Consider the following 72089-nt stretch of genomic DNA (forward strand, 5'->3'; position numbering starts at 1 on the left):
GAAAATGGTTTTATGATGAACTAGCATATAATTTCTTACTGGTAAATGAGAATTTTCTGGTTCAGAGTTTATAACAATGGGATCCATGTGCATATACTTAGTGTCAGTATTATATTAGTACTAAGTAAAAAGGAAGGTTTAATGGTAGATATAATAAGAAAAAAAAAAGATGGAAGAATTAAGTCTTCACAGGAGAGAAATTAAATTAGTAAAAGATTCTTTCTGTAAACTAAAATTGTTTTCCAGAATAGTGTTACTTAATAAAATGTATACCCTTTCCTCAATTAACACTTTTTATAGTAAGGACAGTATGAAACGTTAGTTCTAAATCTATGTATCATACTTCTTATTCCTCCTATTCACTTTGAGATTCTCAAATAGGAATGTACAACAGCAGTTCTGGCATTAAGCATCATCTACACAACATTTTAGATAAGTATTTTCACTTAATATCTTTTCATCTTGTGCCCTATTTTGGAGGGGAGAGGATGGGAAGAGGAAAAAAAAATTATTACAAAGGTACCACACTCAGAAGAACCAGTGTCTTAGTCGTAATATTTTTCAAGTTGCGAACAACCATTTTATGTTAGCAAATGTCCAAAAATACTTTTTTATTGTTGAATTATCTTTAATTTATAATTTATTTTCCTAGTTTTATATATTTTATAAGTTCTATAAGCATAAAGAGTACAGACTTTATAAATTTTATTTCAGTTCCTTTTTTTTTTTTTTTTGCACACGGGCTTAGTTGCTCCACAGCATGTGGGATCTTCCTGGAACAGGGATCAAACCCGTGTCCTCTGCATTGGCAGGCAGATTCTTAAGCACTGCACCACCTAGGAAGCCCTATTTCAGTTCCATTTAAATAACATTACAAGGCAGGTAATTTAAATCTATCTTATGAATCTATGAATATGTTTTTCCTTTCCTCTAAAATACTGATATTGATCACTGTTTTTCCCTCCTTGCCCTGGTTGCTCAGAAACTCAGAGCTAAGCTTTGTTATCAACTGCTATTCCATCACAGATAGTTCTCTGTACAGTTTTCTTCTTCCTTTCTTATTTATGTCTCCATTTCTGTCTTTCGTAAATTTTTTTACTTCATCATATTTTTTATAAGATTCCTAAAATAATTTTAACACATACACAAAGTAAAAGTAATGAATAAAGTATATACTAAAGTCCTATGCAAAAATGCTAGTCTCTATTTCAAAACAGTACTGTCAAATTTAACTTTCTGCCATGATGGAAATGTTCTATATTGTAGCCACTGTCCAATATGGTAGCCACAAGTGCCTAGTGAACATTTGAAATGTGGCTGTGTGACCCAGGAACTGAATTTTTAATTGTACATTATTTTAATTAATTTATATTTAAACAGCCATACATATCCAGTGGCTACAATACTGGACTGAATTGCTACAACTTATATTTATGTGTTTCTTCCCACAAGATGTAAACTTCATGTGGAATATTATATATTTGATATAATGCCTCAAGCACACCAAGACAAGTTCATAAAAGTTTAAATAAAAAGTAAGATAATATATTCTTTGCAATGGACTGAATGGTTATTCCCCTCCCCCCCCCAAAAAAAAATCATATGTTGAAATCCTAGCCTCCAATATGATTGTATTAGGAGAGAGATGATTAGGTCACGAGGGTTGAGCACTCATAAATGGGATTAGTGACCTTATAAAAGAGACCCTAGAGAGCTCCCTTGCCCCTTCTGCTATATGAAGATATAGCAAAATGACAGCTGTCTGTGAACGAGGAAGCAGGCTCTTACCAGACATTGAATCTGCCAGTGCCATGAACTTGGATTTCCCAGCCTCCACAACTGTGAGACATTCTTGTTGTTTCAGCTACCCAGCTTATGGTATTCTTTTATAGCAGCCTGAACAAACTGAGACATTCTTGTTCTGTGAAAGACCACTAAATCATGAAATATTTTAGAGATATTTTTACACCTAATGCAAATCAATACACCACTGTTAGTTCTTATCTATAAAGTCTGGATATAATGCGATTGCTACTATATCTCACAAAGGTATGTTAAAAGTTGCTAACAATATTTTATTACTATGTTGAAGACTTAGGAGAAGTAATATTCAGATGGTAACACTTTTATTGTGTTATGACCTCCTTTTAATGGTTTGAGTAATGAGTTATTTAATTCCCATAATATTAAACAATTTAAATAAAACTTTTGGAGATGGCTAAATTAAATGGTTTGATGACATAATGTTTAGAGTTAAGCAATTGAATAAAACTGTAGGGAGCATCTGTAATCAAGCTAGATTTAAGTAACATCTGATGCACATTTATGGAATAATAGCCTTGCTGATAAGCTAATTTGAGAAAAGTCAGTCCAGCTGTATATTCATTAGAAAGAAGGAAAATGTTCTCCCTAAAACATAAAGCAACACACAAGAGGCAATCTAGTAAAATATCCATTAGCTTAAGAGTATGTATAATTTCAACAGCAGTCTTAGCTCCATCATTGACTAAGCAAGTTCATTTCAGTTCCTCTCTTTATGTTCTAGTGCCTCAGAAAAATAGAGGGGAACAATAGTGCCACACTTGTCTTGCATATTTCATGAATACATTGTGATTATAAGTATACTGATATGGATGAGGGAACAAGGTATACTGAACATTTTAGGCAATATATTACTTCAATTTATTAGGACAAGAACTTCAGAACTTTTCAAACCATACACAGTGCAAAAGAACAATGTTATCATTAGAGATAGTGATTTATAAGCAGTCCAAACTTATTTGCGCTTACTGACTTTAATAAGTACCGGTAAAATTCTTTTAACACCTGAGAAAGTTCATAGAATGTTTTCAGAATGAAGTTTTTAAAATCTTTACGAATCCATGTTGAGGTGTACAGTATTCCTCACTCTGTTCTACAGAAGATCACAATGTGATATATCACAAAAAAGGTGGGCTTTATGTGTCCAACAAGCCTGAGTTTTAAACTCAACAAACAGTTTAAGTTACTTAGTAACCTTAAGTACTTCATGTCTGTTTTCTCATCTATAAAATAGGTATTACAGAACCTATCAGTATGTTTTAGAAAATTAAGTGAAAAACATATTTAGCATCGGGGATAACATAGATATTTATAAATGTATTCTTTATTATTAATTCTGAAGTTATTTGTTAATTTGTTCTCCCTTACTTCTGTTGCTGTGCATGTTTCACCCTTTTTCTATACCACAATCTGATCATATGATTCAATCACAAAAGGATGACTGAAAATTCACAAAAAGAGTTTGAAGAGAGAACATTAAATCACCTTCAAGTTCCTTTCTGGATTATAATCATTGGTTGAAAAATTACAGCTCGGACCAAACTCAGCCGGCAGCCTGTTTTTGTATGGCCCACGAGCTAAGAATAGGTTACAAAGAAGAAGGAAGCAGAGGACAAGGGGCAAAAGAAGAAGGAGAAGGAAGAAGAGGAGGAAAATGGGGACGAGGAGGAGGAGGAGAATATGTGACAGACTATATGTGGCCCATAACGCCTAAAATATTTACTCTCTGGCCCTTAAATGAAATCATTTGCCAACTGCTGGACTATACCCTGAAGTCTTTATGATTGAAGGCCTCCTCTTATTGTGTAGTACTGAAAATTCAGCATAATTAGCTGTAAGGAAATAATAAATAAAAAACCTAGACTTGGAAATAATGTTTATTAACAATAAAGAAACTAAAGGAAGATTAAAGGTATAACAAATCTATGATTATTTTTAGATATTAGTAAAAACAACTCTTAGTTACATAGAGTTTGAGTTAAAATTAAATTCGTTTGAAATGTTGCTTAAATTACTGGAGGGCTTCCAGCTTTGCAACCAAAAAGGCTCATTGCATCATACACTATCTGAATATTATGGTAGTGAAAGTTAAAGATGCTTAATTAAAATGCCTGAACTGCAATATTAGTAATTATTTATTGAGCTGTTATTTCAGAGCTTTGGAGGAAATACAATTTATATCTTAAGCAGGCAATAAAAACTCCAGTATAAAAGTCAAACTTTCAACCACGTTTCATTTCACTCCAGCAGAAATTTAACTTTCTTGCCAAACCCAATTTATTTTCATATATCCAGGCATATGGAAATGCGCACAGGACTTAGTCAAAATAAGTACAAAAGAATCAAACTGTAGACAAGAAATTTAATAAAAATTAGAAATGTAACCCATTAATATTAGTGACCTTCAATCTTGAGTCCTGATGTTCACTGTGATATACGAGCCCCTGTCCTGACTGACTTATCACACACAAGCGTGAGTCCCTTTCAGCCCTATTTGTCCCATACAATTCTGTAAGCATGGCCAAAACTCATCAAGATGGACTCAATCAAATCTTTCTCGTAAAATTGGATTTCTGATTCATTAATCAATCTCTGTTAACCCCTTGAGCTCTTGTGGAGCTAAGGAAGGGTCACTTTTCAGCCATATGTATAGAAAAGCAGAAAAAAGAATCTTTAAACAAGGAAAAATTCAGAAGATTCACAGAGTAAATCCAGGACAGACCATGCCATCCTGTATCTAGAAAGAGTCTGTGTTATTGCCTTGTGTCCTGATGGCTTCTGTGTTCCTGTTTCCCATCCCTCATAAGGCCGAGCTGACCTACCTGTTCCCCAGTTGTGTGAAATACTATGGATCCATATGCAGTACATATAAATTTGCTCTATAAACTACTCCATAGAGTTTCTAATTAGTAGGCTTAAGAATTTGTATTTCTAAAACATTTACAAGTGATCCTGACATATGGAAAGGGAACTACACTTCAAGAATTACTACCCCAAGATCATACATACAAGTCTTGGGTTGGAGTGATGGGATGGGGTGGTTGAGTTATGGGATGGAGTGGTTACATACAGAGTTCAACAAATTGGGGGAAAGGGGCTATGGTCTTCAGATCTAGATGATTCCACTGTGACACGAATTGTCCAATAATCCCTTTATAGCCTAGTGTTTCTACCCCCTCTGTGATAACTTAGGATTCAAGGAATTATTAATAAGTATCTCAGCCATGACTTCTAGTGCCACAATACACTCAGCCTATGGAAGAACCCATCAGCCTTATGGGTGTGAGGGGAACAAGATGTTGGTCCCTATTATTCCCAAAAACCTTCCAACATCTGTGACACCTAAACTCAAGAACTCTAACGCTCTCTCTCCCAGGGTGGAATACTTCCACTGGAATCCTTCCTGTCCAAAACAATCACTTTGCATCACCTTGATGACCTTACATGTTGAAAAACAAAGGTTCTGTTTGATATCCTGTAAAGGCAAGGGGCTAAGTTTCTGGAGGAGGTGGGAAAATCTCTGAATATAGAATGCAGGTAATTCACTTTAGGCAGGTACTGGAGTGGAAATTAATAAAGTTGTACAGAGCAGCATCATAAAGTACAGGGTCTGAAAGCATTTCTTCTAAGACCAGAAATAAGACAAGGATGCCCACACTTGCCACTTTTATTAAACATAGTTTTGGAAGTCCTAGCCACAGCCATCAGAGGAGAAAAAGAAATAAAAGGATTACAAATGGGAAAGGAAAAAGTAAAACTGTCACTGTCTTCAGATGACTTGATACTATTCATAGAAAATCCTAAAGACACCACCAGAAAACTCCTACAGCTCATCAACTAATTCAGTAAATTTGCAGGATACAAAATTAATACACAGAAATCTGTTGCATTTCTATATACTAAAAATGAAGTATCAGAAAGAGAAATTAAGGAAAAAATTCCATTTACCATCACATCAAAAAGAATAAAAAATCTAGGAATAAACCTACCTAAGAAGGCAAAGACCAGTACTCCAAATATAAGACACTGATGAAAGAAACTGAGGATGACACAAACAGATGGAAAGACCTACTGTGTTCTTGGATTGGAAGAACGAACACTGTTAAAATAACCATATTACCCAAGGCAATCTACAGATTCCATGCAATCCCTATCAAAATACCAATGGCATTTTTCACAGAGCTAGAACAAATAATTTAAAAATTTACATGGAAACACAAATGACCCCAAATAGTCAAAACAGTATTGAGAAAGAAGAACAGAGCTGGAGGAGTCACACACCCTGACTTCAAACTATACTACAAAGCTTCAGTAATCAAAACAGCATGGGACTGGCACAAAAAAAGACACACAGATCAATAGAATAGGATAGAGAGTCCAGAAATGAACCCACATACTAATGGTCAAATAATTTATGACAAAGGAGGCAAGAATATACAATGGAGAAAAGACAGTCTCTTCAATAAGTGGTTCTGGGAAAACTGAACAGCTACATGTAAAAGAATGAAATTAGAACATTCTCTAACACGATACACAAAAATAAACTCAGAATGGGTTAAAGACCTAAATGTAAGACCAAATACTATAAAACTTCTAGAGGAAAACATAGGCAGGATACTCTTTAACATAAATTGCAGCAATATTTTTTTTTGCATCTGTCTCATAGAGCAAAGGAAATAAAGGGAAAAAAAATAAATAAATGGGGCCTAATTAAAATTAAAAGCTTTTGCACAGCAAAGTGAAAATACAATCTACTGAATGGGAGAAAATATTTGCAAATAATATGACTAATAAGGGATTAATATCCAACATACATAAACAGCTTGTACAACTCAACATCAAGAAAACAAACAAACCAATTAAAAAATGGGCATAAGAACTGAGTAGACAGTTTTCCAAAGAGGAAATGCAGATGGCCAACAGACACATGAAAAGATATTCAATTTCGCTGATTATCAGGGAAATGCAAATCAAAATCACAATGAAATATCACCTCACACCTGTTAAAATGACTATCATCAATAAGAACACAAATAACAAATGTTGTCAAGGATGTAGAGAATTGGAAACCCTTGCACACTTTTGATGAGATTGTAAATTGGTACAACCACTGTGGAAAACAGTATGGAGGTTACTCGAAAAACTAAAAATAGAACTAACATATGACCCAGCAATTCCACTCCCAGGTATATAACCAACAAAACCAAAAACACTAATTGGAAAAGATAAATGCATCCCAGTGTTCATAGCAGCATTATTTACAATTGCCAAGATAAGGAAACAACCTAAGTGTCCATCAACAGATACACACGTGGATAAGGAAGCTCTGGCATTTATACACAACAGAATACTACTCAGCCATAAAAAAGAAAAAAATTTTTCTATTTGCAGCAACATGGATGGACTTGGCATTATGCTAAGTGAAATAAGTCAGACAGAGAAAGACATATATTATATGATATCACTTATATGTGCAATCTAAGAAATACAACAAACTAATGAATGTAACAAAAAAAGAAGCAGACTCACAGATATAGAAAACAAACTGGGGGTTTCTAGTGGAGGAGGGAGGGGCATCATAGGGGTAGGGGAGTGGGAGGGACAAACTATTGGTTGTAATATAGGCTCAAGGATGTATTGTACAAAATAGGGAAAAGTAACCTTTAAAATTGTATAAAACATTTAAATTTTTTAAAAATAAAATACATTGCTTCCATTTCAAACAGAAACAAATAAAGTACCAGGTCTTTCTCCCAACCTTGAAGAGAAAATCCACTCACAATTCCTTAAAGTGAGAACTTCAGAATATCAACTCACCTTGGCATCAAAACCAATTCCTGAAGATATCCTGCTCATTCAACAAATATCTGCTAAACATACATACTTCAACAGAGCATCTGGGCTTCATAAGGCCTTAATCTTACACAATTTAGGAAAAAACAGCCCCTTTAAGAAAAATAATATAAAGTTATAAATACAAAACCATCTAGGAAGGTATCTATTTAGAATGATAGAATAAATCAAAAAATTAAAAATTTAATTAAGTTGTAATATCAAAAACATAAAATGAGAAAAATGGCATATTTCTATCAATTAACTTCCTTTACTAAATTAACTTTCAGGTTCAGAATTTGTCTTTGGTAACAATGTAAAATTTTAGGATTGGCAAAATATTTATCAAGAAGAAGGAATATTTTGACTAGGTTTAATGCATACCCATTTCTCTGCTTATATTTTACTCACCTGATATATGGAAGAATTTTCAACAAATTAGCTTCTGGTTCTGAACATTTCTAACTTTGTCTCTCCCCACACACTTTAGGTGCTGAGCTGCAGGACAAATTCATATTATAAACAAATGCCTATGGTGCACTTTTCTGTCCCTACCCTGACTGAGTGAACAAAACAGGCTTTAGTAATAGTCCTAAAAATCACCTCTGCATCAACCTGGCAGTGATTTAACTACATGAGGGAGCAAATGCAAGCCACATAAATAAATCTCATTAAATCAAGTGTATTGCCAAATCAACTTCCTCTAAAGTCAGATTCCAAAACTGCCCACAGCTACTTGAATGCCAGCTCAATACAAGAGGAAGTAAGATAAAGATGAAGATGCAGTGGAAAGACAGAACACAGGTATTTTTAAATCTTACTTTTAAAAAATATTGCAAAATTTTACTATAAGGCCACAGTGATCAAGACAATATGGTACTGGCACAAAAATAGAAAGGAAGATCAATGGAACAGAATAGAGAACTCAGAGATAAACCCAAGCACATATGGGCAGCTTATCTTTGACAAAGGAGGCAACAATATACAATGGAAAAAAGACAGCCTCTTCAATAAGTGGTGCTGGGAAAATTGGACAGCTACATGTAAAAGAATGAAATTAGAACACTTCCTAACACCATACACAAAAATAAACTCCAAATGGATTAAAGACCTACATGTAAGGCCAGACGCTATAAAACTCCTAGAGGAAAACATAGGCAGAACACTCTATGACATCCATCAAAGCAACATCCTTTCTGACCCACCTCCTAGAATCATGGAAATAAAATCAAGAATAAACAAATGGGACCTCATGAAACTTAAAAGCTTTTGCACAGCAAAAGAATCCATAAACAAGACAAGAATACAACCCTCAGAATGGGAGAAAATACTTGCCAATGAAGCAATGGACAAAGGAGTAATCTCCAAAATATACAAGCAGCTCAGGCAGCTTAATACCAAAAAAGAAAATAACCCAATCCACAAATAGGCAGAAGACCTAAATAGACATTTCTCCAAAGAAAACATACAGATGGCCAACACACACATGAAAAGATGCTCAACATCACTAATTATTAGAGAAATGCAGGTCAAAGCCACAATGAGGTATCACCTCACACTGGTCAGAATGGCCATCATCACAAAATCTAGAGATGATAAATGTTGGAGAGGGTGTGGAAAAAAGGGAACTCTCCTACACTGTTGGTGGGATTGTAAGCTGGTATAGCCACTATGGAAAACAGTTTGGAGGTTCCTTCAAAAACTAAAAATAGAACTACCATATGACCCAGTAATCCCACTACTGGGCATATACCCAGAGAAAACCATGATCCAAAAAGAAACAAGTATCATACTGTTCATTGCAGCACTATTTACAATAGCCAGGACATGGAAACAACCTAGATGCCCATCAACAGATGAATGGATAAAGAAGATGTGGCATATATATACAATGGAATATTACTCAGCCATAAAAAGGAAAGAAATTGAACTATATGTCATGAGGTGGATAGACCTAGAGTCTGTCATACAGAGTGAAGTAAGCCAGAAAGAGAAAAACAAATACTGTATGCTAACACATATATATGGAATCTGAAGAAATGGTACTGATGAAACCAGTGACAGGCAAGAGTGGAGATGCAGATGTAGAGAATGGACTTGAGGACATGGGGCTGGGGTGAGGGGCAAAGGGGAAGTTGGGACGAGGTGAGAGAGTAACATAGACATATTTACACTACCAGCTGTAAAACAGATAGCTAGTGGGAAGTTGCTGTATAACAAAAGGAGATCAACTTCATGGGAGATGCCTTGGAGGGCCAAGACGGGAAGGGTGGGGGGGAGTCGCGGGAGATAGGGGATATGGGGATACGTGTGTAGATGCAGCTGATTCACTTTGGTGTACCTCAGAGACAGGTACAAGAGTGTAAAGCAAATATATTCCAATAAAGAGTTAAAAAAAATATTGCAAAATTTTACACAAATACATGAACATTTTTCGGGCCTCTCCCTAGACTTTGGAATGAGCCTAGGCAAAGTAAGGAATCCTGAAACTATGCTTCAATTCATGCTAAACCTGCCTCTGCATCCTCTCACAAGCAAGACCAGGACTTTAAGAAAAACGGGTGATGTGTAAAGGGTAAATGCTATGGAATCAAGGAAGCTGGGTACAACCTGCAGGCTCCTATTTAACCACTGTTAGCAATGGGCCATCTACTTGACTTTAGTTTCCTCATCTCTAATGTGAGGCCGATGATAATAATGTCTCCCAAAAAATATAATTTAAGTATAGGCAGTTTTTAAACTATAGAGTGCTTTATAAATGTTTATAATTATTCTTATTAATACTATCAGTTCTAGTTTACTACTTGTACTGTTAGTATGAATAATCAACTTAAGGTTATAAAAATCACTTTTGCCCTTCTGAATTCTTAGCATCTAGACTCTGTAACGTTTGCTCTTCAGTGGCTAACCTAGATGTAGTGGAAGTATAGTGAGGTTACAGCCTTGCTATACATGGATTCCTAGTACACAATCATCCTTTACCAGTAAGGAAAAGATTTCCCTGGTATCTTGTTTTACAAAGCCCATTCCCCACAGATACCTGAAATAGCCAAGCAATAGGTTGAGTATACAAGTTATTTCTTTAGCAATCTCTATAAATTCCTATCAGTTTTTTGAACAGGACCTCTTTAAAAGATTGTATCTTTTTCCCTTTTCTAAACATTGCTGAAATGCACTGGAACAGCACCTTATGATTATTTTGTGTTTTTAACAAAGATACATAGTGATTTGTTCATATCAAGTGATCAAGCAAATGTAACTCAAGATGGTTCATGGTTGATCTCCCAGGTAAATCTATTTGGAAACTCAGTAATAGTCCCAAAATCTGTAAGGAATTACAAAATACATCATTTAGTACTTTATATCAAATTTTATTCATATTTCTCTGACAGACTGAATGTAGATTTAAATTTTCTCTTGAATACTTTGCCTGGAAATCAAGTTTTCAAAAAAGAAAATCTTAAAAGCTAGGAAAATAATCTGGCATTTTAAAGTGAGTATAAAACTCTTATAAAATCACTTAAGTGCCTAGGGGACCATTTTAATGTGATTTGGAAAAGAATGAACAAAAATAAAAATATTTCTTGGACTGTGCCTTTTAATAATCCTGAAAAGATCTGAGATCATTTCATAATCATTATATTACAGCAGAACTCTCTATAGAAATAAAGTTTTAAATTTATTCCCACAGCTCTCATAAAGTAATTATTTAACTAATAAATAGAAAGTGAAACCAAAGCATAAAAAGTATAGAAATCTACACAATAAATACAATGGTATCAAAGGGACCAATTTAAGAACTTTAGGTGTTTTAAAGTATAAAGATGATGTTAGCAATTTCTCTGGGTGCCTATTTCCAGGACTGTGTCTTCTCTGTTGTGTGCCACGGAGTTTAGGATCAGGTTTTCTATGTATTATGTTTGGTTTTTCATTCATTCAACAAATATTTATTAAATCCTATTATTTTGCAGATATTAAGTTAGACCCTGGAGACACAAAATCAGAACAGGAGAATAATGATCCCAGATCTCTGGTACTAACAATTTTTAGTCAAGAGTAACAGAGGTCCAGACGAGATTTTGTCCTGTTTTCTAGGAATTGCTGCAAAGACTCAAAATTATATGTAAAATGTGCAAAGTTCTTGCATACTAAGCTCAGAGATCAATAGCAGTTAGGGCCAGACACTTATCTTCAAGGCCTAATAAGCGGCAAGAATCCAAGCATCTTCTCTTCCATATCTAATGCTCATTATCTCCAACAATAAACACATAGAAGACTGGTGGTAAGAAAGTGAATTATCTTTTCAGAAGCAGTGTCCAAGATGAAAGATTATTTTCTTTCTTTCTCAGCACAAGCTTACAGGAATGCTTATCCTTCCAAAATCCAATGCAAATGGGGAGCTTCATAAGAATCTCTTATTCAATAGTAAGATTTCTATCAGAAAAGGAGAAAATAAGTATTTTGTCGCCCAGTTGCACAGTGTAAACAGCAGAGTCACTAATCTGCCCTTGGGTCACCATGAGCTGGGAAAAGAAAAAGAAGATAGGGCTAAAAGAAAGGGAAAAGTGAAATTTCACTTACTGTTAAGGTTGAGGGAAGTGAACATTTCAGAAGGTAGTTGGGTGTGAGCTATCTTGAAAGAATTCCCAAGAAGAACCTCAGCAGGAAGGTGCTAGGGGATAGGCCAGGAGCTGAGGGTAGAGAAGGTGGAAAATACTAAGCAAGAGCTAGATCTCCCATATCAGGAAATCAGCAGGCAATCTGAACACAGCCCTCCTGGGTCCCGTGATAGAAATAACCAATGTGAGCCAAACACCTCTCATCAATTAACAAGTAACTGCTTTCACCCCCAGTTCAATAAGGAGAGGTTTGCCTTTTCTCTCTTCTTCTCCACCAGAGCCTAACAGAGAAGCTAGTACCTAGAAGGAGGAGGCAGATGGAGAAACTCTGCTCCAAGCTGCTGAAGACACAGACAGTCCTAGCTATGCTTTGAAGAGAAGAAAAAGCTTTGAGTTGAATTTGAGATAGAAGTCTTAAAATATATGATGGATATACTGGATGTTAAATGCTGAAATAGGACTGTTCTAATAACTGAAAAGTGCCTGGAATATGAAAGAGTCTATTCACAATTACATTAGGCAAAGTGAATAGCCTTGCTCTCCCCAGAGTTTGGCCCAAATCTTAAGTAAAGCTATCAGCAATAAAAATTGAGTTAAGCAGATGTTTTGTTGAAAGCTAGAAGTGGGGCATGGGCAGGCCTAAATCCCAGAAAAGATATCTGAACTGAAGGCACAGAGCTGGACGCTCTTAGCACTTAAAAATAATATCACCAATAAATAATATTAACAAAAATATATTAACAATAAGGATAGTATTAACGGTAATAATTAACATTTATTGACCTCTTACTACCTGCCAGGTACTATACTGAGAGTTCTATATGAGTTATATAATTTAATCCTTAGGACATCCTAATGTGCCTAAGGTATCACTTTTATGCCTATTTTACATAGAAGTAAAATTAAAATTTAGAGCATTTGAGGAACTTGCCCCAGCTTCCCAGCTAGTAAATGACAGAACAAGCATCTAAACAAAAGTAGTCCTGACACCAATGTGCACTTGCTTAACTGAATTCATCAAACTGCCTTCTGAACATTTTTAACTGTATGAAAGTAGATGTTATCATTTAGAGATAGATGAAGTAAGAAGGAAGGGGAACTCTGAAAAACACTTAAAACAGAAAAGCCAAAAAATGAATAAAAATAAGAGATTAATTTAGATACTTTGTAAGATGAGGACAGTGAGATGATTACAGAAGTATAAAAGTTTTTTTTTCTTCCCAATCAGTGTTGAGAGCCAATTTAGGATGGAGAACATGAATTTATAATAGCACCAAATTTGCTGGTTGTTGCTATGTCTTCACAGGTAAAATGCTTGTTTTCTTTAAGAAATTATACTTCATTTACCAGTTCCATTCTCTATTCCTTGATAGAAGTACAGAATAAAGTATATAATTAATAACTGTTATATATGTATACCTATATGGAAAAGTTACAACTAGTGGATGAGTATATATACCTTTTTTAAAAGGGAGGTATATTTTGTGGATCACATTCTTTTAACATAATTCATTTCATGGGTTATAGAACATTCTACATTTCCAGTAAGATGCAGGAAACTGGACTAAGACTGTCGAGGTCCATTTCATAGCTAAATATCCAAAGCTGTTGCATTCACTATCCTTCTTGTTTTATATAGTCATACCTCATTTAACTGACACTGCTCGGGAATATGGTATGCAACATAAATCAATTTTCCAGATAGCTGAAGCTTACCCACTATAGTATCAAATTGATTCTATTTTAATGAATCTGATAAAAACCTTCTAAAATACATACTTCCAGTCCTTCTTACAGGAGGTATATTATATAAAATTATTCTTTTCTTGATGGTCTAGAATTATCCTTATACACATCCTTATACACATTATGCTGCACTATAATATAGCAACGCCTTGATGAGCTACCCAGGTAGTTTTCCTTTAGACTAAGACCACTTCAAAGCTGGCATAATTAATGTGAATAAAACAAAGCACAACAAATAACACCATGAGCCTTGAATCCAGCCATATATGAATTAAAATCATGGGTCTCCCATTTAAGAGTTGGGTTACTTTTTTAGGTTAGTTATTAACCACTTATGAATCTTTGATTTCCCATTAGCAAAATGGAGGTAAAATAAAAGCTAATACTGAATATGTACTAAGTGCTGGCTACTGTGCTATGGTCTTTACACTGAGAAGCAATATAGTGCAGGCATCAAAAACAAAGGCTATGGAGCTGGACCATTTCCTAGCTCTGTGACCTTAGGCAAATTACTTAACCGCTCCATGACTTAGTTTCCTCATCAGTAAAAATGAGACCATAAAAATACTTTCTTTATGGAGTTACTGTGAAAGTCAGTATATTCAAAATACCGAGAGGAGTGCCTGAATCCTAGTAAGCATTGCATAAGTGATGATGGTGGTGATGATTATCTCATTTAATTCTCATAGCAATCCTGAGAGTAACTTAATAATTCCTTATTTTGGACATAAGGAAACTAGGATTTAGAGACCTTAATTAACTTGACAAAGTCACACCACTAGTAAGGAAGTGCTGACTCCAGACACAAGGATGTAACCACTAAACACAGCCACTATGTGCACACTCCACCATGTGCTGCTCACATTGTTGGTAATAACCTGGGAGTTATGCAGGGCACAACCTGAATAGGGGGTAGCAGCCCTACCCCCTAGGCTAACTCTCCATTTCATGCAACATTTTTGAAGATTAAATGAAAGTATAAAGACACCCAACACAATTTTTTGCACATAGCCTTTCAATAAATGATAAGCGCGTGTCACCTCAACATGCTTCAGTTTTTTTAGCCCTTTCAGCTGCATCCAATCTAGTACACTCTGAACCTAAAGAGAAGTGAGATAACTTGTCAATTCAATAATTAATTCTAAACCACTTTCTGGCCTGAAAAATATGCTCTTATCTCCTACAAGGAAAAGTTCATGGACTTTTTGACAGATATTTTATTCTAGGTGTTGTATGCAGTTTCTAAAATGGTTCCCAATGATCCCCACCTCCTGCCTTTGGATAATCTCTTTCCCTTGAGTATGGGCTCAACCTAGTGACCTGCTTCTAACAAACAGGACAAAAGTGATGAATGTCACTTCCAAGATTAAGTTATATAAACTATGACTCCTATCTTGCTTGCACTCCCTCACTTGCTTACTCTGATGAAGCCAGTTGGCGTACTGTAGGCTGTCCTATGGAGAGACCCTCCTAGTGAGAAAGTGAAGGTGCCTTCCAGGCAATAGCAGCTAAGAACTAAGGCCCTCAGTCCAACAACTCGCCAGAAACTGAATCCTGCCAACAACCACATGAGTGTGCCTGGAAGCAGACCCACTCCTGACAAACCTTCTGATGACTATAGCCCAACCTTATTCCAGGCTTGTTAGGGACCCTGAGTCAGAGGACCCCTTAAGCCAGCTCCTGACCCATAGAAACTTACAGATATTAATAGTTGTTTTAAGCCATTAAGTTCTGGGATAATTTGCTACATAGAAATAGAATATAAATCTCTGACAAAACTTGCCACACGGTATTGTCATTATCTGACTCCTTTTTTGCCTATCCTACTAGACTGTCAGCTCCTTCAGAGATAAAATTGTATCTTTTGCCTTTATTTTCCAAAAGCAGGAGGTCTGTTATCTAACAATTAAAATACCTGGAGCAAGGTCAAAAGACAAAGATGAAGTACAAGCCCAGGAGAAGCAAAAATGTTGGAAGGCAGGGGAAGGGGGAAAAGGAGGCTGTGATCAAAGAGAGATTTCAGAGTTTGAAATCCCCCAAACAAAACAATCAGAATGATGATAATGTGTGAAATGTAACAGTTCTCTGCTGGGCACACAAGCCATGCTCAGTTAGTTCTTGAGTGGTAGCTTGTCAAAGGCAATAACCACATGAGGAAAAATTAGTGGTGAGACAAGCTCCCTCCATTTTGAGAAAGCAATCTAGAGCTAAGGCCAACAGCCCACTGCCTAACATTCCTGGCCTCAGTAATGATATCCAGGACAAGAACATCACAACCAGTTCCATTTCCAGGCCCAGCATGACAAAAGGAGCAGGGGACTAATCAAAAGAAAAATTTGTCTATATGAAGTCTCATGAGTCTTTGGAAGGTTACTATTACATTAGTGTGCTTTACCTGGAAGCCCAAGTTGACCTGATCTTTGATGATAATTCATTTTTCCCTAACTTTTTAGGACTAATTCAGAAATGTCATAATCAGTTTTTGTTTAATAACTACCCTACTTTTAACAGTTTAACTGTTTCCTTAGCTTATTGTCCTTGTATTTTTGAACTTTAATAGTCAGCAAAAATATCAGAATATCCATGATTTTCTATTCTACTATTTATTACTTAAATAATGAAGGATACAATAGGAAAGAGATGATATCCTAAGGAAACAACACAGATCAGAACACAGGGAGTTTGGGTTCAAGTCCCAGATATTCAGTAAACAAAACGTGTCCTTGGATAATACCTGACTTCTTTATGGCTTTGTTTTTATTAGTCCAACTGGTGTTATAATAGTCCAATTTTTGTCTAGATAATGAAGGATGATAAATGTGAAAAGCCTTTGATAAGGTTAAATGAGCTGTTCAGTGCAAATTATAACACAGACACCAATCTACATCTATGACCTCCAAGAAAGAACTCACTCACTTTAAGAAAATTTCTCTAATTCATCAGCAATCTCCCTGACTCTAGAATTATTCTGTCCTTCTTGTGTGGTTTATTTTTATTATGTGCTTATTTATAGTTATAATAATTTTCACTCAAGTTAAAGGTAAAAAAAAAGTAGAAAAGGTTTTAAGGTATATATCAAAGTGAAGTTTACCTTCCCATTAGCACCAAACCAAACTAAATGTGTGCCCCCATGTAATCTGCTAACCTCTCCAATAACCTGACTGAATAAGTTTTATATCTAGGATATTCCACAATGCCACCTCTTACCACCAGCAACAACTGGCCAATACTTTCAGAATCATATTTTTCAGGATCCACAATAGCATTATTTCCAGGAAGCTGGTTTTAATAATGGGGAATCAAAACCTTCTGGTTTCAGGAAAAATCCCTGCAAGAAACAAAGCCTCATGAAAAAAAGAAATATCTCCACTCTGGCCCTAAGAAGCCCAGGTCCCTCTATCCAACTTTACCTAACACCTGATTAGAGCTGGGCCATGGTACAACCTTCCAAACACACAAGCCCACCCTGCATAGAATTCCAGGCCAACTGTGAGCACATCATACTGGACACTTCTCAATGCCATCCCCAGGCACCCAGTGAGGTAACTCTGCAGATTAGAGAGCCTAACATCAACAGGTGCTGTGGCAGGAGCACCTCATTTTCTCTAAAACTCTTTTCCCTGTATCTAGGGAGTTCCTCTACAGCTTAAGCAAAACTTAGTTGATTGATATATCATCTCTACTCTTTCTTAGGGTTTTACTCCCACTTCATTGTCCCAAATCCACTTTCTCCTGTCTCTTTGGTGACTGGTGTAGTGGGAGGAAAGGTGAAGAGGGGACACTAACTCCACAAGGGATCCTACCTCAACAGGAACATCACAGAGATGCTAAATCACTAGGTTGTGAGCACTGCAGTCCCTCAACTGTAATCACAGTGCCCTGTCCTTGAGTTCCTTCTCTGGCGTGAAGGCATCTGCCAGTGCTTTCCAAGTCAGCCAGCCTTTCAGTGTAGGCACTCTTATCCCAGGGTACAGTCATCTCTTACTATTATTGCAGCTTCTACAGAATATATATTCAAGACTCCTCAAAACTCTGCTCTCTTTCACAAGGCAGGAAGCTATTCCTAGAGAAGACAGCATATTTCAGATAAGTCTGTCTGTCCTATGTGCACCTAGAGCACACTGTGCCTGCCCTTATTAAAGCACCTATAACAGCATTGTATTGAAATTATCCCTGTTTTCCCAGTTAAAGTGTAAACTGTTTGAAGACAGGTAACAGATCTTAGCCTTCTTTTTTAAGAGCTATACATCTGTCTACTGAATTGAACTAAGTGAGGAAGTTGTAAATCTCCAAGTTATCCTTGCTATATTTCATATGATCAAAATAGAAAATGCTCCTAAAAGCCTTGTAATGAAAACTTTAAGCAATTTTCAAACATACAACATGCTCTAGCATGTTGAATTTATAAATGTTAAAATCATTTCTTATTCTTTAATTTTGCTGCCATTAAGATTTTCAAAACTGTGTACATTTCTTTAATAACATTCTATACTAAGATTCTAATTCCTTGGCTGAACTCAATATTGCTTTATTCAACTACCATAAGATTCTCTCACCAAAATAGAAAATCTAATACTTCCCATTTATAAAACAAATATGATAGTACAAAATTGGATTATAAAAGATTGTGACTGCTTGGATAAGCAGTGATTAGGAAGCAGAAATGTATCAAATTTTCTATATTAATTATGATTTAAAGAGATAATAAAGTCTTGAAACTAAGCAACTGAGTAATTGTATAACAGACTAGAAATAGCTTTAAGTGAAAAGCTAGTCATCTCATTTTTTTAGACTATTAATCATAGGGTACTCTTATTTATTGCTTTATATTAATAGAAAGTACCATAGTAATAAAAACAACATAAATTCAGCTCTGTATACTGACTCCTGAAGGCCCCTTGATTTCAGAGTAGACAAATCTCAGATTATAATGTTCTATAAAACTGGCCACGCTCATAAAGGGACCAAGTGCTATTCAAGTTTATTTCTCTCTCCAACACTGCCCCTAAACCATCCACCCCACCACAAATACACATAAAGAACCTCCAGAGGTACAACTTCTATTTCACATAAAAGGAAACCTAGCTCTCTCTAAAGAGATAAAGCTTGCTACTGCAGCAAGCATGTTCCTTGACTCAGTCCACAGCATTTACTGAATAGCCACAATATATCAGCCAAGTCCTTCATTGAATGTGTAGTCCAATAAGCATATCCCAGCACTCAAACTCATCACATCCTTAAGATTGTGGCCATTCAAGTACAACCTAAGCAATCTCATTTCCTCTTCTCTAAGCACTCCACTTAGTAGAAGCCCATCTACTTGTACATTTTGGAACACCCAGGTTCTCCATCAGAGCATCTAGGTCCCCATGTGCTGTCACTCTCCCAGAGGTCTGCAGTTCACTTGAAAATAACCTTGAAATATATTATCTTCACCTCTCAAAAGCCCTCTTGTCCATGAAGACAGAAATAATCATTGCCACCATTACCTTTATGGTGGCATGCTCTTTCTCTCCTGAAGGCTTTGGAGTCGACAGCCTGTTCTCCTTTCATTTTATTCAATCAAACATCTTGTCCAACCAGACAAGATTATTTGTTTTTATCTCATTATGCTGTAAAAAAATATCAAAACACTAATTTGAAGGAATAAACTCAGAAATGAAATTTCCAGTGATAAGAGGAGAAAAAAAAAGCAAAAGACATCTGAGAACAAGGTAGCAGAGACATTAAATTAACATATGCTATATCTGAAAGTCATGCTGATTTTTCTAGAAAACTGAGGATAAACTAGGTAATGAATCTAACAAAAATGAGACTGACATTTTAGAAGGACATTTCTTACCCCTTATCATAAGGGATAAGAAAGAATGGAAGGACTCTGGAAATAAAACTACAAGACAAGCAAATAGATATATGAATCCACTGCCAGGTGAGAAAACACTAAAGGGAAGCTACTGACTTTCCTTTATGATCAATCATTCTTTTATTCTTTTGTATCTAATGAGGATTATATATTAATTAGGTTCATGGCATCTTTATAGTAGAGAGAAGTATGTTAACTTTTCTGGGCACTCGTTCTTTGGAGATACACAATAACATCGAATTGGAATAATAAAGCATCACTACTTACAGGCTACAGATATTAGGAGATCTCCTTGTGCAAAGTTACCCACAAGTCAAAGAAAGCTTCAATCATCTCTTCACTTAGCTAATTTCTTCTTCGCCTTGAGTGTTACCCTTCTTTGAGTTACATGTTCCTCTTATGTACTCCTATAATATCTTATACTTCTATCACACCAGTTCAACTTTATATCATTGTCTTGTATTTCCTGCTAGATTTTAAATAAGTCTGACTGAAACTATGTTTTGCTAATATAGCAGTATCTAGCAAAGTCCCAGAACATAATAGGCAGTCAATAAATATTTACTGAAGTTAAATTCCTTGTAATGACTAAACTCCAATAAGACCAAAGTCTCTGATATGCAGTTAAGATGGAACAATATTAAATGTTCACAATCTTTAAAGTACCAACTACAATACAATCCCCTTACAATTGCTTGTAACTGCAACTTACACATGTTTTATAAAGGGACAACCCAGAAATAAACTAGAGTTTTGGTAATTTTAATACAAATAAACACTTTTTCCCCATAGACCCAATAGTTAACATGTGTCCTGAATAGTAGTTTCCTAGTTATAAATCCTTTCATCTAATATAAGATTTAAAAATATCTTTACTCCTATGGCCACTTATACAAAAATTTCATTTTAAATTTATTTTTTAAGTTATAATAATGAACCTAATATTTTAAGGAACAGGGAAGCAAGTATAGTAGCAGACAAAATTTTATTTATTGCAACTTAAATTTTTAAAGAACAAATGCTATTGAAATGGTTGAGACTATTTGATTGATAGGATATTTTGTGCTATGGTGGTTGGTTTTACATAGTTTAACATTTTGATTGTTTCTTCAGAAACACTTAGGCCTTTGTTTCATTTGGAATTATTAGAACATATTAAGATCTACAAGCAAGGTGCACTTTAAAATAATAATCAGACTGAAGAGATACATAAAACATAATTTTTTGAAAATCGGTAACATACTAAAGCTGTAGCAAATATTTTGTGGAGTAAAAAATGTGAGGAACATTATTTCTTTCAGGATAACAAAGGACAATTAGTTTAATATCTAGAAGAAGACTTTTACAAGAGAGGAATTAAACCTCCCCGAATAAAAGAAAACAGATTATTTCTTAAAAGTATTTCATTGAAAAATTCCTAAACTGAGAAGCTATGATAACCTCTCATCCATAATTAACCAACCAATTATTTATTAATAATTCACTACTGCACCAAATACAGCTATGAAACCTGAACAGAATGCATAGGGCAGCTACTTGAGGATTCTGAGAATTAAACTGTAGCAAGCAGACTGGGAAAGAAAAAACAGAAATCAGAGTACCACTAAGTTGACAGTGAGCTTTAACTTTTATTTTACTCTGGTATCCCCTGGTCTGGACTCAGTTCAGCCTAAAATTCAGAAATAGAATTTGCTCAAGAACAGAGCGAGTGCCAAGAGAATTCCTGCAGTTCTGGCTCAAGAAACCAGAGAGGCATCCCCTAACACTCAGAAAGAGGACAAGAGCTCCTTTTTTCTTCCTTTTTCTCTGTTCTCTTATGCCTCAGCTCCAAGCAATTCAATGGTGGTTCAGTGACCATGGCAAAGGTGACAATGAGATGTATGGGAGCCTAAAACTCTAAGTGTGAGGAATTTTCATCTCCTGTAGATGAGCTGTGGTCCAAAGAGGGTAAGGCAACTCCTCCCCACCCACATTTGTCTTCTTGCTGCTTTGCACCAAATGTAGAGTTGTAGGAAGTTGTAGATAAAGTTGTGGGAAGTTGCAGATAGAGTTGTAGGAAGTTGTAGGAAGAGAGTAAATACATATTTATGGCCAGAGGACCAAGAGGGGGAGCCCCAGGAAACAGATAAGTACAGGAAATAACTCCAGACTAGGGATTGTGGGAAAGTGACACCATAAACTGTTTATGAACTACAGTATCAACCCTAGTTGCATATGTGTGTATTTGACCTTAAACAGCATAACCAACAACTCTAAGAAGTGAACCAGTATTTAGACCACTGCCCAGATCCCATACTGGCCTCTGTGAGTGGTACACACACAAAAGGAGACCCTTTGCACTATAAAAGCTCTGAAAATAGAACTGACCTTGAAGCCACAACCTGAAGAAAGCTGGCTGTAATTTGTGGTCTGAACCCAACTTGGCCAACTGCCAGCTAAAACAAAAATATCAATATTTTTCACAGGATTTAAAAAAGACCCAGAGTCTTATAACATAACATTCAAAATGTCCAAGATATAACCCCAAATTACTTGGGGTTACCAAGAAAGCTCTCACAGGGAAAGAAAAATCAATAAATGCCAATGCCAAAATGGCACATTCTGTATCCTACAAAGACTTAAAGCAATTATTACGAAAACATTCCAACAAGGTCCAATACCTTGAAATAAATGGAATGGTAGAAAAAACTTGAAATAAAACAGCAATTGTAAAGAACCACCAAATGGAAATTTTGGAACTAAAAATACAACAAACTTAAAAACTTACTGAATGGGATCTATAGCAGAATAGAGATGACAAAGGAAAAAGCTTAGCGAATTTGAAGGTAGAGCAATGGAGACCTGTAATCTGCAAAACAGAAAAATGATTGAAAAAATTAAATTGGAACCTCAGGAACCTGTGGTACAATGATAAAAGGTCTGACATTTGTGTCATCTGAGTCCCAAACAGAGTGGAGAAAGAGTACATTAATAAAACATATATTTGAAGAAATAATGGTTGAAAACTACCCAGATGTGCAGGGAAATGCACAAACCTGCAAGTTCAAGATATTCAGTAAACCCAAACAGAATAAACACAAAAAAATCCATGCCCAGACTCATCATAACTGAACTACTGAAAACTATAGGCAAAGAAAATATCATGAAAGCACCCAGAGAGAAATAATGCATTACTGATGGGGAAACATTTATTCTAATTAATAGCTGTCTCATGGAGGCTAGCAGGAAGTGGAACAACATTTTAAAAATGCTGAAAGAAAGTAATTTTTAACCCCGAATTCCATAACCAGAGAAAATGTCTTTTAGGAATGAAAGTAAAATAGACATAGTCTCAGATGAAGGTAAATAAACTAAGAGAATTTCTGCCAGCAGATTTGTTCCAAAAGAATTGTTACAGGAACTTCTTCAGACAGAAAGAAATAATACCCAAAAGATGCCTGCAGCATTGACAATGAAGCAAGAGCAACAGAAATGGTAAACATAATACACTATTCTTATCCTCTGTAGTTCTTCACAGTATGTTTGATATTTGAAAGCAAGAATTTTAACACTGAGTTTTAAATGTATGTAGATATAATAATAAGATAGATACAATACAAGGCGAGATAATAAAAACTGTATGGTGGAAAAGTAAGTGGGTGCTTTATGAAGGATAAACTATAGAAAGACAAAACTAAATGTAAAGATTCCAGTTGCAATGTGACTGTCTACAGGAAAATGACTTCGAAAGTCAGAAGCAAGATTAATCAGGAACAGATTGGGGAGTGGTATAACATGAAATCCTCACACAGCATATAAGCATGCTCATGATCTTGACCCATCATGAGGATTGCTGACCTCTCCAGCTTCATCTCACTCTTTATTTCCTTGCACTATATACCCGAGTCATATAAAAATTATTTGCAATTTCCCAAATATTCCATACTAACAAATCTCCATGACTCTATATAAGCTACTCCTTCTCATGAGATTTCCTTCTTTCCTTTCTTCACCTGGCTAACTCCTATTTATTTGCCAAGATTAGTTCAGGTGTTTGCTTCTCACACAGGACCTCCCAAAGCTAGGCTTTATGACTCTCCTATGCAGTCCACATACATAATATTACATGCATATGCATATTATATACATATTATGTACATATATATGTAATATTATATATACATATATTATAATAAATATTATATACATTATTATATCCATATTAATTATATATAATACATATTATATAATATGCTAATATACACATAAATATTAACTTGGTTTAAAATTTCCAACAAATGCTATTAAGTTAGTATATAATAAAATCATAAAGTAATAAAACTATTTTGGGAAATAACAAAAGTCCTCTTAAATCAATACATCACTAGAATAATTGAAAAATAAATGAAACAAAACCATTTAGAATCAGTAAAAAAAAAATGCATTTAAAAATGTACTTCTAATACACTATCTTATTTAGTTATATCTTGGTATCATTATTAGAATCATCTTAACTAATGTATTAAGTTAAATACCCAAAGGTAAAATTACTTTTATGAAAAATATTTAATGATCCAGAAGATTAAGATTAAACTCAGAAAAATATTTTTCAAAACACATTTTTAAAATTCAGTATTAAAATCACTGTTAAATAAACAGTGGCATTTGATAAATTTATTATAAATTTGTCTGAACTGAAAGAATCTAAGACATCTACTCCAACTCCTCTATTTTACAGATAAGAAAATAAAGAACCAGGGAGGTGACTTGGGGAAGTTACATAGCTAATTAACGGTAGAGCTATGTTAGAATCAATATTCTTTGACTTCTTCCTAGAGCAGAGCTCTTTCTAATACACTACCACACTCTTCATAGATACAATAAATTCTAAACTTATGAATGGATTGTATTTTAAAAATTCATTTATGATTCACTTTCAGTTAGGACTGGGAATTAATTTTTCCCCTAGAATAATTTTTTAATCAGGTAGAATTCCTAAATTATTTCCCAAATATGGGTACTCTGAGGAACTAATAGTCCTTTAATTCAACAATCTGAATAGAGAAAAGTTAAGTTTAAAGGAAGGGCTATTTTCATGTGTGGATCTTCGACCCTCATAGATTAAGCCCCGTGAACATACCACTGATGATTATTGTTATAGTTGAAAGCGCAAGATGACTTTCTAGAGAGGTATTACTATGATTCTAGCACAATTTCCTGACTTTCATAATCCAACTTTGTAAAAATTATATTTGGGGATTTTTCCCCCTTCCTTATGGTATCTGCCAGATGTTTTGTAGTTGCTAGCCATCCTCAGCTGTGTACCTACCTGACTTTAAAACCCTCCTACAGGAGCTGGAAGGATTTTTGTAAAACATGGCAGATTCAATATACTCATTAGCTTAAATCCAATCAACACTAACTGCATCTTGAATGTTCTTATTAGTTTAAGGCAATTCAAGGCTACCCCCTGAGCTGGCAGTAGTATATCTCCCTGAACTTATGGGCCATGTACCAAAAGGGTAGATGGGTATTATAAGGAAGGTAGGTAAGGAAAAGGGACGTTGTGTAATCAATTAATAAAAAGTCCACTACACTAGGAGATAATGTTCCTTATTCCATGAAGTTCTTGCAAAGTAGAGTCATTTATAGTCTTCATGTAGTCTTCAATGACCAAAAAATTCAAAAACTGTCCCTCCTCTATAAAACTCCCTTCTACTAATGTTTTTGTCATACTCTGAATTTACCAGATTTTCCATGTACATAATATAGTTAAGAAGCAGTCCACCAAAGGATTTTTTCTGATTTAGGAATTCATACATACATACATATCTTAAATGTGTATAATTGTACAGCTAAAGACCAACTGATTATTAATGAATCACTTTTAACTGAAAAACACAAAAATTACATTAAACAAAGGGAAACAGACATTTGATGGCTGCATATTATATTAGCATTTTCCACATATACTGACTAGAATTCATTAATAATTTTTACTCTCTGCAGGATTGTAAAAACCCTGACTAAGCAGAGTTAAAAGAGAATAAAGAATTAGCACTAACGTTCAAAGAAAAGTAGAAGCCTATAAAATGACATGATATGAAGAACAGTTCCCTGTAGCCTCCTTCCTTACAACTACCTCTCCACCAGAAGAGACAAAGGACGAAGAGGGGGAAAGTCAATAGATTAAAAGAAGAAGTAAGAGGAGACTATTTCATGTGAATGGCTGTAAGGAAAAAATTAAAGTTCTACATTAATGGCAGAATATAATTTATAAAATGGTATTACCTATTGTCATGCACTAAACACACACACACACACACACACACATAACCCAAGAAGGGGAACTAAACACTGTAATATTCAACTATAGTAAAACCCTAACCAAAACAAAATTGAAAATTACTTACAATTTTTCCATATAATTTTAACACATTTTAAGCATTAATGAGACATCAAAGGAAAGTGATTTATTTTACAAAGATGTTCAACAATAATATTGAAACCAAAAGTATTCTGATTAAACAGAAAATACTGATTAGCTAGTATACCCCATATACACTCAAGTATTTTTTATCTGAATTTCAATTTTATATACATACATGCACATTCACACACAATACTTAAGATAGTTTTCACAGAGATTAGCTTAAATTCTGAAATGCAGAATTTCCCCTTGAAAGTTATTAGATTTAATGTTAGTTTTTTTTTTAAAATGTTCAATTTCCTATCTCTGAAGACTTCTAAAATCTGTTGTGGTTTAGGAGCCATCAAGCCTAAATCAGTACACTTACATGCTGCTAAACAGAATTCCAAGGACAGTCCACTGAAGAGCTGATATGCAAGTATGTGAAAACAGTCACTGAAACCACAAGAAGAAAGGTAGAAAAGGATTCACCATCACCTTTTTATTGTGTTCTGCCATACGTGAATGAGGTGTCTCAGAATCATCATTGCTATTTTTATTATTATGGCTATTGTTAACCAGCTCAATTGCAAATTTCTGCTTTTCCTTATAGTTTCTATTAAGTCTTAGCTAAGCAGCCTCCCCTGTCTCCCTTGAACAGGTTTGGGTCCTTCTTCCTTCTACGATCCAAAGCACTTTGAACACATCTCAATTATCACCATTAAATTCTTGCATTTTAATTGCTTAATTGCATGACCATTTCCAAAGTGGGTTTTAATCTCCTAGAGAAAGATATTCTATCATTTTGCCCAAGTAACTTCTATTTTGTTGGAGTTCAATATATGCTTGTCAAATGAATGGTCAATCAAAACTCTGTATCAGACATTAATTCCTTCAGTTAATTACACAGTAGGAGTTGAGATGTCAAGACAGTTTTTCTGACATGTTTTCACTTCCCACACTCTCTATATTACTAAGAAAAGGGCCTATAATTGCCTTTTTAATATAAAGGAGGAAGTATTTCCTGCTCCCGTCAAAGGCAAGTATATCCACTTCTATTCCATTCCCTATAACTCTCTCATGAGGTTTGCTGCCACAATTATCCCTTTCCTGCAACATCAATTATTTTCTTGAGCTTACAAACGTAGTCTTGTATCCTGTATCTTAAATTTTTTAATTATAAATACATCAAATAGAAATAAATGCCCTCTCCCAGCTACCTTCACATTTCTCACCTCCTCTTCACTACAAAAATTCATGAACCTGTTAGTGATGTCTGCCTTAACTTCCTCATTCCCACTCTCTTGTCAAGTCACTCCAATTGTGCTCCATCCTCCCCCCACTACACTAAGACTACTCTCATGAAGGTGCTGCTGATCTCCATTTCACCAGCTCTCACAGATAACTTCTCTGCTATTATCCTGCTCAACTTCTCAGGTCACTGGACAGGGCGGATCACTTCCTTCTGGAGAAAGTTCATTCTCTTGGCTTCCTTAACATCCAGCCTAGTTTCTTTTCCTATCTCAATGACTGTGCCTTCTCAGACTTCTTTGCTAGCTCCTCTTCCTCTCCTCAATGCCAGAAGTGACTCAGTGATGATATCTATCCTCTTCTCTATCTACATCGCTTCCTATAATTTTAAATAGAATCTATACACAGATGCTTCTCAAATTTCATTCTGTAACTCTGACCTCTCTCTAAAACTTAAGAATCTTATGTCCAACTGCATATTTGACATCTGCACTTGAATTTCTACTTGGCATCTCATAATTAACAAGTCCAATGCAAAAATCTTGGTTCCTATTTGTTCTTCCCCTAATCTTTTCCATCAGAATAAACTCTACTACCATTTATCCAGTTGATTTCTTAAGAACAATGAGGATCTCTATATTAATCACGTATAGGGAAAAAAAACACATAATTGAATTCTTCATAGCCTTTTCAACCCCAAATGCTTCTTTCCTGTAAATTATTCCATCACACACAAACACAACACAGAAAAACATGGAATTCGGCAGCCTAACTATATGTTCCCATCCTACCCCTCCTTCCCAAACCTCAGGAGACTTGGATAGTGCATTTGAAACCATGAGCTTTACTAGAAGCTTTGGAGAAATAAGTTAGGGACTTCCATATACTGTGTACTAAGTAGAAGATTAGAGGTCTCAGGAAGGAAAACTCCCCCCAAAAGACAAAACATCATAGGTCACAGAAATAGCTTAGTTGTCAAACATCTGAGAAGCTCCTCAGGAAGACCAGCACCTGATTGCAAGCAATCCTGATAATCTCCCCAATGCAGTTACATGGCTTCTGTTACTATATAGAGCTCTGTAACTACTGGAATGATATAAAACCTCACCAAGGAGTTAAGTGGCATCCTCCCTAACAAATATCAACATCATTAGTATTCTTGAAAAATTCTCTTTTACTGGAGATCTTTACGTAACTGAGCAGGACCTTGTGGGTACTTCCCAGGACAGGACCCCCCCCCACCCCATGTCCTCTGCCTGCCTCCTGTTTGTGGAAAAGCTGTAGTCTCCCAGGGTCACAAAAGCCTGACTCAAGAATTAATGGCTGAAAGAATGTGAACATGTAGTGACAAAAATATTAGTTGGGCCAGGGAAACTGGTAACAATTTAAACAGTCAATCCACCATATATCAGTCACAGAATTTTTAGTTCCTCCCTGAAGCACACAGGTAACAGTGTCTAATGCACATTCCTGAGTTGTTTTACAGATACTAAAAGCCCCACCAAATGGAAGACGTTATGATTATCACGAGCACATAGCCCCCAGATGGGCTGGAGCCTGAGAACTAATGATGCTAAGCCCTGTGACACCACACTGTTACCTCACCATCAATCAATTAGAGAATTGTGCATGAGCTGATCACTCACCCTGCGACTCCCTTCCTCACCTGGCCTTTGAAACTGCTTCCCTGAAACCCATCTTCGGAGAATTAGGGGTTTTTGAGCATTAGATGGCCACACTCCTTATTTGGCACCTGGAATAATCGCTGCACTTTCCTTCACCACAACCCAGTGTCAGTAGATGGCTTTACTGCACATGGGCAAGTGGACTCAAGTTTGGCTCAGCAATATTTATGTGGTGACAAATACTTAAACAAACTGAAAAAAAAATTACGAATCGTGTAATCAAATCATAGGGATATAAGTCAGCCTCAGAAAGACTAAAACTACACTCTCTAGCTCTCCTTTCTGTTTCCTTTCTGGCGTCAGTGCATTTTATCAGAGCAGAAGTCTCCATTCAGCTGTAATTATACCCACCATTGGCTCCTGGCTTCTATCTTCTCAGTACAGTCACCAGAAAGAGAAGGCTCTCCCCTCTTGATCCAGTTTGAAAGAAATCTCAGAGGACTCTGCTTAACTCAGCTTGTTCACGTGACCACCTCACTGAGTCAGGGGAGCAGAATGCTATGACCCAGGTGGACATACTGCTTACTTCTGAGAGCAAAGAATATGGAAGAGTCCATTCAGAATACATGCTGTAGTGGGAGAAGCAGTGCTCCAAATGAGGAAGTAAGCTATTCTCAAAAGAAATAAGAGTAGGTTGCCAGATAAAACAGTGAACGTCAACTATACTTTCAGCCCTAAACTATAGCATCTGTCTGCATACCTGAGGATGCAGGAATTGGGAAATGAATGGTTGAAAGTAAAAACTAGTTATTTTTAAATATCTGCATGGACTTATCCAGTCTGCACTGGGACTCATCTCAGTGATGGTAAATTTTTTTTTAAAGTCTCTTGTAAGAATATATAAATTAAGTAAAAGTAATATACACAATGAAAAAACCAGCAGTTCAAAGAAGAGGGTCCTTTTTGAGCATTTTATAGTGAGTTACTATAAAACACAGCAGAGTAAAGGAAATTGGACCAGCAAATTTAAAGCTCAGTTGGAAGAATTCTCTCAAAACATAAGGGGAAAAAATAATAAAATGAAAATTATAGAAGGAAGGACTTTAGAAAAATAAGATAGCTCCAGGAAATAAAATAATCAATAATACTAGTTTCAGAAGCAGGGAGGAGAACAGACTGGAGCAATATAAAAAGAAGAGGAAACTCTCTCAGATCAGACCAAATATCAGTCAATATTCATGAAATCAGACTCATAACTAAACATAGCATGGTGAAATGGCTAAATTTCAAGGATAAATAAATCTGACAAACATGCAGAAAGATTTCATAAAAAGCTTCCTAGAAAAGATAATTGAATTATATCACCTATATATAAGCTTTCTTTTTAATGATAAGAAACTTATCCATTCACCAAATATTTTCTAAATTCCTACTATGTACTGTTTAGCAGCTGGAGACAGAGCAGTGAACAAATCACACAGTCTCTGCCATAGAATCTTCATTCTAGTGGGGAAAAAATTTAAACTGCAAGGCAGAGTGGAAAAAGCTTACCAAGAAAGATAACCTCTTTCAAAGTGGAAAAATTTTGTTTCATCATATTTTATGTCTCATATTTTAAAGAGGTGATGCATTAATTTCATTTTGAGATATTAATTCTGTCAATTAAGATTAGGTTCAGCCACAAGAGTAAATTAACAGAGGCCCTTATTTCTTTCACATATAAGTCCACAGGTAGGTAGTCTGTGGACATTCTAGCAGATCAACTCCATGAAATCTTCAGAGACTCAGACTCCTCCATCCCTAAGAATGTACCCTGTACCACCCTGCCACGCCCATCCACACACATACACTCCTCCAAAACTGTTTGGGAAATGCAAGGAATCTGCATTTTAACAGTTAATCCAAATGCAGATGGCTTATAACCCACCTGAAACATCCTGATGTAGAAGAATGAGGAAAAAGATGATAAAGTGACTCCTAAAAGCTTGATAATAAGAGAAATAAAATTACTTCTAAGAATCAAACTATGAAATTAATAAATAGTTGCTAAGAGCAGAGATATGTAAAGTCAACTTAAGGAAAGCCAAACCACCCACATTTGACAAAACCTTGACTTTTAGATATTTTCTTATTTAAAGAAATGGTCGCAGTGAAGGTGGATGATACAGAGGGAGTCCACAAACAATATGGAAGCAACTAAAAGAGTGTCAGAGGTCTTCTCAAGATATGATGCCTACATCTTATTGCATGCCTTTTCAGAACTCCTCCAACCATTCTCTTCTGAAAAGTTTCGGTTTACTTTTATTGTTACCTTTATTTTTTTTTAAACTCTTTATTGGAATATATTTGCTTTACACTCTTGTACCCATCTCTGAGGTACACCAAAGTGAATCAGCTGCATCTACACACATATCCCCATATCCCCTCCCTCCCGCGACTCCCCCCCCACCCTCCCCATCCTGGCCCTCCAAGGCATCTCCCATGAAGTTGATCTCCTTTTGTTATACAGCAACTTCCCACTAGCTATCTATTTTACAGCTGGTAGTGTAAATATGTCTATGCTACTCTCTCACCTCATCCCAACTTCCTTTTAAAATGTTTCAGATGAAGCTTTATAATTTTAAATTACTTTTGTGCCATTAATAGTATCCCCTGTCAGGTTATGTCTTGGAAACATAGGTAATACTAGGCCGTGGCTATTCATACCAAAGACTGTATATGAGATAATGTTCAACTAGGGAGCTGGGCAAAAATGCAAAATAAATTTTGGCTGCCACATTCTCATCTTTATTTCATTCTGAAGGGAAACAAGAAACAAAATAGAAAGGAAAACCCTAAACAATGGGTCATAAAGCCAGGTTAAAAAAATGGCTAATACTATTTTGTAACATCACTGTACTTCTTTTCCTTAACACAAATGCAAAACTGAGTTGATTATTCCTGTCCACCAAGAGCTTTTTGAAAACTCCTATCCACTGGTCCTGTTCAGAAAATATATGCATTACCAACGAAATAATTCTAAATTCAAAAGGTAAGGTATACTCTGCACACCATTATACTACTCCTCCCTATAAAATTTTCTCTTATTTCTCCTTTTTACTAAGGTCTGTCCTTTCAAATTGCTGCTTAATTTCCAAATTAATTCTTCCACAGCTTCAATTCACTCAAGCAACCTCTCAGTCTCTGAACTAAGGGACTTCCACCACCAAATATTTTCCAACTCGTGATAGAACGTTTATTAAAAGTACGAAGTCTGAGCTCTTGCCAATAGGAGCTGAGATTAGGGGCAAGTTCTTCAACACTGCAAAACTCTAATTTTTCATTTGAAAAATGACGTTTGATGCAGATTTCTAAAATTCCCTCAAACTTGTAATTTAAACATAATCAGGATTCTTGTTTGATATGGTAGTAGATTTTCTTAAGGGAAGCAATTTGGCGAGTTTTGCATCACCTGTTCCAAGCCTCTTATTATGTGTACTTATGGAAAACTACTTAAGCTCTATTTTACTACCAAATTAACCGATGGAGAGGTGGAAGGTGCGGAGGGCTACATTTAGCACTGGGGAGAATGGAATTGTGGCCCCTGCTAAGATCTATGAAGGTTACAGCACTGGAACATACCCCCAAGAAGCTTTACTGGAAGCAAAACCAAGGGGTTTGTCAGGTGAAAGCTACGCCCCAAGTTTGTTTCACATGCTAACCACCGCCTGAGATCCTGTAGGACCAGGCAGAAAAAGGCTTGTATCTGTTCGTTTTTTTCTTTTCAAATTTCAAATTCCTTTAAGCCAAAGGCTGGGCTCCAAACAATTCTGTGGGGGACTAAACCGCCTCACCCGTTCTGAGTGTGGAAACAAGACTCCGCCTCGCCAACGACCGCAAGAGGGAGAAGCAGCTTCAGGGAAGCCAGGTGAGGCCGGGCGCCAGTCTCACCCACCCGGCCCGGGAGCAGAACCAGCGGGTGCGAGCCACACCGGCCCTCGCCACAGCCGCGAGAATCCACAACCCACTCCTCCTGCGGCGGGGCCAGGGCGGCGCGTCACGTGGCCCGACGGCGCAGCCAATCAGCGCAGCCCTCTGCTGTATTCAAATCGACGGCGGGGCCGACGGTTGTGCGGAGCTGCGCCGCCGCCTGGGTCTCGGGGGCTGAGGTTTGCGTTCCGCCGCCATGCCGGGCAGCGGGCACTGACAGACCTTCGGGCCCGGTGGGCTGAATGGAGAATCAGGGTGTGCCTCCCGGGCCTTATCGGGCCACCAAGCTGGTAAGACAGCGCGGAACAACGAGACTGGCCAGCCGGGATGATGGCCGCTCTTACGGGAAAATGTTCGTAGTTTTCTCTCGGGAGGTGGCGTGGGTCCCAGAGCCTCTTGGATCGCTGAAGAGGAGAATGAGGGGAGTTCGCGTGTATCGCGGACCCTTGCAGGACACGCCTGTCCCCCTCCTTTGAGGATCTGTCCCCCTCCTTTGTTCCGGGCGCCCCGGGTAGGCGCATCGGACTCAGTTTCTTAAGCGACTCCTGTTTTTGGTGTTGTCGGCGTCCCCTGGAATGTCTTGGAATATTCCGAGCTTAGCTGCTCCCCACGCCTGATTTTCTACCCCCATCGGGATTCGAGAAGAATTTTGAATGAGTTTCACTGCTTTGTAGGGTTAGACTGGGGGCAAGCCCGACTGTTTGTGACAACTTCGTTTTGCGGGTCCTGTAGAATTTAACGCAGGATGTACCGACTGAATACCACTCGGTAATAGCTGTTTCATAACTAAACTCAGTTAAGTACTCATCAGGAACCACTGTTGATATTCACCGGATTTTTACTTGTATAGAGTGTCTCGTGTATTTGGATCATCAATCCAAGGGGATACTGTGCCACTGGTTATGTGACATTAGGAGAGTCACTTCTGTGAGCGTCAGTTTCCACATAGGTAAACTAAAGCTGATGATACATGCCCACTCTGAGAGATGTCCCAGAGTAGATATACTGTATGTGAAAGTGTGTTGTGATCTGTAGACTAACAAACAACTTATTCTCTGGATGAATTGCCCCTCAGTATATGTTTCTTGAATAATATATGAAATGTGGAGGTATGGAAAGAAAAGTACAGTTACTGTGTTTTCAGCCCTGAAATTTTGCATTGTGATGTTGAGACCACATAGGTTAAATAAGTGGTAGCATAGCGAGTAGTAGCATCAGTTAGGATTACAAATGCAATTTCTTGACCTCTAATGTAGGATTTTTTTAATTAAAAAGTTATATGTTTAAAAAAAAAAAGTTGTATGTTTATTCAGTACCTCCACTCTTAGACCTGCCACGAACCTAAAAGTTTGGGTAATTTGAAAATAGTTTTGGAAAGTGTGAGTATCTTTTTAATATGTAGATAAATCACAGCATCATTAAACAAACAAAAAGCTTAAAACTTAATTTACGCCATCTGTTCCATGTTCATTATTAGAATCTTCACTAGTAAATATATAAGCTCTTTTAATAATAAAGGTATTTTACTAGTAAAATTATTACCTTCCATGAGTTTTGTTTGGCCTGCATAGTTAGTCATGAGTGCAGGTTCTAGAGTCAATCTAATGCCTGGGTTTTAGCTGTGTGACCTTGGTCAAATTATTAAATATCTCTGTGCTTCATATTCCTTGTCTGAAAATGGGATAGTAATACTACCTATTCATAGAATTGTGAGAATTAAAGTGAAATAACGAATGTAATGCATAGTGTCTGACACATTGCCACTATCATATGAATATTAGTTGAGGTTAAAGAAACAGGAATAAAATGCTTTCTCTGTTGAGAACTAAAGGCAGGTTCATTGTAGTTCTTTCTTCATTATTCCTAGGTTTCCTAAGTAAGCCAACCAGCCAGTGAAGTGCTTTTAGTCAAAAACTATTACATAAAAATATTATTATAACACTAGAATTAATAAAAGGAAATCAATATGAGATGTAAAATTCTCTTTAGCACAAGTAAGACAAGTGATTTCTTCATGAATTTTAATGATTTAATAAGATATGAATGAGAGAATTTTGTCTAATTTTTAAAAAATTTTTTTTTTCTTTCCTTTTGCAGTGGAATGAAGTTACCACATCTTTTCGAGCAGGAATGCCTCTAAGAAAACACCGACAACACTTTAAAAAATATGGCAGTTGTTTTACAGCGGGAGAAGCAGTGGACTGGCTTTATGACCTACTAAGAAATAATAGCAATTTTGGTTCTGAGGTTACAAGGCAACAGACTATCCAGCTATTAAGAAAATTTCTTAAGAACCATGTCATTGAAGATATCAAAGGCAAATGGGGATCAGAAAATCTTGATGACAACAGTCAGCTATTCAGGTACTAAACAAAGAAATAACTACAAACTGAATTACTTAACAATCAAGTTTCACTCCACTTCTATCACACCTTTACTAAAACAGCAGCCTTTTTAGGAGAAGTAATATTTTCTGTAGAAAACTTACTGCTCTTAGTCCGATTAAAACCATTTGAAAGTTGAAGTTAGCTAAAGGTAATAGCTACACAATTCAAACTTTTAAAATGATAGTATATATAATAAAATAGGGAGTTGGGAGGAAAGAATGAGATAGTGTCACTTTTACATATTCTGAATGCTCTGTAACATGTCAAGGACAGAACATTATCAACCTTTAGTTTCATAGATTGAAGAATTACAAGACAAATTCTCACAGGTTCTTGCCTTCAAGTGACATATAATCTATATAATCTAAGAACACATGATAAATAATAGAAAACTTTATATAATAGCTAACAAAAGAAATATACCACAGGTTGAAGAGAATATCTTTTAAACATTTATCATGTACCAGAAGCTGTACTTTATGAGTTACATGTTTTCTTGATTTAATCCCTAGAATAGCTCAGCAAGGTAGGTATTAACTCCTTTTTACAGGTGAAGAGGCTGAGACCATGGTTCAACAAATTTTGTTCCCTTGGTCTGAAATATGTTCATGTACACATTCATCAGACTAGTAAATACATTTCTTCTCATGTCAGCTCTGTTGTAGCCTCTGTGGGGCCTTTCTGACTCCTTTGGGCCAGCGTACTTACTTTTTCTCTCTTGCACCCAGAGTTCTTAATTATATTTCCCTTAATTTAGGTCTTTGGATTCTAATACCCATGCTTTTACTCTACAAAAGTAGTACTTTTCAAGTGAAATGTTGTAGAAATTGATTTTTGGCTGTGTGGCAAAGATGATTTGTGTCATAAAAGTAAACTATGATAACAAGCATATGAGTATTTTGTATAACACTCTACAAATCTTTCCTTTTTCCACCACTTGTCACTCACCTTTTGAGTTCCTTTGCTGCTGCTCATCCTTTAGCTGTCTTCAAGGTCCTTGGCTTGTCTACACTTGAGCTCTCTCCATGGGTAGTCTCACACCATGTCTCCATTTACTTTTCTTATGACTTTCAAACCTCCAACCCAAATACCTCTCCTGAGCTTTAAGCCCACTTTTTGCCTATTAAACAGGCACTTCAAATCTAGCATACGGGAAATCACTACCATCTCTTGACCTATATGTTGCCCTCTTATAGCCATACCTGAATGAATGATACAATCTTCCCTGTAGTTGCCTTCATTCTTTTCCCTTCTCCCCTTTAAATATGATATAATTATCAAACCATGTCTGTTGTGCTGCCTCAGGATTCTCTATCTACTTCTCTTCGTGAATGTTCTTTTCATTAGACTATTATTCTCTCTTACCTGGCATTCTGCATAATTCTTCAACTAGTCTTTCTACCTCTAGTCCTTTTATAGTGGAAACAAAACTGTGATGTAGTTAAAGTATACTAACAATGTGTAAGACCATATTGGAGAAAATTATCAAATTGTACTTAAAGTAATAAGTGGAGAAGGATATTCTGTTCATGAATGAGAAGACTTAGTATCATAAATAAGTCACTTCTTCCCAAATTGATGTATAAATTCAGTGCTTTTTCATTCAAAACCCCTATGTAATTTTTTGTATGTTTTAACAAGCAAATTTTAAAATTCATTTGGTAATATAAAGGTCCAAGTCAATTTTGAGGAACAATAAGCAGAGAATTGCCTTACCTGATTATGTGGGCTTAATTAAATTTAAATTAAGACCATTAAGTGCTGAGACTATAAACCCTTACATACAAAGAAACTTGGTATGAGTTATACATGAATTAAATACCTAAATATGAAAATAAAACTCTTATGAAAGAATATAAGAAACTATTTTTAGGACAGAGGAATAAGAAAAAAACTTCTGAGGTGACTAAAAACTTATGCATAAACTTAATGTATGTTAAAAGATACCATAGAGATATTGTTTGTGTATGTTTATTTAAAGTATGAAAACATGAATAAGAAGGAAATACACTAACTATAGGTTAATGATTTCCCTTAGGAAGAGAGAAATAGAATTAGCAAAGAATTTCTTTCATTTAAAAAAAGGATAATGAAGTCTTGGTAAAATGTTAACAGTTGCATTGGTTGATGGTTACCTATGTGGATGTTGTTTTATATTATCTTCTGTACTTTTTTGTATCTTTGAAATTTTTGTTTTAAATTGAAGGGAGGAAAAGCATAATCAAAAGGAACAACAGAGTTCTGGAAATTGAACAATTACGAAGGGCAGAAAATATATACAAATTAGATAACTAATGAGAGAAATTTAGAAAACGTTTAGTATGTAAGCGATGCGTCTCCAAAAAAATTGATTCTAGCAAAAACCCTGATTTATACAAGAATAAAGTTAAAATACACACAGTTTACTAAAGAAAGCAGGAAACTATTAAAAAAATTTTGACAATGGGAAAATTAATTTATGTAGAATATTCATTCCTTGATAACTTAAATAAATCCAGTTTTTTTAGTTATTTTTAAGATAAATTGGCACTAAAAGTTTATGATCTCACATTATTTAATTGCATGTTATTCTTAAACCAGATTTCCTGCAAATTCTCCACTTAAAACTCTTCCACGAAGGCATCCAGAGTTGAGAAAAAATAGCATAGAGAACTTTTCCAAAGATAAAGATAGTATTTTTAAATTAAGAAACTTATCTCGGAGAACTCCTAAAAAGCATGGATTACATTTTTCTCAGGTAAAACATCCTTTTTACTAATTACTAGTTTAAATATAATTACCATGTGCTTAATAATAGAATCATTAAAAGTGTATGATTCTTTAAGACTTGCAGGCAATACTTGGAATCTCTTGACTATATTATATTCTAAAAACGTATGTGTAAATTTATTTAAAACTCTTAGAAACGATAATAAAAATGGTAGTGAGACATACTTGAAATAGTATTTGTATAAATTAAGCATGCTTAGTTTTAAATTAATTTGAGGATAGTGGGCGCAGCTGCAAAACGAAAAGCTCTATTACCATATATTACATTATTTCTATAAGTAACACCTTGTAGTTCCACAATGGACTGTTCCTAATAGAATTACTAAATATCCGAAGTGGTGTCAGTTCATTATTTCCAAAATTTGAGCATACCATATTAAGCCAAATTAATTCTTTTTTTCAGGAAAATGCAGAAAAAATGAACTGTGAAATAATCAGCGAAGATCAAGAAAACTCAGTTGATAATAGAGAAATAAGCCAGAAAGATATTGAAGAAGTTTGGAGATATGTTATTATGATCTAGTAAGCTATAACCAAGTTCCTGAGGTGTTTAGAATGTTAATTTGATTATTTTCATTAAGATATGCTGTTGAAGAAGAACAGATTAATTCTCAAAGCTTAGAATTTAACCTGCATGTGTGTTTCTTAACAAATACTCTTGTGATAGTTCTGATACAGTAGAAGTAGAATGTTTTCAGTATGATTTGCTTCTTCTTTGACTCAAAGTTGTAGCTATAGTTTGGGGTCTGTAATGGAATACTTCAAAGGTTATTAAGATAAATATACTTTAAAGTGGATACTAATATGACTTAGAGGTTTGATTTAAGAAAAATATTCTGAAAGCTTTGTTTGTTTTCCATTCATACTCTTTCATATGTATATTCTATTCCACTTATTTTATGGAAGAAAAAAAGTGTATTCTTTCTTCTATTTAGCCTGCAAACCATTTTAGGTGTGTCATCCCTAGAAGAAGTCATAAATCCCAAACAAGTAATTCCTCAGTATATAATGTACAACATGACCAGTACAAGTAAACATGGAGTAGTTATACTGCAAGACAAATCAGGTTGGTATCAATAAAAAAAGTGGAAATCATTTTAAACTTGCTAACAAAGGTTGCAGCTATTGTAGGGATAAATAGAAACCAAAATGTAGAAAGTAGAATTCTTCAGTTGAGAGAATATCATGGAGTCTCCTAAGTTTTAGCAGAGGTGCTTTAGTAATCATGATGGAATAATTTTTAAATGATTATTCACACTATTATTTTAGCTCTTAATGTAGATTCATGCATGAATTTGTTTTTAATGACAGGTTTAAGCATCCAAAAGTTATGTAAATATAATGAAAACTATTTATTAATCACATTTTACTGAGGACCTACAATGTGCCAGGCATTGTGCTAAAGATTAGTGATGAGCAAGAGAGAAATGGTCCATGCCTTCCTGGAGCTTACTTGAGAAGTTATATATAACTTTAAAGGGATCAAGACATACATGCAAAACCAAAGTAACACACAATAAATAAGTCCAAACTCGTAAGAACAGTATTCTAAAGAACACTGGCTTTATATTCTATTTATGTTTATATGATGTATTGATTTCAGATATAAGATAGAAAAATCAGGAAAATAATTTAAACAACATGTATTAGAAGACTTATAGGAAATATATTAATAAATTTACTCAAAATGTTGTCTCATTTTTTTATAATCAGTTGCTGTCTGTAGAATTAACTGTCATGCATTACTTTGGGTTACTTTTGTGGATAAGAACTTTGAGGTTTTAATCGTAGGAGCAAAAAAGTAAATGTTGAAATTTAAGAACTGTGTTGTGTATGCATGTAGCTTTGGACCTATCTCATCTTTCATTACCTAAAATAACTTAAGTATGTACTCTCCATCTAAGCTTTCTATTCTTTATAACTATTGACTTTTCAAGTCAAGTGTATGTGTGGTTTTTGTGTTTGTGTCAAAATATTGCTACACTTACACCTCATATTTCACTTAGTGGCAATTGAAAGATTTTAAGCAAGCCTTACTGTGAAAGGACCTTAATATTCAGATATAGCTTGTTTCAATCGTAGGTCTAACTAACTCAAATCAGTAATATTCAAATAGCATAGCTAACTTTTTAAACTTGTATTTTAAAATAGTCTTGGCCCTATGTCTTATTAAATATGTAATCATTTTAAATCCTGATAGTACATATACATACATATACACATGTATGTATAATTATGTAATAAGTGTGAAGTTTTAAATATACTATCATCATAATTTGTGATTAAACCCTATTAATTTTTTGTGTAGATGACCTTCCTCACTGGGTATTATCTGCCATGAAGTGCCTAGCAAATTGTAAGTTAAACTGTGTGTGTGTGTGTGTATGTGTTATATTGATAGTATTTAATAAGAACCAGGGAATTATTTTTAATAATTTATAAAAATCCTAATAAAATTATATTATTTCTGTCGATGCTTAAATGAAGATCTAGTAGAATTGATTACATTTCTTTGCATGTGGAGTGTGTTATAGACCCCTTAACTTTTTCTATGCAGATAGTGATTTTATAATCCAAGTCCTCAGTTCCCATAAATCATAAAATCATAGGCTTAGAGGATCTCAAAGGATTTTTAGGTGTAATCTACATCAATTGCCTTAGTGAGTCCAAAGAGTTCAAATAGCAGCTTATAAGTAAAGCAGCTTGTAAGTGGAAACTTCCAGTCAGAAGTGAAGTCTCATAAAACCCACCTCAGTCCCCTTGCCATTGTACACAGCTTCAACATTCAGGTGTTTCATGACATGCTTCTACTCCATAGGATATATTAATGGGTCTTTTATGTTTATGAAAAAAATGGTCTGTCACTAATCAGATCATTTTTTAGCATTTCATTCTCCAAGCTTTTTCCATAGTGATCTATGATAATTGTTTTTTATAACTTAAGATGCTGGTTCAAGTACAAAACCCTAATTGCTCTTGAAAATCAATTTTTAAAATGTGCAGAGGTGTGTGCTTCTGAATCATCAAAAGTTAAATTATATCTTAATAATTTTGTCACAAAAGTATTTTTCTAGTTCTTATAAAATTAGTGTTTTATTAATGTTCAGGATAAGTATATATTCCCTTGTTGTCCACTGGGTGTCAATGTGACAAAATAACAGAATAAATAGCAATAAAGTAAATACGGGACATACGGGAATCAGTGATCAGTGTACTATTTCCAATTTTTTTTCTAGAAAAGAAAACTAAGGCTTAGAAAGTCTTTTTTGTAATATGTAAGGATCTATGTATTCAAACCTAGAATCGCTAACTATAAATTCTGTATTTTTTAATTCCAGTAAAGTATTTTCTATCTTAGAAACTTTTAATGATTATCAAATTTTTTATTCTACATGTTAAGAATATTTCTTATATCCTCCTCAGAAAAAATGTGTATTTATTTTGTTCCACATAAAATCTTTATTAGCCTTTAAGCTATTGTGTGTGTATGTGTGTTAACTTGAAAGATAGCATAGTAACTCAAATCTGAGTGCATATCACAGTTACTAGGGAAACTCAGCAAAAATTCAGATTCAGTCAATTCAGTACGTCAGCACTTATTTTTTTTTTTAAATCACATCTCAGAAGATTCTTATAGCAAAGATGCCCAGTGTTAGGAAATTAGTGAACCAGAAGCAAACATTTCTAGATCAATAATTCCTAGCTCCATAGGAATTCTGATAGATCCTGGACTAGAAAGAGGAGATTATACTTTTAATAGATGCACTGGATGATTCTGGTTATGTAGTCCATGGACCACACTTTAAATGCTGTTGAACTTCAAGATCCTGTGACTTGCTCTCACTTTACACTGCGCTAAGTTCTAATTTTAGCTTTTCCACCAAAGCTCTTTCATCTTGAGCAAGTTGCTCTGAGCTTCAGTTTTCTCATCTGTAACATGAGATCAGAACTTATTTCTGAGGAAAATACTAATGAGTATGCAAGATTATTTCAATAAAGTTAAGCTAATGGAACAGCAATGTAAAGATATTTAAACTCATTGAGGGTATGTTTCACGTCAGGCAAAATTTAATCATGAAAATATAAATTTACAAAAGACAATTTGGAAGAATTATTTGCATGATCCAAATTTTCTTTGCTTTTTAAAATGAATTATGATACAATCCCATTAAAACAAACTGTCCTGATGCTTTTAAAATATTTTGAATTTTGCTTTATATACAATTTTTAATCATATAAATATTAAAATTAAACAAAATGCAAAAATTGCAGTGCTTTCTAATGAAAAGATGGTGAGAAGGAATGAGATATGCACAACCCTTTAAATTTTTGAATTGTGACAGAATTTGTTAAACGTAACTCCTTCATGAAATAAATATAGGCTTTATGCTTTTTATAAGTATCTTTAAAAACTGTATTTAAAATAAAGTATATTTCACTTTTTTTTTTTTTGCCTTCTACTTAGGGCCAAGAAGTAATGATATGAATAATCCAACTTATGTTGGATTTGAACGAGATGTATTCAGAACAATTGCAGATTATTTTCTAGATCTCCCTGAACCTCTACTTACCTTTGAATGTTATGAATTATTTGTGAACATTTTGGGTATGTATAAATTTTTTTTATTATTTAAATTTATTTTATTAGTTTCCAAGTCCCCCATAATTTGAAAGATCTAAAAGTATAAGTAAATATGAAGGTGGCAGGCTATAAATTATTTTGAAATTCAGGAATACTTTGGTTGCTATTACGTTGTTTTCCAGTAATTCAAATATACCATTCCAACACCAATTCTCTACACCAGCCTTACAATTCAGTTCATTTCTGACACTAACTACTCAGAGTTAACCCAGACCCCAAAAAGTTGAGAACAAAGTCTTTCAACTCTAATACTAACTACCCAGTGCTAGCTCAGACCTCACAGATTAAGAGCTCAGTTCCACAACACTGCCCTCACTTCATACACCAGCTGCAAATGATGTCCTCAGGTTTTCTCACACTTCTGCCTGGCTAACTACCAAGTTAGGGTTTCCCACAACCCCGCTGAGGTTTACTAATTCACTGTAACAGTTCACAGAACTCTGAAAAGTGCTTTACTTAATGATTACCAGTTTATTATAAAGGATACAAGTCCAAATGGAAGAGATATATAGGGTAAGAAATGGGGGTAAGGGTTGTGCAGAGCTTTTGTGTTTGCTCCAGCAATGTCACCCTCTCAAGTTTGAGCATGTATTCATCAACCAGTAAGCTCCCATAGCTGTGTTGTTACAGAGTTTTAATTGAGGTTTCATTACATAGGCATGGTTGATTAAATCACTGGTCATTGTTGATTAAGTTTGATCTCCACCAACAACAATAACCACCTTCAGGGAGGTCTGAGGGAGGACTGAAAGTTCCAACCTTCTAAGCAGGGCCAGCCCTAAGTCACCTCATTAGCATAAACTGAGGCTTGCTCAGATAGGCTCATTGTGAATAACAAAAGACTCCTATCACTCTGGAAATTCCCTGGGTTTTAGGAGCTCTGTACCAGGTACCAGAGACAAAAACTATATATATGTTTTATTAAACTACAGTTGTCTTATAATTAAGAACTTTCTAATACTTGTAGACTGAAAGTAGATATTTTTTCGTGTATTTGACTCAATCCATTTAATTAGATTATTGAAATAAATTTTAAAGTTATTTTCATCACAGGTTAGAAAACCTCTAATCTCGCACTTTGTAACTGAATGTTGCATGTGTCCTATTTAAGTGGCTTCTAAATTAAGCAACTGCTATTTGTACTATACTAACAATATGTACTATAGTGATGCTTTATTTTTTTAATGTTACTGTTGTTTTATTTTTGTCTACTGTCATACAGTTGCATCTTAATTTTTGTTTCATTTCCTGGTAGTTGTTTGTGGCTACGTCACAGTTTCAGATAGACCCTGTGGGATACATAAAATCCAAGATGATCCACAGTCTTCAAAAATCCTTCACTTAAAAAGTCTGAATTCCTTCAAATCAACTGAGTGTCTTCTTCTCAGTCTGCTTCATAAAGACAAAAACAAAGAAGAATCAGATACTACTGAGAGACTGCAGATAAGTGATCAAGGATTTCAAGAAAAATATGCTAAGAAAATGCAGCTAGTTAATTTAAAAAACAGAAGAGCCAGTACTAATGACATAATGGGAGGAAGTTGTCATAATTTAATAGGCTTAAGTAGTATGCATGTTCTATCCTCTAACATCAAACCAAGGTGCTGTTCATTAGATGGAATTGTAGATTTACCAGGGAGTTCAAGTAAAGAGGTCTCCAGTGTCTTCCATCAATCTGTTCTGAACATAGAAGGACAAAATAATAAACATTTTTTAGAGTCTGAGACCAAACAGGAATCCCTAATGAATCTTCATTCAGAGGAAAGTATTCAAAAGCTACTCTGTGTTGGTTTTAAGAGAACCTCTACTTTGACTGTTCAAGACCAAGAGGAGTTATGTAATGGAAAGTTCAAGTCAAAACAGCTTTGTAGATCTCAGAGTTTACTTTTAAGAAGTAGTACAAGAAGGAATAGTTGTATTAATATGCCAGTGGCTGAAATTATCATGAAACCAAATCTTGGACAAGGCAGTACAAGTGTGCAAACAGCTATGGAAGGTGAACCCGGAGAGTCTAGTGCCACAATCAATAAAAGACTCTGCAAAAGTACAATAGAACTTTCAGAAAACTCTTTATCTCCAGCTTCTTCTATGTTGACTGGCACACAAAGTAAGATTGATGCTTTCAGTGCATGTAATATTAACTTTTAGTGTTTACTAACTGTGTTTCGCTTACCTGGCTTTTCTTCTCTGAAATGGCTTTATTTTTTTCCTCCAGAAGGAAAGCTTCCTATTGTAAAAGACTTGTCATGGCATAACCAAGATTTATTCTGCTTACCTAAAGCACTCCTTTGCTTTCCCTTAAATTGCACTTATTCTCAGTAACTTTGTAATAAGTGAAGGATTTTCAATCCTTCATAATCCAGTGGGTTATGAAGAAAATAATGAGTATCTTCCCATGTTTTTGAAGAATGTGGAAATTTCTGAGAATAGTTTTTAAAGAAATGGAATATTAAAATATTATTTTGCCTTCTTTATATAACTATATGCTGAAAGTATGAAAGCAGCTAGTGTCATTGATTTTTTTTTTTTCTGGGGGGTAATTTTGCCTTCTAGGTTTGCTGCAACCTCATTTAGAGAGGGTTGCCATCGATGCACTACAGTTATGTTGTTTGTTACTTCCCCCACCAAATCGTAGAAAGCTTCAACTTTTAATGCGCATGATTTCTCGAATGAGTCAAAATGTTGATATGCCCCAACTTCATGATGCAATGGGTACAAGATCACTGGTAAGTTGATTTCTTAAGGAAAGAATAAGTCCAGTTCATAAACCACCCCCCCAAAGAAAAAGAAAAAGAAAATCAAACCATCTAAGAATACTAAAGTGATGTCATGGTCTTGAAATCCTAGATTTTTGAGTTAAAACGGCTCTTGAAAGTCTAACCTTTACTAGCAGCAGAATATTGGTGCATTAATCCTTTGTGCCCAATCTTTTATACTTTCAAATCTTGATCTTTATCTTGTCTGAGGACTTTGCCTGTTCACTCTTGTTATATCACTTCGTAGTGATTAACCCATACTGTCAGACCATATTATATTGCCTGTGCCAGTTCTGTTTGGTGGGGAAGGAAGAGGAGATGTAGGCACTGTTGAAAGCTGAAGGGCATTATAACCCTGTGAAATAGAAAATTAATTGGAAGTTCATGTGTAGTAAGTTGAAGTGTTTCAGATATTGTGGTAGTGGGAAAGTTGTATTTGATGTGTTATGTGAATTAGGGTAGCTTGTCATTGTGGGCAAGAAGTTGGGAGAACTACTGTGAAGCAGTCTTCGGCTCCACATGAAGTTGAGGGAAGTGGCATTTATATGCAGATATTGATTGGAAATGAACTCTTAAAATAGTGTCTCTAATATCTCTCTCCCTCCTTTCTCTCTCTCTTCGTCTGTCTTTCTTCTATAAAGAGCTGCTACTTCCTCAGAGCTCAGCTTCAATTTACAAGATGTTCTTGTAGCAAGGAATCTGGGGCTAAGCTCCATTCTTCCATTGATTAAGGACAGTTTTTTAATAATGACAGACCTAATATAAAGAGGAAGAATTATTCTCGAGTAATTGTGGCACCATTAAAAAGCATAGGGAAGTTTGTAAGGGAAGATATTTAGAGAGATGTGAGTAGGAAGGAGGTAATTTTGATTTTACACTTTTTGAGTTTGAGGTTATAGGACATCCAAGTGAAATTTATCCAACAGAATTGAATTTGGTGAAGAAACATCAGGGCAGAAGGTATATTTTTTGCAAAAGTGGTAGTTGAAGCTATGGGAGTAAATGAGCTCTACAAAGCTGAGAAAAAAAAAGAATTAAAAGCCGAGGACTGAGCATTGGAAGAAGATAGGAAAGCCTGCCAGGCATGTAGGAATAAAACTAAAAATATTTCAAGTCGATAAATATGCTCACCATCTATTATGTGCAAAATACTTAAAATACAATTCTGATATTCAAATTATTTTAGAATGAGGTGTGTATTTCTGTGTGCTTGTGTGCAAGCGTTCATGCATGTATGTGTCTTATATTTGGTAGGTTATATGGAGATGAATGAGAGTAAATTAGTTTTGAAACAATTTATCACATGATTTGAAGATTATCATGATGGAATTGAAAAATACATGTATTAATTGTTTTTAAAGACTGATGGAATAGCATTAAAAAACTGTTTTCGGGTTTCAAAAGATAAAATGGTGCCAACCCTATAACCACTTATGTTTATATGTTATATATTCTCCTACTTTGTGTTTTTATGGAGTTCTCTAACAGTCTTTAAGCACCATATTTATATGGTATTATTGGAATCTATGGTGTTACCTGATAAAGTTGTGACAAAATTGAAGAAACTAAGCCTTCTGTAATCATTTGGAATTTATATTAAGGAAATACTTAACAAGTATAATTGGCATTTTATTCTTTCTAATGTAATGTTATTGTCCTCATTTTTTAAACTGAAGTCTGTTTATCACTTTATCTCAATCCTTTAGCCTAATGCTACCTAGAAATTGCTGATATTCTAATTTATATAAAATCTTGTTTTTCAATTCACATCTTTTAATGTTTCTAGATGATACACACTTTTTCTCGGTGTGTGTTACGCTGTGCTGAAGAAGTAGATCTTGATGAGCTTCTTGCTGCAAGATTAGTTTCTTTCTTGATGGATCATCAACAGGAAATTCTTCAAGTACCCTCTTACTTACAGACCGCAGTAGAGAAACATCTTGACTACTTAAGAAAGGGCCATGTATGTATTGTAAGTCTTAAAATTCTCTGCATTAGCCAGTTGCAAGTGGCAAACTCATCTCCAGCTAGCCTAATCAAAAAGGGAGATTTTATCAGCTCACATAAATAACCTCCAGAAGTCAGGAATGTAGACAGAATATGGAGATTCAAATAGCAATAGGACTCTGTTTCCATCCCTTCTTTATTCTTTATTTCCATTTCGATCCTATATTTGAAAAATGGCTCTTTCACATGATGTGATATGGCTGATTAAAGGTCTTGAGTCATAGGCTTACATTTGCAATCCAAAGGGAGAAAAAGCCATTCCTTCACCTCCAATTTGAAAAGTTATTAGTATGGACTCAGATTGGCCAAATCTAGGTTAAATGCACATTCTTTGGGTGGTTGAGGGTGAGTGGGTTGAAGAGAGGGCCCATTCTCTGAGTAGCTCTACATAGATTTGAGAAGAATCTGTTCTTCAAAAAAGGTAAGGATAGTTGGGGTAGAATGGGAAGGAACTTTTATTAGGAGAGAAGGAATCTAAGCAGCCGAAAACAACAGATGTCTGCTATATTCAGTCTTTGGCTGCCCAGCACATGTATTCATGTTTCTTCCTATACATACCATTCTAATATCACCATAACTTACCATAATTATAACTATCCCCTACAATTTCTTTCTCTTGTCTACAGATTTGGGCTCTTACACCTCAAAAATAGTAGATGAACACTTGAACGATTACTGTTGCAAAGTATTAATGTTTTAAGGTGAATTAAAATATCACTTTGTTAGTGTTTTGTAGTTAAAAGAATAAACTCCATGGTTAATGGTACTAGTGATGATAGCTACCTTTATTTAATACTTGTGTGCTGAGCATTTTATATACATTATCTCATATACATCCCCATTTTACAGATGAGGAGTCAGACCAAGACAAGTTTAAATAACTTGCTGATGGTTATAAAGCTAGTAGGTTGTAGGGCTGGGATTGAGACCCTACTGATTTATTGCTGCTCTGCTACATAATACAGTTTTTTCTTAAAGTGTTGAATGTTTGGTGGCAAAAGAACCGTTTATCAAATAGGAACATGACCAGAATTAATAGATTTGACTGTATCATTTTGTTCATTACAGATTAAAAATCCTGGAGATGGAGTGATTGCTCCTTTGCCAACGTATTCATACTGTAAGCAAATTAGTGCTCAGGAGTTTGATGAGCAAAAAGTTTCTACCTCTCAAGCTGCAATTGCAGAACTTTTGGAGAACATTATTAAAAATAAGAGTTTGCCTCTAAAGGAGAAAAGGAAAAAACTAAAACAGGTAAGAGAATGAACAAGTTCTCAATCATAAATATTTTCTAATATGCTATTGCTGGTTGTTATTTAATAACATTTAAAATCTAATTTCTCATTTTAATATTTCGAATTTTAAATATCATATATATAAGGCTATGTATGACTACCTGCCTGGTTTTACTCTGTCCTGAAATTTTAATAATTACAATAATAACAGATATTTTCCTTTACTTCCAGTGTTTTATATTTAAAGCATGCATTACCTGGGAAAATAATTATAAACTTAGGATTATAATATGTAACTCTTAATGACTCATCATTATTATTTAGAATTTTTAGCTCTACATCAAAACCCTGTAGCCACATGATATTGGTAAGTCGAATTCCAGGTCTGAGACACTCAAAGATATATGAAATATACTAACTAGATCCTTTTCACCTTCATAGACTTTACCAATGAGAAAAGAAGAACATCTGGAATTTAGGAGAATTAACAGCAGAAGAGAATCCTAGAATGTTAATGCTAACTGGGATCTAAGAAATATTACAGGGTACCTTTCATATGTGAGGAAAGTAGAGGAAGAAGCAAGGATAAAGTGAAAGGATACTCATCTCTAATACATCTTTGAGAAAGGCACTGAATCCTTATAAAATATTGACCAGCGGCTTCCGCTTGGATAGTAGTGTTAAATACCCTCTAATTCCTTACCTCGTTTTTAAGTTTCAGAAGGAATATCCCTTGATATATCAGAAAAGATTTCCAACCTCTGAAAGTGAAGCAGCACTTTTTGGTGACAAACCTACAATCAAGCAACCAATGCTAATTTTAAAAAAACCAAAGTTGCGTAGTTTAAGATACTAATTGAATTGAAAATTATGTAATACTTGTGGAACTTTGGTAAGTGAAGCCATATCTAAGAATTCAGCTACTACAAAGGAAGTCTATTAATAAGGTTTTTCTAAATAAAACATTGTGTAAGGAAGTGCCAAAATAGTTTTTATCAATGTAAAACTGCTCAGAAACTAGTGAATCTCAACTGAGAGCAAGTAACAATAGGTGATACCAGATATTTTAACCAGAAATAATATTTTGTTTTTTATACAGTTATCCGGAAAAGCTATCATGATGTGTGCTAAGATTTCATTTACTTGAATTTTGAAAAATGATATTTGCTCAAGATGAAGCTGTAATTCTTTAAAAAAAAGAAAAAACAACTTATCTGCATGTGCTTATGGATGTTAGCTTAAAGAACTAGTTTAGTATTACTTTTGTTTCTAAGTGTAAGAATGTGAAGAATATTTGAAAACTCGATGAATTAATTTTCAACTCCTAAGTATTGCACTCTTGTATATTCTTCTATTTTTGATCTATTTATATATGTATGTCTTTTTAAAATATGTATACATAAGACTTTGGTTTGCCTTAAACATTTACCCCAACTGCTTCGGTTATTCATTTTTTTCAATAAATACCTTTTGCATTCTTATCTTCATGAATCTACTAGAATATAGAGATGTGAAAGAAGTATAAGGCAATCATGTATTCATTTAAAAGATATTTATTTAGCAACTACTATGTGCCTTTCATTCTTCAAGATGTGGAAAAAAATGATGAATAAAACAGAAAACCTCTTCCCCAAAGTATTGTTTACTAATCAATGGAGATATACCTATCAGGTACTTAAAATAACAGTACACCCCCTGAAATCAAGTCATGAGGATTCATTCAACTGAAGACTAGCCTTTTTAATTGTGAAACAATTTTCTAAGGTAGTGTTTTTCAAATTGTTGCATATTAGAATCACATGGAGGGTTTTAAAATAATACATGCTCAGGGCCCTACCATATACTGATTAAATCGAAATTTTAAGGGATGGCACATAGGCCTCAGTATTTTTAAAACTCTCTAGTTGATTCCAATATTCAGCCAACTTTGAGAATCAGTGCCCTAAATACTTTTTATAAATAAAATGTCAAGCTGGTATCACACTGGCTTTATTATTTCGTTGGAAGAAAATGTCAAGTGTAAATCCCTAGCCTCTTAATAGAAGGTTCTCCAAATTTCTGCTTGACTAACTTCGTATAAACTTGAAGCAGCTTTTCTTCCAAATTTTTCTGAAGATTATTTAATATCTATTTGGTAAGAGTAAAGATATACATGATACCTGGGATGTAATAAACACTTATTGTTCAATGGCTGTTTTGATTTTTCAGTGTAATGTCATACTGTAAAATGACAATGTTCCTTTTGAAATTAATATTTTTAGTAAAAATAGGGACAGAAAATAACTTTATCTTTTGCCCAGAAACCTTAGCTGTAAAAATATTGAACCAAATTAGAATTCTTCCCAGGGTGTTTGTATACTAAAAGTTTTCTTGTTTAAAGGTGTGTAATAATGTGAATTATGTTGCATATTGAGATAAAAACTATTGTGGGTTTTGTAACAGTTTAATTTTATATTTGTTGATATTAAATATATAAATATTATAAAGACATAGTTAAACTTTGATCTCCACTAGTGTGCATGCAATTGAGATTACAAAATACATGATGTAACACTTTAATAGTGTGAACTCTGAAGTCAGATTTGAATCCTACTGTGCTATTTACTGTGTAACCCCAGACAGGTTATTTAATTTCTCTAAATCCCAGTTTTCTTATCTGTACAGTAAAGATTAGAATAGTACCTGTCTTTTAGGATTGTTGTGAGTATTAAATAGAATAATTCATGAGAAGTTTTTAGCACAGTATCTAGCATAGCATAGGTACTCGAAAAACATTAGAAATTAATACTAGAAACACCTAGAATTATAGCACTAGAAGAAATCTTAGCAAAAATATAGCCCTCTCAATTGCTTTGGGCAGAAAAGAACCAAAACAAAATTGTGAACAATTGGTGAGTCTTATTAAGCTATTTTTTAGTTATGAAACAAAGTTTCTGATTGTACATACTGTTGAAAATATTTGGTCTAATATAAAGAGAAAATTTGATGAAGGAAAGCATTAATATCTTCAGAAGCAATATCCTTGAATATGTGAAAGCATACAGGACACATTACACAAATAGAAGGCTTATTAACCTTTTCTGATACCATTGTATTAGAAAAAAAAGGCAGAGTCTTTAATTTCAAATATTGATGGGCTGATTTGATGTTGAGTGCTTATAAAAAATATCTTCTAATTTTCTTTTACTGTCTTGGGAAATAAGAATCAAAGTCAACCCTTGAGAGTAAAGTATGGTGGGGAGAATGTTGCGAGTTTGAAGGGAGAGGATGTGAAATACTCTAGCAAATCTGTGGGAATGCCTAGGAAATTGTAGTTCTGGTCCCAGAAGTTATTGCCACCACCCACTCCCAACAGCTTCTGCTAATTGTTTTCATTTAATGATCTTCTCATATAGTGTCCAGTTATCTAGCACTCAGTAGTAAAAATTATTAATACATGGAATTTCCTACTGACTAGCTTTCTGTCCTTGGAAAATGTAAACTATGAGTTTCCTCATCCGTAAAATATGAATAATAACATCTACCTAACCAGGTTGTTAAGATAATTAAGAGGCAGTATATTTAAATCTTGAACTTAGCAAGCCCGAGCTCAATTTCTAAGTCCTTTCCTCTTATATTGAGTTTAATAAGATTTCTGCTGATTAAAACTCCTTTCCTTCCAAATCTCTGTCCTCATATCTCACAATATATATTCTGTTCTATCACTGCTGATATTTTTTACCTCGTTTGGAAGATTAAAAATAGTTCCAGAATTTTATATCCTGGAAGCCTGTGTACCTCTCCAACAAATATATCTCCCTTTGATTTTGAAGGTAAAGCACATGTATGTATATGTGTATGCATGTGGTGTTATTATTGAAATGAAACTTCTAGGAGAGAAATGAAGGATTGCTGGTTTTAATATTAAATTCTAAACTTAAAGCAAGACAGTTCACCGGAATAAACCTAACAATTCTAAATACAATAAAGTATAGCAACTAAGAATCTTTTATTAACTCAGAATTAGCTTTTGTATTAAGTAAGAATCATTTTCTAAGAACTGGAGAAAAAAAATGTACAGAATAGCTGTTTCTCTCTCCCAAAAAACCTCTCAGATGTGTACTGAGGAAATGCAGAATGTATAAGACATTTGAAAATAGTTTTAACTTTTTCTCATTATAAAAACAGTTTTTGTATCATTGGTTGGTCTCTAACTTATCCTTCCATAAGCAACTAGAAAACCAAAGTATATGAAACAACTGTTTCTAGACATCAAACCACATGTAATAAAAGATTGATTCCTGAGAAAAGGAAAACAAAGGAGGTAAGCCCTATGATTGTTCCCAGATTACTGTGTACAGGCAGCTGCCAAGCCACAGTGCAGGGCGGGGCGGCCAAAATAAATCTCACTGCATTAAGAAGCTAGAGATTCAGAGTTCAGGATGACAGAGAGCTATAAAAACAAGACAAAAGACAAAAAAAATAAACCCTTCAGAGATCTGCAGTGGTCTACAGATTTTGTTGGATACTAATTGGCATGGGTTAGGGTGAAGTCAGTCATAAAAATAATAAATAAAAATAAAAAATAAAAAACTAGCCAAGGAAAGAATGAGAATGAGTGGACTGGAAAGCAGTAAACTAGACAATTCTGTACCTCACAGATCTGGGAGTAAGTCATATTCCCATCAGCCAAAATATAGAGAGCTTGTAATACTTGGGGTATTGTGTAGCATCTTCAGAAGAGTTGTGCTTTAGTAGTGGGGCCAGATTAGCCCTAGAATAAAAAGTGCTCTGAATTCACCCTAATGAATGTTTAAAACAGCCTCAAAATGTTCAAATTGCTCTTCAAGTAACTTCATGTATGCCAGAACACAGTTCAATATTTTAAAGAAATACAGACCATCCTCGGGCTGACCGTGGTGGACGTTTTGAGGGCAGCCGACCCACAGCCTGTGCGCCGCACACCACTGCCTCTGGATGCTTGAGCCAGCTATGTAGCTTTCTCCTTTTGTCTCAGAACCATGTCCACCAATGAGAATGCTAATTCACCAGCTGCCCACCTTAACAGATTCAAGAACAAGCGGAAAGACAGTACAGAAATGAGTCAGCGCCGAGAAGTTAATGTGGAGCTGAGGAAAGCTAAGAAGGATCACCAGATGCTGAAAAGGAGAAATGTCAGCTCTTTTCCTGATGACGCTACTTCTCCACTGCAGGAAAACCGCAACAACCAGGGCACTGTAAATTGGTCTGTTGCTGACATTGTCAAAGGCATAAATAGCAACAACTTGGAAAGCCAGCTCCAAGCTACTCAAGCTGCTAGGAAACTGCTTTCTAGGGAAAAACAGCCCCCCATAGACAACATAATCTGGGCTGGTTTGATTCCAAAATTTGTGTCCTTGGGCAGAACTGATTGTAGTCCCATTCAGTTTGAATCTGCTTGGGCCCTCACCAGCATTGCTTCTGGGACATAAGAACAGACCAAGGCTGTGGTAGATGGAGGTGCTATCCCAGCATTCATTTCTCTGTTGGCATCTCCCCACACTCACATAAGTGAACAAGCTGTATGGGCTCTAGGAAACATTGCAGGTGATGGTTCAGTTTTCCAAGACTTGGTTATCAAGTATGGTTCAGTTGACCTGCTGTTGGCACTTTTGGCAGTTCCTGATATGTCATCTTTAGCATGTGGTTACTTACATAATCTTACCTGGACACTTTCAAATCTTTGCGCAACAAGAATCCTGCGCCCCCCCCTTAGATGCTGTTGAGCAAATTCTTCCTACTTTAGTCCATCTCCTGCATCACGATAATCCAGAAGTATTAGCTGATACCTGCTGGGCTATTTCCTACCTTACTGATGGTCCAAATGAATGGATTGAAATGGTTGTGAAAACTGGGGTTGTACCCCAACTTGTGAAGCTTTTAGGAGCTACTGAATTGCCAATTGTGACTCCCGCGCTAAGAGCCATAGGGAATATTGTCACTGGGACAGATGAACAGACTCAGGTTGTAATAGATGCAGGAGCACTTGCCGTCTTTCCCAGCCTGCTAATGAACTCCAAAACTAACATTCAGAAGGAAGCTACGTGGACAATGTCAAACATCACGGCTGGCCGCCAGAACCAGATACAGCAAGTTGTGAATCATGGATTAGTCCCATTCCTTGTTGGCGTTCTCTCTAAGGCAGACTTTAAGACACAAAAAGAAGCTGTATAGGTTGTGACCAACTATACAAGTGGCAGAACAGTTGAGCAGATTGTATACCTTGTTCATTGTAGCATAATAGAACTGTTGAACCTCCTAACTGCGAAAGATACCAAAATTATTCTGGTTATTTTGGATGCCATTTCAAATATCTTTCAGGCTGCTGAGAAACTAGGTGAAACTGAGAAACTTAGTATAATGATGGAAGAATGTGGCGGTTTGGACAAAATTGAAGCTCTACAAAACCATGAAAACACGTCTGTGTACAAAGCTTCATTAAACTTGATTGAGAAGTATTTCTCTGTGGAGGAAGAGGAAGATCAAAATGTTGTGCCAGAAACTACCTCTGAAGGCTATACATTCCAAGTTCAGGAAGGCACTGCTGGGACCTTCAACTTTTAGATTGTACATCTGAGGCATAAAGTTGTTTGTTGTGGACTATATTTGGTATAAGTTTGTCTTACTGTTTCTCTACTAATAACTCTCTTTAAATGTGGTTTGTTATTGTAGCACTTTTTACAACTGAAACTATACTTGAACAGTGCCAAACTGTACATACTGTATGAAGTTTCTCCTCTCAGTGGGTTTCTTATTTCTGTGTGGAATTTCATATCTTGCAGTGTCCTGTAAATAAAGATTAAATTCCACCCTTTTCTTCACCAAAAAAAAGAAAGAAATACAGAATAATCCAGCACTTAACAATGTAAAAAATCACAATGTGCAGCATCCAATCAAAAATTACCAGACATGCAAAGAAACAGAAAAACAATATATAATCCATAACCAGGGGGAAGAGAGATCATTGGAAACATACCCAGAGATGACAGATAATGAAATAATAGGCATTTTAACAGTGATTATAAATATTGTAAATATATTCTAGGATATAAAGAAAATCAGGAACATAGTGATAGAAATGAAAGATACAAAAAAGATTCAAAGAGAAATTTTAGAAGTTAAAAAATAATACCCAAAATGAAAATTACATGGAATGAAATTAAGAGCCACTTAGAAACAGCAGACGAAAGGATTCATGAACTTGAAAACAGCAATAGGAATTACCCAAAATAAAGTACAAAGGAAACAAAGCTGAAAAAACAAAAAGAACAGAGTCTCAGTGAGCTATGTGAAAATATGAAACTGAGTAACATGTGGATTGGAGCTTATAGAAATGAGAGAAGAAAAAAGGAGGGCATAAAAGTTATTGATCAAAAATAATGGCTGAAGTTTTTTCTAAATGTAACAAAGACCATAAACCCACAGAAGCTCAAGTAACCCCCAGCAAAAGAAACATAAATCTGCGCCAAGGCACATATAATCAGGTTGCCAAAAACTAGTGATAAAGAGGAAAATCTTAAAAGCATTCAGAGAAAAAACATTTTATACAGAGGAACAAAAATAAGAATTACAGACTTTTAAAAACTGCAAACCAGAAGACAAATACGTGATATTGTTTTAGATTTGTTTTCTTGGCTGAGAATTGGTGCCAATTCACCACCAATAAAAATTTTGGCAGGGACTGTCAGTACTCTACCAATCACCAGTGATAGTCGCATTACAAGCACCAGCCATTGACTGACCCATATTCAAAATTCTATTTTAGTCAGTTTCCTAGGACTAGTCTTAGTTCTGCCTTAGGTCGTGTTGCCCATAATATTGAGACAAATGTGCTGGGGGGGATGGGGCAAAAGAAAAAGTTGAACTGCAACAGACTTGTAACAGAGGCCTCCCAGTGAACTTTCTTCTGGAGCTGGGATGGGCCTTCAGAATTGTCCGAAATAGAGAAAAGAAGCTGGACCTTTGTACCTTCCTGTAAACCGGTCACTGAGTATGGGTTGATTCAGGAGGAAGTGTAACCTTGGGTGAAGCAGTTCCCTTCAGCCAAACACAGTTCCTAAAGAGGAGTGCAGCCAGTATTCCTGACAGCTGGGAAATGAATGAGCACTGAGGGGTTCTATGGAGAACACCTCATATTCACTGCAAAGGATCCCTAGCATGAAAACAAACAACTAGAAAAGGGATTGTGTTAATATGAGAGAGGTTATGAGAATTGATGTTTTGGGATATTTTTTACTTTATTATTTGTTGATTTATTAAAAAGTAATGTTTGTTTATTATAGATGATTTAGGAATGAAGAAGTTTAAATCACCTGTAATCTTTTCAACCACATAAAACCCTGTGAAATCTTGGAGTATTCTGTGTCTCTCACCAACTCAAAGTAGCTCTCTTTTTGTCTTCTTGACCTTGTATGATTGGCTAGGAGTAGAGATTAGCAATAATTTTTCTTAAAGCTAAAAATAAATAAAGCTAAAAATACAGTGAAAAGGCCTGCATTCTTGTTCATTATGTACAGTGTCTCAGACTTTTGTATTTGCGGGTTTTCATCAGCTTTCTGACTTATATTTTGAAAATTCTAAAGACTGCATCCTTTTTAAGTTTAAAGACTGCACCCATCTTTAGATTTTTAGCAGTTTCAACCTTATGATTAAGTGACCTGATTTGTCAGGCAGTACTTTATGCTCAAGCAAGGAGTCCAAATGGCTTTCTCTTCTCCAGCTTAATATTCATGTATTCCCCCCACTCAGATTTATATTCCACCTATTGCTAGGCTATAGTGCTATTTAGCAATGCTGTTAAGTTCATTAAACAGAAAATTAAATTTCAAAATTAAATCATAAGTTGGAAGGAGTTACACAATTTAAAAATCACAAATGTTGGTGGAAATTTAACTTTTGAAATAAGAGTTATATAATTCCTAAAGCGACTGTGTATTTTCTTTTTAATTTTATTTATTTATTTATTATTTTGGGGGGGTACACTAAGTTCAATCATCTGTTTTTATACATATATCCCCATATTCCCTCCCTCCCTTGACTCCCCCCCCCCCCACCCTCCCCATCCCAGTCCTCTAAGGCATCTTCCATCCTCGAGTTGGACTCCCTTTGTTATACAACAACTTCCCACTGGCTATCTACTTTACAGTTGGTAGTATATATATGTCTGTGCTACTCTCTTGCTTTGTCTCAGCTTCCCCTTCACCCCCCACCCCCTCCCAAACCTCGAGTTCTCCAGTCCATTCTCTGCACCTGCGTCCTTGTTCTTGTCACTGAGTTCATCAGTACCATTTTTAGATTCCGTATATGTGTTAGCATACAATATTTGTCTTTCTCTTTCTGACTTACTTCACTCTGTATGACAGACTGTAGGTCTATCCACCTCATTGCATATAGCTCCATCTCATCCCTTTTTATAGCTGAGTAATATTCCATTGTATATATATGCCACATCTTCTTTATCCATTCATTTGTTGATGGGCATTTAGGTTGCTTCCATGTCCTGGCTATTGTAAATAGTGCTGCAATAAACATTATGGTACAAGTTTCTTTTGGGATTATGGTTTTCTTTGGGTATATGCCCAGTAGTGGGATGACTGGATCATATGGTAGTTCTATTTGTAGTTTTTTAAGGAACCTCCAAACTGTTTTCCATAGTGGCTGTACCAACTTACAATTGTGTATTTATTTTTTAAGAAACCTATTATTAAGTTGCCTTTGGATGACTTATGGGCAGCAGTGCCATCTGCAGGCCTCCTCTGATGCAGTTCTCTTTAGTCTCTGGTGTCCTCTTTAAAAGGGATTTGACTCTACTGAATATTTATGGTTTTATAATGTCAAGTACAAAGTGGTATTAATCACAGACTGAAGAAGGGTGAACTTATTGGTACAGATCCTCATTATGGATTTTTAAACCACTGAGTTAATATCAGCTGTCACATCCATAGTTATAATTCAAATATTAAACATAATGTGTAAGATCTAGAATATATATGGAATGAGAATGGATATTGGAATCATGCAGAACTGGGTTCTAATTGTGTTTATATTATCAGTTTTATGACATTAGAAAATTTACTTAACTTCTCTAAGATGCATTTTTTTTATTAATAAAATGGGGTTAATACTTCCCTCATGACATCTCTGAGAGCTCAAAATAGATAAAATGTATAAAATGCCTAGCACAAATGTGCATACAGTATGCCTCCAATTGATAATAGTTCCCTTTCCCTTAAAATTAGAATAAAACAAAAATCTCAAGACCATTTATTGCCTTTGTACGCAATGCATTTAAGAGTTATATATCATTACCTTTTTGGATAAAGTGGAGTTTGAAGGAACTAATCTTCCTGGGATACTTATTATCCATCCTGTCCTGTATATCTTTTCATTTTCATGTCTTTTAAAATTTAAATGTAGATATATGTGTTGGAAGCTGCATAGAGTATTTCTGCAAGGTATTTACAAAAAATGATAAACAGTGTTTGCTGAATCTTGGGGATATGAAGGAGTCTTATTTTTTTAATGTACATACCCTTGGAACTATTTTGATTTCTATCATGTACAACATTATTTTTTCCAAAATAAAAAATTTCCAAAATAAAACACTAATAAATGTATAAACATTTAGAAAAGGAAAATGTCTGAGATTATCCTTATATTAAAAATATGAATGATAGGGACTTCCCTGGTGGTCCAGTGGTTAAGACTCCATGCTCTCTATGCAGGGGACATGGATTCAATCCCTGGCTGGGGAACTAAGATCCTGCATGCCGCAAGGCATAGCCAGAGGGGGAAAAAAGAAATGATAATTCCCTCTCCTCACCCCCACCTCCAAAAATCTTTTCTTCTAAATGAAACAAGACAGAAAGGAGAAGGCTTACCTGAGCAATTCAGATCTGAATAAACTTTCTCTGGAATCGTAATATTGATATATGCTTTCAAGGGAACTTGTATACAATTCTCTTCAAAATTCTTAAGAATACAATAAACTGCCTAAGATCTGTCTTCTCAGGAAGCAGAGACTGACATATTGTTCAACTGCTAGCTCTGTGATTATGTAGTAGACTATGATTTCCATGGTCATTTGTGGACATGCCCAGAGTGACACAATATTTAAATCACCTGACATGCATGTTTCCAGCTGAAGTTGAGCAAGATGAGGCTCTACCTTCTTTTTTCAGCTTTCATGCTGTAAACAAGTGTCCTTTTTGCAGACTATGTAGTGCCATGTATTTCTTATTTTTGTGCTTTTTGCACATGATTTCACTGTTTAAAATGAACCCCAAGCATAGTTGCTACAGTGCTGCCTTTTGTTCCTAAGCATAACAAGGTGGTGATGTACCTGATGAGCAAATGCATGTATTAGGTAGCTTCATTTGAGCATGAGTTACAGTGCTGTTGGCTGTGAGTTAAATGTTAATAAATCAACAATACATATTAAATAGTGTTTTTAAGCAGAAACATACATAAAACAAGGTTATAGATTAGTCAGTTCATAAAAATGTTATGACCAAAGGCTCGAAGGAACCTAACCCTGTAATTCCCCTAGGAGAAAAGGTTTAGGATTTGCTATTGTGGTGACTTTATAGAAACATCACTGCAAATAATGAGAATGAATTGTACTGCTGTAAGTTTACAAAAAGAGTGGTAGTATCATGGCTGACTTTTTCTCCTGTACATGTCTGTATTTCCAAATTTATTCTCATGAACATACACTAATTTTATTACAAGGAATAAAACTTTTCAAAACATATATATTGTTAGAGATAGTGTGATATAAGTAAAACACATTGATTTAGCAGTCAAATGTGGATTTGAATTATTCCTCTGCCATTTAATAGCTATGTAACTTTGGGAAAGTTGTATTTCTTTTCACAGCCTATATCTCCAGCTATAAAGCAGATAATATTATGTAACTTGGGAAGTTATTCTGAGGATTAGGAAAAATGTATCTAAGTTGTCTAGCTCAATATCTGGTACATGATGGAACCCAAAAAAATGTAACTAAGCCTCAAGTTTCACAGGTCTTTGGAAAATCGTGATTCTCATCCCAGTTATTATCCCTATTCACAAGCTCAAATTTTATAGATTCAGTGCTTCAGCTTCTCTATACTTATTCTTGTTCCATCAACTATTTGCTGAGTATCCACAATGTGCAGGAACTCCTAGTGATGAATAAAACAGACAAGATCTCTGCTTTCTGGTGTGTTAAATCATGTGATTTAGGCCTTTGTAGAAGAACTATAATGACTTTGACCTCCACTTATATATCCCATTGAATACCCAGATGTGGGGGCTCTGACAATTAACCCTACAATAGAGCGTATTCTGGAAAGTGCTTCCTTTTTTAATGAAGCGCATCAGATATTTGCTTAGGTAAAGCCCCAGATTTTTACCCCTAAACCATTTTAATACTTTGTGGCATCATTGTGCTGGATTTTCCTTCTAACAATAACTCACCAAAGCTTGTTCCACCTGCTTTTTTTTTTTGAGAGTTTATATCTCCTTTCTCTCTCTCTACCAACCTGGAGAGATTAAAGTTGCCAAACATTTACACTAGGTTAGTCTGAGATGGTCAATAGGATCTGAGTGTTATACAGATTTAGAAAGTTTCTAAAATGGAAGCTCTATTTCAAAAAGCAGTTTTTGAGAATAACTGAATCCACATCTCAGATTTAATAAGGATGATTTAACTTGGACATAATTCATAACAGAAGTTATGCTTCCAAAAATAAACTGCACAAATGGGAGTTCTGTTTGGTCTCCCATACACAGAGAGGTAGCAGTGTATTTCTGTGTCTCTTTCCCCCCAGTCATGATCTGTTAGCTGTGTTGTCCTCTTCCTTAGTATAACATGCTGGAATGTCATTACCTGTGTTCCCATGTGTTGTCCAAGAGGCTGCCAAAATCCCTCCATGTATGGCCCTGTGTCCCATTGTGTCCATTACTAGTACAGTTTAGCTGACCTCACCTGTGTGCTGCTGTCCTTTTGCATTTATCTATTTTATCTTGTCTCTGCTTTTATGTTGCATTCAGCTTTTCTCTTCTGCACATTGCAGTGTCCTCTCTTTGCATCCTCTTTTCTTCTGTTTCAACTTTCAACTGTGTGGGAGAGACTGTTTACCTTTGGGAAATGATTTTATTTTGCCACCAGAAAAACCAACCCCTTCCTCAAGTGCTTCTTTTCTAACACACTCTGGATCTTGGGAACAGGAAACAGTAAGTAGTTTTTCTTCATTCCAGAACATCCTGGGCCATAGCTACACAGCAGGGATCAAAGCAGGCACACATCAAAAGCACCCAACCGAGAGGAGCATCCCTGAAGCTTCAGTGCCTCTGGCTCTTGTTATCATCACTGCCTGTGAGTCATGTATATCTCATCTCATCTCTCCCATGTCTGCTATTCCTTTTCTAGGCTCAGCAAAGAAAGGTGCTCTTTACCAAGCTTTCTTAACTCAAGATAAAAACTCCAATTTTTCCCTCCCTCCTTCTTCTCATAATTATTCTAGTTAAACAATTCAGTGGTACTCATTTATTTGACATTTCTTAAGCTCTTATTGTGTGCCAGGTACTATGCTGAGTGATGAGGCTAGAAAAAATGAATGATACACTCCCTACTCTCAAGGAGCTTTCAACTAATGGAGCAAGACAACACATAAACAGATAGTTCTAATATAGTGTGGTCAAGCCTATAGTAGAGGCAGGCCAAAGGTCTTTTGGGAGTAAATGGAAGGGGCACCATTTCTCAGATAAGGTGATGCCTTGGGTGAGTGCTTTGCCAGGCAGAGGGTTAAGGGATGTAGGGACAGGGTATGGAAGAATTGGGTAGTGTAGACAGAGGCAAATCACAAGGGGTGAGATGTAGCAGATGTGTTCTTGAGGGAGGGGTAATAACAGCAGGTCAGGATTGCCGAGCTATGTATTTGAGGCAGGGAGTTACTGGAGATACTGCTGGGAAGAATTTCATAAAACTTTCATTCTTTTTTTTTTCCTTTATTCTGTTCCACAGAAGTGATTTCCAATCTGTCTTCCAGCTCACTTATTCATTCTGCTTCATTTATGCTGCTATTGATTCCTTCTAGTGTATTTTTCATTTCAGTTATTCTATTGTTCATTTCTGTTTGTTTGTTCTTTAAGTCTAGCTCTTTGTTAAATATTTTTTGTATCTTCTAGATCTGTGCCTCCATTCTTTCTCTGAGATCTTGGAACATCTTTACTATCATTACTCTGAATTCTTTTTCAAGCAAATTGCCTATCTGCACTTCACTTAGTTGTTCTTCTGGGGTTTTATCTAGTTCCTACGTCTGGAATATATTTCTCTGCCGTCTCATTTTGTCTAACTTTCTGTCTTTGTGGTCTCTGTTCCAGAGGCTGTAGGATTGTAGTTCTCTTGCTGCTTGTGTCTGCCCCTTGGTGGGTGAGGTTGGTCCAGGGGCTTGTGCAGGCTTTCCTTGTGGGAGGGACTGGTGGCTGCCCAGTGGTGGGTGGAGCTGGGTCTTGTCTCTCTGGTGGGCAGGGCCATGTCAGGGTGTGTTTAGATGCAGCTGTAGACTCAGGATGACTTCAGGCAGCCTGTCTGCTGATGGGTGGGGCTGTGTTCCCACCCTATTGGTTGTTTTGGCTGAGGCATCCCAGCACTAGAATCTGCAGGCTATTGGTTAGGGCCAGGTCTCATTCCCAAAATGGCAACCTCCAGGAGAGCTCATGCTGATGACTATTCCCTGGGGGACTGACACCAGTGCCCTTGCCCCAACTGTGAGTCAAAACTGACCCCACCTCCCCAGGAGACACTCCAAGACCCAGAGGCAGTTCTGGTCCAGGCTCCTATGGAGTCACTGCTTTGCTGTGGGTCCCAGTACACATGAAACCTTGTGTGTACCCTCCAAGTGTGGGGTCTCTGTTTCCCCCAGTCCTGTGAAGCTCCTACACTCAAGCCCCACTGGCCTTCAATGCCCTGGGGGCTCCTCCTTTCCAATGTCAGGCCCCCAGCTGGAGAGCCTGACTTAGGGCTCAGAACTCTCACTGCTGTGGGAGAACCTCTGCAACATAATTCGTTTCTAGTTTGTGGGTTGCCCACCCAGCAGGTATGGGATTTGATTATATCATGAAAGCACCCCTCCTACAATCTCATTGTGACTTCTTCTTTGTCTTTGGATATAGAATATCTTTTTTGGTATGTTCCAGTCTATTTTTCCAATGATTATTCAGCTGTTAGTTGTTATTTTAGTGTTTTCATGAGAGGAGGTAAGCTCAATCCTTGTGCTTTGCCATCTTGTCTCCTTCCTGAACGTCATAAAAATTTATCTGACACATATTTAAGAACTTGGACTTTATCTTATAAAGATGAACTTTACTAAAATGTAACTTCCTTCTGTTAGGTTGAATAACAGGCTCCAAATAAGTTCATGTCCTAATGCCAAAACCTGTCATTATAATACCTTATATGATTAAAAAAATACTTTGCAAATATGATTAAAATAAGGATCTTGGGATAGAGAGATTATCCTGGGTTATCTGTGTAAACCCAATATAATCACAAGCGTTCTTATAAAAGAAAAATAGGAAGATCAGAGACAGAAATGTGAAGATGGGAGCAGAAAACAGAGAAGATGCTGTGCTGCTGCCCTCAAGATACAGGAAGAAGCCACAAGCCAATGAATATAGGTGGCCTCTAAAAGCTGGAAAAGTGAAGGAAACATTCTCTCCTAGAGGCTTCAGAAGGAAAGCAACTCTGTGAAACCAACGTAGACTTCTGGCCTCCAGAAACATAAGACAATGAGTTTGTGTTAGTCACTAAGTATGTGGTAATTAACAGCAGGAAATTAATATACTCCTTTAGAGCAGGAGTTTTTGGTTTATTGCTACTCTATCTTGAACAGTCCCAGAATAACTTTCAGAGAAGAAAAAGAAATGAAAGGAATCCAAATTGGAAACGAAGAAGTAAAATTGTCACTGTTTGCAGATGACATGACACCATACATAGAAAATCCTAAAGATGCTACCAGAAAACTACTAGAGCTCATCAGTGAATTTGGTAAAATTGCAGGATACAAAATTAATACACAGAAATCTCTTACATTCCTATACACTAAGAATGAAAGATAAGAAAGAGAAAGTAAGGAAAAATCCCATTACCATCACATCAAATAGAATAAAATACCTAGGAATAAAGCTACCTAAGGAGGCAAAAGATCTTTACTCAGAAAACTATTAGATACTGATGAAAGAAATAAAAGATGACACAAACAGATGGAGAGATATACCATGTTCTTGGATTGGAAGAACCAATATTGTCAAAATGACTATACTACCCAAAGCAATCTATAGATTCAATGCCATTCATATCAAATTAGCAATGGTATTTTTCACAGAATTAGAACAAAACTTTTACAATTTGCCTGGAAACACAAAAGACCCTGAATAGCAAAAGCAACATTGAGAAAGAAAAACAGAGATGGAGGAATCAGGTTCCCTGACTTCAGACTATATTACAAAGCTACAGTCATCAAAACAGTATGGTACTGGCACAAAAAGAGAACTATCAATCAATGGAACAAGATAGAAAGTCCAGAGATAAACCCACACACCTATGGTCACCTAATAATCTATGACAAAGGAGGCAAGAATATACACTGGAGAAAAGACAGTCTCTTCAATAAGTGGCACTGGGAAAAATGGACAGCTACATGTAAATGAATCAAATTAGAACACTTGCTGACACTATACACAAATAAACTCAAAGTGGATTAAAGACCTAAATGTAAGGCTGGATACTATAAAACTCTTAGAGGAAAACATAGGTAGAATACTTTGACATAAATCACAGAAAGATCTTTTTCAATCCACCTCCTAGATTAATGAAAATAAAAACAAAAATAAACAACTGGGACCTAATTAAACTTAAAATCTTTTGCACAGCAAAAGAAACCATAAACAAAGTGAAAAGACAACTCTCAGAATGGGAGAATATATTTGGAAGTGAAGCAACCGACAAGGGATCAATCTCCAAAATACATAAATATACAGCTCATGCAGCTCAATATCAAAAAACAAACAACCCTGTATGTTGTATCTCAATAAAAATTCTTAAAGAAAAAAAAACAACCAAATCAAAAAAGTGGGCAGAATTTCTAAATAGACATTTCTCCAAAGAAGACATACAGATGGTCAAAAAGCACATGAAAATATGCTCAACATCACTAATTACTAGAGAAATGCACCACAAAACTACAATGAGGTATCATCTCACACCAGTCAGAATGGCCATCATCAAAAAAATCTACAAACAATAAATGCTGGAGAGGGTGTGGAGAAGAGGTACCCCTCCTACACTGTTGGTGGGAATGTAAATTGGTACAGCCATTCTGAAGAACAGTATGGAGGTTCCTTAAAAAACCAAAAATAGAGCTACCATATGATCCAGCAATCCCACTCCTAGGCATATATCTGGAGAAAGCCATAATTCAAAAAGATTGATGCACCCCACTGTTCATTGCAGCACTATTTACAATAGCCAGGACATGGAAGCAACCTAAATGTCCATCAACAGAGGAATGGATAAAGAAGATGCAATACATATATATAATGGAATATTAGCCATAGAAAAGAACAAAATAATGCCATTTGTAGCAACATGGATAGACCTAGAGATTGTTGTACTGAGTGAAGTCATACAGAGAAAGACAAATATTATATGATATCACTTACATGTGGAATCTAAAAAAGGGGAATAAATGAACTTATCTACAAAACAGAAATAGAGTTACAGATGTAGAATACAAACTTACTGTTGCCAGGAGTTAAGGGGTGGTGGTGGTGAGGAATAAATTGGGAGATTTGGATTGACATATACACACTATACATAAAATAGCTAACTAATAAAGTATAGCACAGGGAACTCTACTCAGCACTGTAATGGCCTATGTGGGAAAAGAATCTAAAAAAGAGTGGATATATGTATATGTATAACTGACTCACTTTGCTGTACACCTGAAACTAACACAAGACTGTAAATCAACTATATAACAACTGCAAAAAAAAGTTTTTTTAAAAAGAAATATTAAAATAAAATCTACAACTTGGTTATAGCTAAACAAATAAATAAACAAACAAAAGCTGGAAAAGTCAAGGAAACATTCTCTCCTAGAGGCTTCAGAAGGAAAGTGACTCTGTGAAATCAATTTATAGACTTCTGGGCTTCCTAGGTGGTGCAGTGGTTGAGAATCCGCCTGCCAATGCAGGGGACGTGGGTTCGAGCCCTGCTCCAGGAAGATCACACATGTCGTGGAGCAACTAAGCCCATGCGCCACAACTATTGAGCCTGTGCTTTAGAGCCCATGAGCCACAACTGTTGAGCCCATGTGCTGCAACTACTGAAGCCCATGCACCTAGAGCCCATGCTCCACAACAAGAGAAGCCATGGCAATGAGGAGCCCGCGCATCGCAACGAAGAGTAGCCCCCACTCACCGCAATTAAGAAGAAAGCCCGCACACAGCAAAAAAAGAGCCAACACAGCCAATAAAATAATAAATAAATAAATTTATTTAAAAAAAAAATTGTAGACTTCTGACCTCCTGAAACATAAGGTAATAAGTTTGTGTTGTTTTAGTCACTAAGTGTGTGGTAATTAACAGCAGGAAATTAACATACTTCTTGAAAGCAGGAGTTTTTGGTTTATTGCTGCTCTATCTTGAAGGATAGCAGAATAACTACCCCAAAATATGCTTCTTTGAGCTAAAGGCCAGTAGAACCAGAACACCCAGGAAAAGCTCTAAAATCAGGGCCCAAGATTCCCTTTTGTAAAGGAAATTTACATTTATGAAGGAAACTTACATTTGTAAGGATGTCTTCTAACAAATTTTATTAAACAACTCTTGTTTACCATACTTTTTCAGCAACCTTCCCATAACTAGCCTCTCTCAGAAGCCCTTTATCCCTTTATTTTACCTGATGATGATATAAAAGATGGTATAAAAACCCAGGTTCTAACCACATTTTGGGTTGCTCATTTGTGGGTGCTCTCATGTGTACATGCACAATGCACATGTTGATAAACTTCTCTTTGTTTTTCACTTGTTAATCTGGCTTTGGCCAGATTATCAGGGTGCCAGCTAAGGAACTTAAAATGGATAAAGGAGAAGTCTTTTTTCCTCTCCTAGACTTTTGGCAGTGAGAATGGGCTAGCTGGGACACCCTACTTGCTCTGGAGACTGCAGCTGAAAGCCAGGAACCCTGACAAAGCTGGACAAACGTAAAATTTCTTACCAAAGTCAGCCTCCCAGATTTCTATCTGCAGGGTCCAATCAAATGAGGATGGTAAAAGCCTCTTTGTCTCATCTTTTCCAAATTTAGATTAACAAATAAAACACATTTGTATAAATTAGTTACTTGGATTTTTACTCATGTAATTTGGTTCTGGGATCAAATATTGATCCTTTCCCAGGAACAGCTATTGTTCTTGTTTTTCTGGTTCTGTGTCCTGAGAGTTTGGCATTCCTCCTGCCAGGGCATGAAGGTCATCATACCTGCATGTGCAGGCAGCCAACTGTCGGGGAGGTGGGGTGGGGCCAAGAGGGTGTGGATGACAGGACAGAAATGTGGGTTGCACCCCCTTCACAGCTGGTGTCTTACCAACCATTGCCAATTCTCAGGATTTGTTTGCCTAAGTCTTTCTTGCTTTTGGCTACCTTTGAAAGTGAATCTGGATCAAGAGAGCTGCTTCTTTAGCACCTTCTCTTGTGTCCCTGGTTATGCTATAAGAAAGCTGATGTTTTTTGATTGAGTCACAATTGGAATAGCATATTTTTGTTTTAAAAAATCTCCAAGACCTAGAACAGTATCTGGAACATAGAAGGTCATCAATAAATATTTATAGAAGGGGTAAAATAGAGAGGACTTACAATGAGTTACCCCAAAGAGAGAACCAGAGGCCTTGTGAATTTTTACCCTTTACTGTATGAGCAGTATATAGAATTTTTTTGTTGTTGTTTTTTCAGGGTTTTTTTGTTTTTTGTTTTTGCTTGACCACCTTCATCTAATGTACTTTTCAAACAGGAAAGGTCCTATGCCAGGGCATAACTAAAGACACAGGACAAATAGGACTCATCTTTCTGCAGAGTCAGTTTGTCATGAAATTTTGGAGGAGAAAAATATGTATTTATATAAACAATCTATACTATGTGATAGGGTATGTGAATATTTTACAGACTTTAAGGAAATTTGGTCCATCAGGCCAGTAGCCTCTGGTTATGCCCACAAACCCCTAGAGGGTGAATCCATTTTCATCCAACACTGAGACCGGGTGGAGACATTTGAGAGGCACATATCTGCTGGTAATGAAGAAAACACCTCAGTCATGCAGAACTGCTCTCCTAAGCTTTCCATGGGCACATTCTCTTCTCTCTCATAAGAAGTTTCTGAGCACTTTCCTTTACTTTGCTTCCAAAATCGATATGCATTTGTCCTCATTCTTTTTTATTATTCTCCTAGCACTTTGCAAATCTATCTTTACAATTACCTATATGACCTTTTACAAATCACTTAACCTCGAGTCTCAGTTTCTTCATTTGTAAACTAAGGAGTTTCTACCAAGATATCTTTAAAGTCTATAACAAGTTTAAAATTCTATGATAATGTATTTTATAGTTTTAGTCAGCTGCTAGTAGTTGGCTTAGAACAGCAAATAAGCAAACATTTATCACTTGACATCTGTCCCTCATCTTTAATTACAAGATATCAAGTAGCTATTTTTGAATTAAACAACCACCCTCAAAATCTAAAAGCTTAAAACGACAACCATTTATTTAGCTCACAATTCTGCAGTTCAACAATTTCAACTGGGCTCAGAGGACAATTTTTCTGATCTTACCTGATCTAGAATGGCCTCAGCTGAGACAGCTTATCTCCATTTCATTCAGCCTCTCACCTCCCAGCTAGCCTGGGCTTTTTCTCATGGCAGAGTAAAGGTCTAATTCACAGAGTGGAATTGCACAATGCTTCTAGGCAGCTTTTTGGCACCAGGGACCATTTTCGTGGAAGACAATTTTTCCAGGGACGGGGGGAAAGGAGATGGTTTTGAGATGATTCAAGCTCATTACATTTATTGTGCACTTGATTGCTATTATTATTACATCAGCTCCACCTCAGATGATCAGGCATTAGATCCCAGGGATTGGAGGCCCCTGTTCTAGAGGGTTAGGCCTAGAACTGGTGTACCTTCCCTTCTACTGCCTTCTGTTGGTTTAAGGAAGTCACAAACTGGCCTAGACTCAAGGAGTGGGAAAATAGGTTCCATCTCTTGATAGGAGGAGTTGCAAAGACATGTTGAAGAGGGCATGGAAAAGGGAAAAAAATTGGGGTCACCATTGTCCTCAGTCTTCCACGTAGTTCAATGATTCTTTTCTTTCTTACCCCCAGCATCATAACTACTCTCCTTCTGAAGTGACAATAATAATAATAACTCACATGTATTAAGCACTTGTTGCCAGGCACTATTCTGAGCATTTTACATTAACAATTCATTTTCTTCTCACAAGAACTTGTTGAGGTAGTTATTCTCAGTATACAACAATGAGAAAACACAGGCACGAAGAGGAAAAATAATTTACAAGATCCTTTCCACTAGGAAAGAAAAGTTCTTAAAGGGTGAGCCATGTGGTGTTGATGAGAATTAAGCCAGCATTGAACAGCTCTCCTGGAAATCTGAGGATGTAAACACTTTCTACTCCTTTTCCACAAGATTCAGAGGCTAAAGCACTCAGGGGAATGAAGTCATCCCACCATTGTTAAAGAGATATTTGTACATTTATGAACTCAGCCCATGATTTTAAAAAGGCAGATATAAAAAATAATCTTTAATGGAAAGAATTCCTCTGTATAAGTTTTCTTCATATCCCTGTGGAATCTATTTTGTTTTAATTCCAGCAATCTTTATCAAGTGACAATGATGCCAGACACTGGGGATATCAAGAACCATGGGGACTTTTCATTTAAGATAACAAAATAAACTTCAACTAATTAGGCAATTCTAGAAGAAGCATCAGCTAGGTAATTCTAGAGCACTGAGCCTTTCCTCAGAGCCACTAATGTCACTCAATGATCTCGACTTTTAAGCACACTCTAACCAATACGACCAAAGCCTTCTACCTCTATGTGTGAACTACCTCTGATCTTCCTCTTAAGTTTTTTCTCCCCTGATACAGCCATCTAAGTTCTATTGTGCCTGCCTTGCCTCTGCTAGCCCACAGGCTCTATTCTAGTGTTTTCCAACGTTGCCTAATCTATCACATCAGACCTAATGAGTCTGACTCTGAGAGAGGGAATCTGTACTTCTAACAAGTACTCCAGGTGATTCTTATGACTATGTAGGTTTGGTAAATGCTGCCTTGTCAATCAGTCCCTCCCATCAAGAAGCATGCTTGAGCCTCCTAGATCGCTTCCTCCACAAGAGGGAAGACAGCAGTATCAAGCAGTATCAGCAGTATTTCGTCTTGTGGAACTGAAAACCACAGCCACAGAAAGACAGAGAAAAGGAAAAAGCAGAGGACTTTGTACCAGATGAAGGAACAGGATAAAACCCCAGAAAAACAACTAAATGAAGACGAGATAGGCACCCTTCCAGAAAAAGAATTCAGAATAATGATGGTGAAGATGATCCAGGTCTTTGAAAAAAGACTAGATGCAAAGATTGAAAAGTTTACCAAAGACCTAGAAGAATTAAAGAGCAAACAGAGATATGCAACACAATAACTGAAATGAAAAATACACTAGAAGGAACCAATAGCAGATTAACTGAGGCAGAAGGGCGAATAAGTGAGCTGGAAGATGGAATGGTGATAATCACTGATGCAGAAAAGAATAAGGAAAAAAGAATGAAAAGAACTGAAGACAGCCTAAGAGACCTCTGGGACAATGTTAAACGCACCAACATTTGCATTATAGGGGTCCCAGAAGGAGAAGAGAGAGAGAAAGGACCCGAGAAAATCTTGGAAGAGATTATAGTTGGAAACTTCTCTAAAATGGGAAAGGAAATGGCTAGCCAAGTCCAGGAAGCGCAGAGAGTCCCAGGCAGGATAAACCCAAGGAGAAACATGCCAAGACATATAGTAGTCAAACTGACAAAAATTAAAGACAGAGAAAAGTTATTAAAAGCAACAAGGGAAA

At 35.8% G+C, this 72089-nt stretch overlaps 1 protein-coding gene and 1 pseudogene across 5 annotated transcripts; both read left to right on the top strand.

Annotated features, from left to right (window-relative positions):
* Window positions 1-33225: 33225 nt before the first annotated feature.
* On the top strand, window positions 33226-51446 carry DEPDC1 (DEP domain containing 1). 5 transcript variants are annotated; one of them, XM_057718138.1, is made up of 13 exons: window positions 33226-33404; window positions 35212-35477; window positions 38082-38238; window positions 38674-38792; window positions 39206-39336; window positions 40579-40626; window positions 42736-42876; window positions 44168-45019; window positions 45466-45638; window positions 47455-47640; window positions 48744-48929; window positions 49626-49802; window positions 50010-50057. In XM_057718138.1, the coding sequence occupies exons 1-12, from the start codon at window positions 33357-33359 to the stop codon at window positions 49764-49766; spliced, it is 2448 nt and encodes an 815-aa protein (XP_057574121.1). In that variant the 5' UTR covers window positions 33226-33356; the 3' UTR covers window positions 49767-49802; window positions 50010-50057. The 5 variants fall into 5 exon arrangements, with proteins under 5 accessions (XP_057574121.1, XP_057574113.1, XP_057574135.1 ...); XM_057718130.1 differs by having other exon boundaries at window positions 49626-51446; XM_057718152.1 differs by lacking the exon at window positions 49626-49802 and having other exon boundaries at window positions 50010-51446.
* Window positions 51447-53910: 2464 nt separating this feature from the next.
* On the top strand, window positions 53911-55492 carry LOC130832423 (importin subunit alpha-1-like; annotated as a pseudogene).
* Window positions 55493-72089: the final 16597 nt, after the last annotated feature.

Source organism: Hippopotamus amphibius, chromosome 1, assembly GCF_030028045.1.
Source record: "Hippopotamus amphibius kiboko isolate mHipAmp2 chromosome 1, mHipAmp2.hap2, whole genome shotgun sequence".
NCBI lineage: Eukaryota > Metazoa > Chordata > Mammalia > Artiodactyla > Hippopotamidae > Hippopotamus > Hippopotamus amphibius.

Coding starts and splice junctions, on each gene's coding strand:
- DEPDC1 (XM_057718130.1), top strand. CDS start 33,357: ATGGAGAATCAGGGTGTGCCTCCCGGGCCTTATCGGGCCACCAAGCTG. Junction 35,478..38,081: donor GACAACAGTCAGCTATTCAG/GTACTAAACAAA, acceptor TTCTTAAACCAG/ATTTCCTGCAAATTCTCCAC. Junction 40,627..42,735: donor CATGAAGTGCCTAGCAAATT/GTAAGTTAAACT, acceptor CCTTCTACTTAG/GGCCAAGAAGTAATGATATG.